Source organism: Apium graveolens, chromosome 9 (assembly GCF_009905375.1).
Source record: "Apium graveolens cultivar Ventura chromosome 9, ASM990537v1, whole genome shotgun sequence".
NCBI lineage: Eukaryota > Viridiplantae > Streptophyta > Magnoliopsida > Apiales > Apiaceae > Apium > Apium graveolens.
Window position 1 is genome coordinate 289,533,542 of NC_133655.1, and position 62,661 is coordinate 289,596,202.

Consider the following 62,661-nt stretch of genomic DNA (forward strand, 5'->3'; position numbering starts at 1 on the left):
GATGTGGATTGCATGGATGTGATGAATAATTTAGGGTACATGGATCTGATTGAAGACGGAAATGATCTTTGGGACCCATCTTGTATTTTTCAGAGTGATGATGATATTCAAACTAATCCTGATCAGAGAATAATGAATCAAGAAGTGCCGAATCAAGAAGATGGAAGTTGTTATATTGTAGAGGGGGGAAAGCAAGTTGTTGAAGAAAAAATGGGGCTAAATGAACTTGGAGTTATGTTCTTTGAGTGGCTAAAGAATAACAAAGAGCACATTTCGGCTGAGGATATGAGGAATATTAAGTTTAAAAAAGCAACCATTGAGTGTGCTTCGAAGCGTTTGGGGAGCACACGAGAAGGAAGAAAACAGCTTTTGAAACTCATTCTTGAATGGGTTGAGCAATACCAGCTTCAGAACAAACGCAACCGGGATGCTGCAGCTGCAGCTACTTCTCATCAAGTTCCTATCTGTCAATTTCAGGAATCTTTTCCAAACCCTAACCCTAATCTAAAGAATTCTATTGGTAATACGGATGCAAACGCTTTCATGTGGATTCCCACCCCTCAAACTTATTTTGATCAGGCAATGGTGGCCCCAGCAGCATCATTTCCACAGCCTGCTATGGCTTATGTTGGTGGTGATCATCATCATTGTCATCAATCTTTTGTTGGTGATGCCAACACTTCCCCGATGAATTTTCAGGCCTACTCTCCTCAGATGCCGCCAACAGAATGTCAAATGCTTGAGCCTTCTCAGTCGTGGCCGCGATCACAGTTTGTGATGCCCCCTCAATATAATTCATTTCCTGATCAAAGTGGTACTTTAGCTCCTATTACACCTCAGCCGTTTGCACCTGTGTATAAAGATCAACACCCATCTCAAATGTATGACGGAAATAATGGTGAGGGCCCTGTAAGGCTGTGTGCTGCTGCTACTAAAGAGGCCAGGAAGAATAGGATGGCTCGACAAAGACGGGGTTCATTGCACCATAGTCGCCACCATCCGCACCAAAATCAGCTCAACAAGATTGACTTGCCAGAAAGTGAAGGGCAGTTTAGTGTAGAAAATTGCACCAATAGCATCAATGGTCCAACTGACAATAGGCTCTGCTGGCCTCCTGCTAGTGGGGCTCCAGTCTTGGAACAGTCTCCTATGGAGGCACAGACACAGAACCAAAAGTGCCAGATGAGCGATCGGACCTCACTGCAAGCACAGAGCAATCAGCAGCAGGCGCAATCAGAGCGTGGACAACAAAAACAGAAGCAGGTAGATAATTTGCACTTATTAACCAGTATTTCAAGTAGTGGATGCCAATGAGTAAATTGTCAATGTGTGTTCTGGTGCTTGTGTAGGAATTTAAAGGTGAGAACAACTTGAAATTTCTGTTACAAAAGGTGTTGAAGCAGAGTGATGTTGGTAATCTTGGAAGAATTGTATTGCCTAAAGTAAGCACTTAATTGATCTTTTTGCATAAACTTTTTTCTTAACCGTGTTACATTTCTTGATACATGCACTGTTATATGCAAATATAATCCAGAAGAAGATGCATATATCAATATTATTGTTTGCTGTTTTATCTTGATTTGATTGTGTACATGGTTAATTATGATGTGATCAGAAAGAAGCTGAAACACACCTTCCGCAGCTGGATACAAGGGACGGCATATCAATTGCCATGGAAGATATAGGAACTTCAAAGGTTTGGAACCTGCGTTACAGGTATTATACATGGACATATAAAGATATTTTATACACACACACACATATATATATATATTGGGTATTCCGTTTGCATTTACCAGTTATATCTATTACTAATTACATTCGTGTTCTTAAATCTTGGAGTCTCAGATTTTGGCCAAATAACAAAAGCAGGATGTATCTCCTTGAAAATACAGGTATAGTTATATAAATGTCATACAGTGCATCAAATGGCACTACCACATTTTCCCTAGCTAGTCCATAATACTTCTGATTTCTGTTACTTTCAGGGGACTTCGTAAAAGCCAATGGACTCCAAGAGGGAGATTTTATAGTCCTTTACTCTGACATCAAAAGTCACAAATATGTATGAAGCTGATCTTGATTATAATATATATTATGTAATTTTCTACTCGATCATAAGTTTAAATGCATTAATATTTTGCACTTTATGTTATCGTAATTTTATTTAGATGTACTAAATTAATCTGACGACAATACAGCTGATAAGAGGAGTGAAGGTAAGGGAGCAGCCGCCTGTAAAACCGAGATCCGAGGCGAGAGTGAAGGCAACTAGGAAAAACCATCGCAAATCAGGAGCTGGTAATGGACATTCCTCAGCACCATCTAAATTGAACGGACAGTGATAAAGCATAAGCGAAGAAGTGGCCAAGTCATCGATAAGAAAGTATGGCCAAGAACATTACAAATATATGGTAATAGTGACTGCTGCTTTCGTGGGTAGTATATACAAGTATATTGCCTACGGTAACTCAATGGTAGTTCTCTCCTCACTTGTTTAACAAAATCATCTCTTATGAGCCAAATGTCACAATCAATCCGAGCCTGGAAAATATTTTACTACTACTAATCAGTTAAATCTTGGCAATGTACAACTTGAGCCAAGAACGGAGACACCAGCTATATTTCAGAACTTCTTTATGGATACACATTGGAAGACTGTAATATGCTTGGGACTTATTGCATGCTTTGTAGAGGGTCTCAGATTTATCACCGTATAGTACGGTGAGCATGTCGATTAAATTGTGAAAATTGTGTGTATGTCTGTTGTGACTATATTATAGGGCGCATACTACCTAGCTATTATTTGTTGATTGTTCTTTGTAATTAGAATTCTGAATGTGGATGCTTGTATGCAGAGGACATACTATGTTTGAATCTCGACCTTGTGTAAAGAGAGTCGACGAACGTGCATTGGTCTTAACATTTTTTCTTACCATTGTGATTGTACTAGTGCTTGTTCCTTGCATATACACTTTTGTTTTCCATTGGTTTGGGAAAAAAAGGTACTTGGTGTCTTAATAGTTTGATCTGATATATTTTCGGTTAGGTGATCTTTATTGGTAGCTAGAGATAATTGACATTAACATTAGTATGGTAACACTTGCCCGTGTTTATTATTTTGTGTTTATTTTCTTTGAACTGATCATGCATATCGGCAATTTAAAATGTTCAAGGTATTTGTAGGTGTCCGATCAAGAGTCGGTCAATAGGCTTCATTCATATATATTTCCAGTTTCATACATACTTCTGTAGGGAAAATGTTTGGTATATAGAATGATATTGACTATATTCGAGTCTTTGGAGTACTTTGGGATTATATTCCTTCCAGCCCGATTTCTGGTTGCGCACCCCCCCCCCCCCACAAGCACCGCCCGACGAGGGGGACGGGGAAAGCTACAGGCCCAAAACCTTCGACATCAACAAATTCGCTCGTACAAAATTTTGTATAGAATGATATGTGGTGTGTAGGGGTGAGCAGAAAACCGCCCACACCGCACCAATCTGCACCGTAAAACGCGGTTTTTAATTTTCGTGGTGCGGTTGCGGTTTGAATTTTTAATAAACCGTGCGGTGCGGGTTGTGGTTTTAAATTTCTGAAATGCGGTTCAAACCGCTCCGCACCGCAATATTTAATATATATATATATAATACTTATATTTCATGATTCCATTTAACATACTAGGTGTGCTTACTTAGTGATCATCTTATTTCTGCAAGCCACCTATTTAATAGTTAACTCATTTAATTGCCGAGACAAGTTTTTACGTTAAACTTTACAGTGTAGAATTTCTAATTTGTATTATTGAAGAATATTGGCGACTTTGTTATATTATTCGAAAATTTAATTAAATTTAAATTTTGTATTTATTTAAAATTTTCAAACTTGTAATGTATAAACCGCAGTGAACCGCACCGCATTTTGTGGTGTGGTTTATGCAGTTTTTGAGGGTACGCGGTGCGGTTGCGGTTTGGAAATTTGATCAAACCGCATGTGCGGTTTGGTTTGCGGTTTGAGGAAAAAATCGCACCGCGATCACTCCTAGTGGTGTGTTTTAATTGGAATAGACTCATGTATTTACATCAACAAAATTAATTAAAACACCTCACATCAAATGTCATGTCATTATGTACAAAATTCTATGATTCCTTACTCAGTTGTAATGTATAATCAACACATAATTGGAACTTGGACTTAAAAACATGTATAAACCCAACTTACCCAACTATCCAAGCTCAAATCATCAATAGGCCCAAAAGTTCATGCCTGCCTTTTGCATCTCTTTTTGAAATACTTTTTTCTATGAACACTAAATCCCAAATTTAACTCTTTTTTATGAAAAGGCCCAAATTTAAATTGACCCAAGCCTGTTCTTCCGGTAAGTTTAAGCATCAATCCAATCCTGATTTACAGAAACTGATCAAGTGGAGACAATGTGCAGATTATACAGCATGCTTTGACAAATATAAATGTACCATCATCATTAAAACTGTTGACCTCAACAAATTCTGATGGTTACCTTTATAATATTCGCATGCAGTGTCTTTTTTCAGATCATGCATACTTTGTTTAAGCATGATTTTCTAAAATCATTGCTAAAACCTTTAGCTGCCAAGTCTCGTTCAAAAATGAAACTAATTATACAGAATATTTCTTATTTTTTTTAATTATGATTTAGAGCTTCTTAAGTTTGAAATTAAAGTCCAACATCACTTCTCAATTCTGTTCTGAAATGAATCCAAGTTGAGTTTTCCTGCCCAAACATGTGGCCCCACTTTAAGAAAGCAAAATCTTACACTGTATTGATTATCAAAATATTGATTATGTTTCATTAGCCACAGTATTTTAAGAAGAAGTCCAACAGCTCCCTTATATGAGTTCTTAAGTTCAATTATAAGGATTTTGACAAAAAATGACACTTTCAATAGTGTCTTAATACTTCCTTATATCACTAAGAGCAAGTTCAACGACTCCTTATATGAGCTTTTAAGTTTAATTATAAAGATTTTGATAAAAAATGGCACTAAGTCTTAATACTTTCTTATATCACTAAAACATTGACTTCATTCTTTATCTTTAAGGGACTTTAGTGCTCCCTTATAACATTTTTAGCAATAAAAAATTCATTTCTCTCTCTTCTTTTTACATTTTTCTCTCTCTTTGTTCCACTTTTTGTCCATATTTTTTCAAATTTATTAATATAATAATAATAATAAGGAAGGAAGATAAGAATCATTGTTGGAGTTGAAATTGCAAATCATGTCTTAAATCACTAACAGTTAATATTTTATAATATTTATAAGAAACCCACTGGAACACTGTTGGACTTGCTGTAAGTGCTTCATTCTTTATTTTTAAGAAACTTTCAGTGCTCCCTTATAACATTTTTAGCAATAAAAAAATAATTTCTCACTCTTCTTTTTATCTTTTTCTTTCTCTTTGTTCCACTTTTTGTCCATATCTTTTTAAATTTATTAATATAATAATTACAAGGAAGAAAGATAAGGATCGTTGGAGTTAAAATTGAAAATCATGTTTTAAATCACTAAAAATTAATATTTTATAATATTTATAAGTAATTCACTCGAACACTATTGGACTTGGTTTAAGAATGTAATTAAGCTATAGTCAATAAACAGCAAGCATGCACATACACTATATGACTAATTTATTATTATCCTACGCAGGGCACCGTTGTTCAAAATCTGCACCGTTGAGAGATCATCATGCTTATTTTGCTAGTAACTAAACAAATTCCTAAGCCCGATGATTATCTTAGTGCCCCCAAAAAATAATCCAATTTTTATATGTTTGTGGCCTACAAGGTTTTGAATGTAGAATGTTACTCCAAAAGGTCTTTAGGGCTTATATAATCACACCCTTCCCCCTTTTTTGGTTTTTGACACTCATGATCAATAATCAACATTTTCCCACTTTATATAAAACAAATTACAAGCTCCTTTTTCCCTTCCCAATTCAAGTCATATTTGAATTTAAATAATTTAAACATATTTGTTTGCTTAACACATTGATTTATTTGATTTTTATTTTGATTAATCATTTTAAGTTGTTGATTAATCTGTAACAGAAATGAATCTGTAACGATTTCTGTAACGATGTTATCTAAAATGAATAATTGCGATTTCCGATTTTATCAATAACAAAAATAAAATCGATGCACTGCTTGAGTTCTTGTATCAGTGGGCGAAGTCATTGGGTAATGGATGGGATTAGAAAAAAAAATATTACTATTGTTATTAAATGATTACATATACAAACATTGTCAGCTTTTTGAAAAAGAATTTCACACTACTCCCCACCTGCACACTCACTCTTTTTCCACAACTTTCACTCTTCTCCTCGCTCTGCAAAACCCCTCTTTGTTTCTTTCTTCTTCTCATTCCATGGCAGTTCCAAAGCTTTTATCTTTCTGCATTTTCATCTTCACAACAACCACCATCTTTCCCATTTTACCCCTCTCTTCTTCCTTGGAAACTGAGCTTCTTTTAACCAAAATCAAACCCTCTTTACAAGGACCCTCAGACAACATTCTTCTATCTTCTTGGAACACATCTGTGCCTCTTTGTCAATGGAAAGGTCTAAAATGGGTTTTCACAAATGGGTCTTCTCTCATTTGCTCTGACTTAGCTTCTCCACAGTGGACTAATTTGAGTCTTTTTAAAGACCCTTTTGTTCATGTTGCTTCTATTCAGCTTCCTTCAGCTGGGCTTTTTGGGAAACTTGCTAGAGAACTTGGTGAGCTTTCTAATTTACAAAGTTTGTATCTTGGTGTTAATCATCTTGTTGGAGATATTCCTCTTGAACTTGGTTATAGTAGTTCTTTATCAGATATTGATTTAGGGGATAATTTGTTGAATGGTTCTTTACCAACTTCGATCTGGAATCTTTGTGATCGTCTCGTTTCGTTTCGTGTTCATGCTAATTTTTTGTCTGGGGGAGTTCCTCAACCTGCATTGCCTAATGCTAGTTGTGATAGTTTAGAGGTTCTTGATTTGGGGCATAATATGTTTTCGGGTGATGTTCCGGAGTTTTTAACTAGGTTTCGCAGTCTTAAAGAGCTTGATCTTGGGAGTAATATGTTTTCTGGGTCCATTCCGGAGGGGATTGTTGGATTAAGTTTAGAAAAATTGAATCTTTCTTATAATAATTTTAGTGGAGTTGTGCCAAATATTGAGGGATCGAAGTTTGGGGGGAATGTGTTTGAAGGGAACAGTCCGGGGCTTTGTGGGGGTCCTTTGAAGGGTTGTACTGGTAGTTCTGGATTGAGTTCTGGTGCGATTGCTGGGATTGTGATTGGTTTGATGGCTGGAGTTGTTGTTTTAGCTTCGCTGTTAATTGGGTATGTGCAAGGGAAGAAGAGGAGAAATAATGATGATGATGAGTATGAATTGGAGGAGGGAGAGGATGATGAAAATGGTGGCGGTGAAGGAAAGCTGATTTTGTTTCAGGGTGGTGAAAATTTGACTTTAGAAGATGTTTTAAATGCAACTGGACAAGTCATGGAAAAGACGAGCTATGGGACTGTTTATAAGGCGAAGCTTGCTGACGGAGGAACCATTGTCTTGAGGCTTTTGAGAGATGGTAGTTGTAAGGACAGAAGTTCATGCTTGCAGGTGATCAAGCAGTTGGGCCGCGTTCGACATGAGAATTTGATTCCGCTGAGAGCTTTCTATCAGGGAAAGAGAGGGGAGAAGCTTCTTATTTATGATTATCTGCCTAATCGAAATCTTTTTGATCTCTTACATGGTTAGTACATTCACCGACTTGATTAAGTTCTTAAGATAATGCAACCTTCTTTTAAGTATAGGGCCTATGTGATTATTTATTTTGATAAAAATTGAACTTGTAGTTACTGTACATTTGTAAATTGTAAATGCTACTACTACGCAACACAAGCCTATTTAGCTAAGAACTTTATCTATCGCCTACACTTTGAATCCTTTTATAGTTGAGCATGATTGTGCTGAAACATTTCCATGTAAATGTTGAATGGAGCAATAGATAGTGGAAAAGTACATCTAGCACCATAAAGCTGTCTTTATTCTTAGGGACCACAATGATATCACAAGCATCAGAGCTAATGGAGACTCATGAGCTTGTGTTTCAGACCTCTTTTAGAAGGCTGATTATAGTGCAACCTGATGAGAAAAAGTCTATCCAGATATCTGACAGACAATATAATGAACCTAGGATGGTGTATGTAGGCATTTATATTCTGGTCATCACTCATCAGGCCCACTGTCACCTAAAATTTTGAGATTTTTTCCTTATCTCTACTTTTTCTGCAATTATTCAACCTAAATTCAATACTATATAGTTTTAGCTTCACTTAGTTTACATTGACTTGTGATTAACAAATACCAACCCCTAATATCAATCTGTTTGTCCTGTGGAACCAGAAACGAGGGTTGGAAAGCCGGTATTGAATTGGGCAAAACGACACAAGATTGCCTTAGGTATAGCAAGAGGGCTAGCCCATCTTCATACCAGTCTTGAAACACCCATTACTCATGGTAATGTGAGGTCGAAAAATGTTCTCGTTGATGACTTTTTCGTGGCTAGACTTACAGAGTTTGGACTTGACAAGTTGATGATTCCAAATGTAGCTGATGAAATAGTTGCACTTTCCAAAGCTGAAGGTTGCAAGGCACCGGAACTTCAGAGGATGAAAAAATGCAATTCTAGAACCGATGTTTATGCTTTTGGGATCTTGCTATTAGAGATTTTGTTAGGAAAAAAACCCGGGAAAGCAAGAAGTGGTAGTTATATTGATTTACCGTCATTAGTGAAAGAAGCTGTTTTGGAAGAAACAACAATGGAAGTTTTTGATGTTGAGGTTTTGAAGGGAATACGGAGTCCAATGGAAGATGGACTAGTGCAAGCATTAAAGCTTGCAATGGGCTGCTGTGCTCCAGTAGCTTCAGTCCGACCTACAATGGATGAAGTTGTGAAACAGTTGGAAGAAAATAGGCCAAGAAATAGGTCTGCTTTGTATAGTCCCACGGAAACTAGAAGCGAAATTGGTACCCCATTTTAATTTTAGTTACTTTGAAGTAAGAAGCAATAGCTACTTTAACTTATCATTTTGAATAGCATTTTTATCATACTGTATTTTCGTTAATTCTATTAATTGTCATATCTGTGTTCTAGTGTCTCTAGCTTTTATTTGCAATAAGAGGAGCTTTTATATGTTAAAATTTTAATCATAGATACTGCTTTGATGGCTTGGGAGCCGATATCAGAATATCGGAATTTGCTTTGTAATCATCTGCTTCTACTACTGCCGAGTTGCTTCCAGTAAGGAAGCTCCAAGGGTACTATTTGAAGAAGAGCTAAAATCTTGCTAGAATATAATGTTTATAACAGCTGATTGCAGACTTGGTCGAAGGCCAAATTAGCCTATTTTCTTGCCTAGCAATTAAAAGTTCAATCATATTTACATTTTAACAGAACAGCAATCGGGGAAATTCCAGAAAACATTTTTAAGATCCTATATTAAAAGGAAGAGATAATTGCATTTTGCACCCTTATATTTGGTCAAAACTCAATTTTGTATACCTATTTTCATAAATTGCAGTTTGCATCCACCTACATTGAAATCCGCTTCAACATTCACCCTTTTTAGCCCTAATTATTGTCTCCAACAATATATCTCATCTTTTCTATATCTCATCTTTTCTCTGTAATAATAGATTATATATGTTGTTAAAGACAATAATTTGGGCAAAAAATTGACAAAATTTGACAAAAAGGATGCAACTTAAAGCGAATTTTGAATTTTAAAGTAGGAAATGTAAACTGCAATTTATAAAAATAGATATACAAGATTGATTTTTAGCCAAATATAAGGGGTGCAAAATGCAATTCTCTTTAAAAGTAATTTAAGCTTATGCCTAAGAGTGCTCTTATTATTACCTAGCAAAAGAAAGAGAAAATGTAAACCTACTTCTAGTATTCCAGGGTTTGAAGTTGTGGAACAATGGATGAAGCTCTGTGTTAGTGACACTCAAGTCAGCAAAGACAACTCAGGACAGTCAACTCCTACAGCTCACTTACAGCTCAGCACACTGTACAGCTCAGCAAAGGAAATAACTAACTAACTTTGTCAAAAATATTAAAATAAAAGTGTGTGTGTAAAATGTATTCAGTGGTGGTGAAACAAACAAGTTCTGCTAATTAATTTGAGATCTATCTTTTATATCCTTTTCTTCATATCAATTCATTAGAATTGATTCCAGCTGATTACTCTTTAGATTCATATAGTTTTGATGAATTAGATCTTTATATTTCAGAAGTTAGAGTTGTGACATGGTATCAGAGTTTGGATTTCTTCACGCTTATGTACGGAAAACATCAGATTGAAGATTGAAGCCATTACTGAACACTCATGAATGCTTCGAGCTGAAAGTTTCGAGCTGAAATCATCAATTTCAGGCATTATTCTTCAGATTTGTAAGTCTTTCAATCGTCATCAAACTTCTTCTTGAAAGGAATATGTCCTAAGTCCAATCGTGTATTAGGATTTAGGAATAACTTTTATGTAATCTGTTTTGATTTCATTGATATTAATAAAGACTTGTTTTGTTTTTATTACGGGCTCTATCTATTTAAGTGTTTAAATAAGATATACCATAATTTAGAGTAAAGCTTTTTATGGATTATGATGAGATCATAATAGTGAGACCTAAAAAGATGATAACTCTAAACTTAAATAGTTCCTGGTCATAGGATTACTAACTGGTAATTAATAATCCGCAAAGATCGTTACATACTATGATTGCTTCATTATGAAGGATGTCTGTTCTCATAGACATTTGTGTGGTGACACTATAGCTAGTATGTAGGTGCTTATTATAGAATAAGTTCACTGAACATGACTCGCCCAGCTGAACAACTGATGGAGTTCACTCACGTGTCAGCAGTTGTTCGCTTAGTGATAGTTGTACAAGTATCCTTAGACTTGAGGTCATCATAGTCATCTTGTGTACACTGAACTATGCTTTGGTTTAGTTCTTAGTCTCCAGAGACAATTATTAGGGCTCTTCTGGGTATAGAAATTTGTACACGAAGATAGTGTATGATCAATAAAGGATCTACCCATTCCAGTGAAGGAAGTGAATGTTCAAGGCTGATCCACTTATGCTAGTTCAGGAATCTCTGGCCATAGTGAATGAAATTAGAAAGGAGTTTCTAATTTGCATAGAACTACGCATAGTAAATGGTAAGCAAGTGATTGAATTAGATAGGTTTGACACGAGATCCATGCCTTGTATTTAATCGGGACATTGTAGGGTAGAAGGAGTTTATTGTACGGTAACTATTCACTGACAGGTTCTTGGTATTCTAAGCAGTGAATTCATATTATCCGGATAGTCGCGATATGTTGAGAAGCATCACTCACGATGTAGAATAAATGTGATTAATTAATTAATCATATTTAATAAATTAGAGAATTTATATAAATAATGATAAAATAGTTTTATTATTATTTATTTCTACTACCGGCTTAATATTGAACCTATATGGTCACACCATAAAAAGAGAATGATTTTATGGTGGAGGAATTAATTAATAATGGCTAATAATTATTTATTTGTGAAATAAATAATTAATTGGCAAATTTAATAATTGATTAAATGAGATTTAATTGATTATAAATTAATTAAGAAAAGTTCTTAATATTATTAATTAAGGATTTAATTTTTGGAAATTAAATCAAGAGAGAGAATTATATCTAAAGTGTTTAGAAAAAGGATTAATAATTAAAAGGTGTTTTAATTATTAATGAGAATAATAAATGGGATAATAATAATATTATTTATGGAAAAATTTCAGCTGAAAATTTTGCCTATAAATACACTATTATAGACCCTATTTTATTCTAACCCCAGAAACCCAAAAGTTTCAGAAAACCAAATTATCTCCTCCTCCTCCTCCTAAAAGTCGTTTTCTTGGTGGATACCGGTGGAGTGCTTCACACTTGAGGAGCAACTGCTAAGGATCTCTGATCGTTGTCTCCGAATTATTTTTAAAGGTTAGATTCAATCCCTCGAATTTTTATTCACGATTTATATGCTTTTATTTGGATTTTGTGTGTGTAAAAGTGTTTTTCCACGCCCCGCTGCGTTTAAAAATCCAACAATGGTATCAGAGCGTAGGTTGTATGCATATAGATCTGTGATAAAAATTTCAGAATTTTATGTGCTTGTATGAATTAATTATGATTTTTACAAGTTATATTATGGATTAATTTTGCCTGATGAGAAATCGTTTCTCAGAATAATTTTGAATGTTGATCTGGGTTCTACAAGTGTTGTAGATCGTCTGGGTATTTTTTCATAATTTTATGATGTATAGATTTTTTATTATGAATTTTTGAAGTTGTATCAATTAAATTCGTAATTAAATAAAGTTATATATATATATATGAATTGTTTGTATGTATATATCTGTTCTGCTGTATTCTGCATCTGTTGTCTGTCTACTGCTGTAAAGAGAAGGTCAGATGTCAGGCGGCGCGGATTCCAAGAAACCAGGCGGCGGCTGAGAAAATAAATAAAAAAAAAATATAGGGGTGTAACGCATTCCGGGAATGCGTTACACACCTGTAACGCAGTCAGGGAATGCGTTACACCTTTTAAATGGCTTAAAAGGCTGTAACGCATCACCGGAATGCGTTACAGGGCTTGTAACGCGTTCCTGTAATGCGTTACAGCCCGACTGTCCATATTAAATTTGATTTTCTGGGAGTTTCGTAACTCCGTTTTGGGCGTGTAATATACCGTTGGATTCGTTTTTCCGAGACGGATCTAATGGAGCGATCAATTTTAGTTTATATAAAAGTTTTGAACTGTTTATATTTCCATGAAGTGTTTTAAAGCTGTTTTTGACTGTTTTTGATTGCTTTTAAATGCTTCATGTGATACATAGAGATGTATAATGCTTAGACTAATGTGCTAGATGATGTAACATGCCTACCTTGATGTTTATTCATGTTGATATATGTGATATATACTTAGTTTATCATGCGATGATAGATTTAGGTGAACTTAAATGAACATAAGGCGTTTGTTAGATAACCTAGCATAGTGAAATTGTTTCATAACCTTAAGAAAAATATTATGAATACAATCATGAGATTCTTGTGTTTGTGAAACACGTAATTGAATATGAATTTTTGATATGAGAGAAAGGATGATTCTGTCAACAACAGATTTCTATCTGTAAGAAAGGGTTATTAAGTGACGCCTCTTGACAATGCTCCACCCGATCTGGGAATCATCTGATTATTGATTATTGATTTGATATATTTAATTTAAAAGAAAGAATTTCTTTATAATATGATTATGATTGTAACGTAATATAATCCCTCTAAAATTAAATAATATCAAGTAGTAATTGGCCAATGATACAACGGGCTTGTGTCGGTCATAGCCTTCCAACATGATAGAAAGTAGTTCTTATTTTTGAATCATTGTCGTTTCGTGCCACAGCCGAGGGCTTTGATTTCGAAATAAGAAATACTTGTCTATTACATAGAGATTTGTACATTGAATAAGAATCTAAAGGTCGTTACGTGCCACAGTCGTGGGCTTTTGGGGACTGATTCAATTGTACGGAATGTTGGGTTAGACTTGACTTAGAATATTGAGTTTGTCGTGCTACAGCCGAGACTCAATTATTCAAGAGGCTAAAGTTTGATTAGGGAATAACATGAGATGTAATTGACAAGAGTTGTCTGCCTATTGAACATTACATGACGGTTCGTGCTACAGCCGGGGTCGTGTAATGGAATGTAGGATCCCTATTCCCACTAGCATTATGAATGTTTAATTTTTCATGTAGAGGGTTGAATAAATTAGATAAACTAGTGGGAGCCAATTATGAATAAAGACCCGATTCATATAGTGTTTTAAAATAAAATCGAATATTTGCTAAGTGTTGTTATGTGTTTATCATTTACAGATTTACTTTGTACGTTATGTCTTCTGCACTATCACTCAGGAGCATACTAGATGCTCACAAATTGACTGGTCCTAATTATGCTGACTGGCTTCGAAACTTGAGAATTGTTCTCAGGATTGAGAAGCTGGAATACGTGATTGACTCACCTAAGCCTACTGAACCTGCTAGTGATGCACATAATGATGAACACGTTGTGTATCGTAAGTGGATGGATGATGTAAATGTTGCTCAATGCATCATGCTAGCTTCCATGAACATTGAGATACAGAAGCAACATGAGCATATGGATGCGCACACTATCCTCATGCATCTACAAGAGTTGTATGATGTGGCGGGGAGGACAGCTCGATATGAGATATCGAAGGAGCTGTTCGGGTGTAGGATGTCTGAGGGATCATCTATTAATGACCATGTACTTAAGATGATCAATTTGATTGAACGTCTTGGACAACTTAGTTTTGCCATGGATGGGGAGCTGAGCCAAGACTTGGTCTTGCAATCGCTTCCGAGTTCGTTCTCGCAGTTTGTTGTGAACTTTCACATGAATAAGTTGGATGTCAGCCTGCCTGAACTCCACAACATGTTGAAGACTGCGGAATCGAATTTTCCCCTAAGAAGAGTTCTGTTCTTCTAATTGGTGAAGGTTCCAATCCTAAGAAAAGGAAGAGGAACTCTTCCAAGAAGAAGAAAGTAGGTGAGAAAATGCCGGTTCCACCAAAAGCGGAAGACCCCAAGAGCAAAGTTGTTTGCTTTCACTGTAACAAGGTGGGGCACTGGAAGAGGAACTGCAAGGTTTACCTTGCAGAATTGAAGAAGAAGGGTAGTGAGACTACCGCTTCTGATTCAGGTATGTTCATGATATAAGTGAATATGTCATTTCTACTTGGGTATTAGATACCGCCTGTGGTTCTCATATCTGCAATTTGTTGCAGGGACCAAGGAGAAGTAGGACTCTTGAGGAAGAGGAGGTGATTCTACTGATGGGAAATGGAGCAAGAGTTGCTGCTGAAGATGTAGAATCATTTCATTTATATAGGCCTACGGGCAAGACTATTGTTTGAAATAATTGTTATTTTGTTCCCTCGATTGTGAGAAATATTATTCCCAAGTTAGACTTGGATGGATTTTCATTTATTATTGAGAATAATGAATGTTCTATTCTTAGAGATAATATTATTTATGGACGTGGTGCTTTAAATAATGGTCTGTATATATGTGACATAATTTACTTCAGATTGAACAAACTAATAAAAGAAAAGGGATGATGAAAATCTCACTTCGTTGTGGCACTGCAGTCTCCATTTAGTAGACATGGAGAGAGGACTGCAAATTTGCTAGGAATGGTACACACAGATGTATGTGGACCAATGTCTAAGCAAGCCGTGGGTGGATTTTCATACTTCATTACTTTCATAGATGATAGATCTGGATTCGGATATGTGTTTGATGAAACACAAGTCTGAGGCCTTTGAAAGGTTCAAAGAATATAAGTATGAAGTGGAGAAACAACCAAACATAGTATTATAACTCTTCGATCAGATCGAGGTGGTGAATACTTTAATGGAGTATTTCTAGATTATCTCAAAGTAAATGGTATAGTCTCCCAGTGGACTCCTCCAGATTGGTATCTGAAAGGAGAAATCGAACTTTGTTAGACATAGTTCGGTCCATGATGAGCTATGCAAATCTTCCAGTATTCCTATGGGGTTATGCATTGGAAACCTCAGCATATTTACTGAATAAGGTCCTTTCCAAAATCTGTTCCTCAAACTTCGTATGAGATATGGAAAGAAAGAAAACCGAGTCTTAAACACGTTAAGATTTGGGGATGTCCAGCTTATGTCAAGTAAGTTGACCCAGACAAGCTGGAATATCGATCCGAAAATGTAGTATTGTGGGATATCCTAAAGAGACTTTAGGGTATTACTTTTGCACCGATCATCGGGTGTTTGTCTCCAGACATGCTACCTTCTTGGAAAAGGAGTTTATCCTTGAAGGAAACAGTGGGAGCAAAATTGAAGTTAATGAAGTTCAAGAAGCACAAACTACTACAGATCGAGTGGAAACACATGTTCTGACTGAACAACCTTTTGTGGAACAGCCCATTCATAGATCAGGGAAAGTGTCTCGCCAACCTGAGAGGTAATATGGCCTTGTCATTGAGAATGACAATGAGTTGTCAATCATTTGATGATGACGACCCTGTGACCTATAATGAGGCTATGTGTAGTGTTGACTCAGAGAAATGGCATAGTGCCATGAAATCCAGAATGGAATCTATGTATACGGTATACAAAAGATAGATTATAGCAGATGGCCAGGTGGAGACCTATAAGGCCAGACTTGTGGCAAAAGAATTCAAACAAAGGCAATGGATTGACTTTGATGAAGCCTTTTACCTGTAGCCCTGTTATAATCAGTTCGGATTTTGCTTGCGAATGCTGCTTACTACGACTATGAGATCTGGAAAATAGCCAGATGGTTTTCTTTCCAAGGGAAATGAAAACCTAGTGTGTAAGCTGCTGCGAACCATATGTGGTTTAAAGCAAGCTTCTCGTAGATGGAACATCCGTTTTGATGAGACAATCAAAGAGTTTGATTTTATCAAAAACGTGGATGAACCATGGGTCTACAAAAGGGTTAGTAGGAGCGCGATAACATTTCTTGTATTGTATTGAAATAGAGTTGACACACATAACAACATAGCAGACCCACTCACAAAGCTACTTTATGAAAGTCACTTTGATCGTCAAGATGGGTATTAGATACCAGAGTGATTGGCTTTAGTACAAGTGGGAGATTGAAAGGAATATGTCCTAAGTCCAATCGTGTATTAGGATTTAGGAATAACTTTTATGTAATCTATTTTGATTTCATTGATATTAATAAAGACTTATTTTGTTTTTATTACGGGCTCTATCTATTTAAGTATTTAAATAAGATATACCATAGTTTAGAGTAAAGCTTTTTATGGATTATGATGAGATCATAATAGTGAGACCTAAAAAGATGATAACACTAAACTTAAATAGTTCCTGGTCATAGGATTACTAACTGGTAATTAATAATCCGCAAAGATCGGTACATACTATGCTTGCTTCATTATGAAGGATGTCTGTTCTCATAGACATTTGTGTGGTGACACTATAGCTAGTATGTAGGTGCTTATTATAGAATAAGTTCACTGAACATGACTCGCCCAGCTGAACAACTGATGGAGTTCACTCACGTGTCAGCAGTTGTTCGCTTAGTGTTAGTTGTACAAGTATCCTTAGACTTGAGGTCATCATAGTCATCTTGTGTACACTGAACTATGCTTTGGTTTAGTTCTTAGTCTCCAGGGACAATTATTAGGGCTCTTCTGGGTATAGGAATTTGTACACGAAGATAGTGTCTGATCAATAAAGGATCTACCCCTTCCAGTGAAGGAAGCGAATGTTCAAGGCTGATCCACTTATGCTAGTTCAGGAATCTCTGGCCATAGTGAATGAAATTAAAAAGGAGTTTCTAATTTGCATAGAACTACGCATAGTAAATGGTAAGCAAGTGATTGAATTAGATAGGCTTGACACGAGATCCATGCCTTGTATTTAATCGGGACATTGTAGGGTAGAAGGAGTTTATTGTACGGTAATTATTCACTGACAGGTTCTTGGTATTCTAAGCAGTGAATTCATATTATCCGGATAGTCGCGATATGTTGAGAAGCATCACTCACGATGTAGAATAAATGTGATTAATTAATTAATCATATTTAATAAATTAGAGAATTTATATAAATAATGATAAAATAGTTTTATTATTATTTATTTCTACTACCGGCTTAATATTGAACCTACAGGGTCACACCATAAAAAGAGAATGATTTTATGGTGGAGGAATTAATTAATAATGGCTAATAATTATTTATTTGTGAAATAAATAATTAATTGGAAAATTTAATAATTGATTAAATGAGATTTAATTGATTATAAATTAATTAAGAAAAGTTCTTAATATTATTAATTAAGAATTTAATTTTTGGAAATTAAATCAAGAGAGATAATTATTTCTAAAGTGTTTAGAAAAAGGATTAATAATTAAAAGGTGTTTTAATTATTAATGAGAATAATAAATGGGATAATAATAATATTATTTATGGAAAAATTTCAGCTGAAAATTTTGCCTATAAATACACTATTATAGACCCTATTTTATTTTAACCCCAGAAACCCAAAAGTTTCAGAAAACGAAATTCTCTCCTCCTCATCCTCCTAAAAGTCGTTTTCTTGGTGGATACCGGTGGAGTGCTTCACACTTGAGGAGCAACTGCTAAGGATCTCTGATCGTTGTCTCCGAATTATTTTTAAAGGTTAGATTCGATCCCTCGAATTTTTATTCACGATTTATATGCTTTTATTTGGATTTTGTATGTGTAAAAGTGTTTTTCCACGCCCCACTGCGTTTAAAAATCCAACACTTCTTCCGCATCGTTGCACAACATCATAACTGCAGATTAGAATTGATGTTTATCATTATGAGTACATCCGCTTCATATTCATCTGTTACAATAGGATCTACGTCTTTACCAGCAACTGTTGATATTAATCATCCATATTATTTACATCCATCGGATAGTCCAGGAATGCAAATAACAACAGTAATACTGAATGAAAATAACTATAATAAGTGGAATAGATCAATGGAGATTGCGTTAGCATCCAAATTGAAATTAGGTTTTGTAGATGGATCATATCTCAAACCTGTTGCAACATCTGGTCTGCTGGTATACTGGTTAAGATGCAATAATATGGTGACCTCATGGTTACTTAATTTTGTTAGTCCTGAAATCAGGAATAGCATTGTGTATTTACACTCTGCTCGAAATATTTGGTTAGATTTGGAGGTTCGATATGCACAAAGCAACGCTCCAAAGTTGTTTAACTTGAAGAAGGAGATAGCACACCTCAGTCAGGGATCTCTCTCAATTTCTGCTTACTTCACAAAATTCAGGACTATTCATGATGAGTTAGATTGCTTGGTTAATAAACCACGATGTACCTGTCAAAAGTGCTCATACTCTGTTAATGCTAAATTGGATGCTATGGACTTGAATGTCCAGATAACTCAATTCCTTATGGGTTTAAATGATACTTTCACTCAAGTCAGAGGCCAAATTTTGATGGTGAATCCTTTACCTAGCTGTTAGGGCGAAAACACGCGCTAATATTCATGCAAGTATACGCGTTCGCAAGTAGTATAAGATATAAATCAGATTCGTTCCCACAGAGACTGGTTTAGGTTAAGTTCAATTTATGCACCCATGCAACAATGTATGGTTATCGCTCAATGCTAAGACAAATAACAAATTGGGTTTTTATTAAACTAAGAGATTATACTAAATAACATTAACTAAGAGAATTGAGGTTGAATTACTATATATAACAAACATGGGATTCTAACTTCATTAAATACTTCATTCAATAGCCTTTTCGTTCTTAACCTTAGCATGTGATGGTGATGACACTAATCAGATAACACGAAACTGATAAACGCCAACTTTTGTTGCACGAGTACCATTCTACCAGACATCCACAAAAAAAGATAGAAATTGAATATGCACCAATTATATTGAGACCCTATATGTCTATATAATTTGACAACATAACGGTTGAAGCATAAGTTATCTATCTTGATTACATAGGTCAAGTAAAACGGTTAGAGTTACCTACGAATCATGCATAATAAATACATGAACCTATGCTAGCATGGCAAGTTCTAAACCTCTATATTCACTATCGCTTCAATAGAGATTAACACGCTATCTTATATGTTAGCTACGCACATAAGACGAATAAGCACAACCAATACTGGGATATCAATCAATCACCACACACCAAGATATCGAAACAATTAACTATAGAAATCCATAAGTAATTCCGCTAGAACCCCATGACAACGATTAGCCCATAATCGAACTCATCGTCACCATGGGTTCCAATGAAAGCATGGTATAAAACAAGATCTTAATAAACTGAATAATAATTAAAGTACGAATAAACGAGATCTAGGTTCAACAAGAACAAAAACGAGCATCCAAAGTTACAACTAATTCAAAGAATCACAAGTTGAAAATAAGAGCTTCTTTTTCGGAGTTGTTCTGTGCTTCTAGGCCTTCTCCTTGGTATCCCAATCTTCCCGGATGACGAAAACCTTTTTTTTTTAAGTATATATACGCCCCTAGTGGACCTGGACCCTTAAAATCGTCAAATTCCACTCAAAAAAGGCTTTTTCAGCGAAATCAGCGACCAGCCGCGCCCTGAGCGGCCGCTCAGCTCTCCTGAGCGGGCGCTCAGCTCTCTGAGCGGGCGCTCAACTCTGCTGAGCGGGCGCTCAGCTATTGACTGGGAAAATATTCTGATGAATCTTGTTTTAACCATGACTTGAGTTCTAAAAAACTTGTCAGAATTAGGCGATTCAACTGCCCACGCGAAGCTATTGAGATTCTCTACAACTTGACAATGGCCTTGGCTTCCAATTCTGATCACTTTTCATCATATTTCCTTTAAAAGCTCTTTTCTTCATATAACTGATACCTGAAATGCAATAACACAAAATCACATCAAAATACCAACAACTTGAGTCCAAAACACCAATTTTAGCTTGTAATAAAGTTTTCCAAGTGGATATAAAATCCACTTATCACACCCCCAAACTTGAATCGATGCTTGTCCCCAAGCATAAACAGACTCAAAACTACAAAATAAACCTAATGCATGAATGCAACTATGTGAATGCGACTAAATGATAATACAATCGATCCCCTCAGAATAACCATAACCAAATGAATAAGCCAATGCCTCTAATAATGCAATGACTTTAAACAGAGCTCGAATAAATCCCACAAACCAACTCACAAACCAGAAATATGCGTTTGTAGATGCTTAACAGATATACTCTCGATACTAGATCAATAAGCATAACTTATCTATCATCGAAACAATCAAAAGTTTATAAACAGAATAGACAATAAACGCATTATGACTCACAAAACCTCCTTTCTACTAGAGTTATACAAGGATTCACACTATTATTGAACACATAACACAGATGCTTATTTGACCGTGCAATGAATGAGGTCCCAAAAGACTTATACAATAATATCCATGAGCGAGCGTTAGGTTAGTGGATCCCAGACTATAAAAGCCTTAGGTCACTAGGCACAAAGTCCCCTAGAACTTAATAACTCGAGTATTAAAGAGCTCACTCTTGATCAATTATGCATAAACACATACTTTTTTCTTTCTTTTTTTTCTTTTTTTTTCTCTTTTCTTTTTTTTTCAATAATTTCTGAATGAGTGCGTTTCACCCCATCTCATTCAACCCTAGACTACTCATAAAAATATGAGCCGGCTACTAGCCATTTGACACCTAGCCTTACAACAACTAGCAATGAAATCCAAGTTTTTCTCCAGATAAAAAGAATCAGTGTTTTTACGTCACTACGAGAATATCACAAATTCTAAATATAACCAAGTAATTAAATCTCAACAACAAACAAGTATGATCATGATCTAGATCAAAAGCAACCCTATAAGACTTTGTGAAAATATTTGTTTCTGGCATGCAAATCAATTCATTAGGACTTAAACATCCCTCTATTCGTCATCACCACACTCAAATCAACATCAACTTATCAAATATCATAGTTCATCTTAAGGGATCATGCTAAATATGCATGCAAATGCAACTATATGAAATCACATAAAAACAAACAAATATGTCCTAAATGAACAATCATGCAAAAATATGAATGAACTACAACTAAACATGCAACATGAATCTATATGAATCTATATGGACACACACTACTAATCCTTACATTATCACCCCCAAACTTAAAATTTTCAATGTCCCCATTGAAGGTAATAATAAGGATTTCAGACTTACCTAATTAGCGGGAGAGTCACCCTCGTCGGGTGGAGGATCAGGTGGCCAATCAACCTCGCCACCAGTGTCTCGGAAAATAGTACCGAAAGCGTGTGTAAAATCTTCAGCAAAATGATGGTGAATGTCGTGCATGGCCTCCATACGCCTAGTCACTTGCATGTACTGCTCATCACCAACACCAGTCCTATCAACTACCTGCTGCTCATGAGAAGAACCCTCTGTAGGCACTACAGGATCCGTACGGCTACCCTCTTCATCATCAAAGATATATCCCAACCCCTTGTCAGGGGGTGCACCTAAGAATGAATAACTCAAGTGATCTGGCTGTCGGTTGAGCTCAAGTATGGGAGCTTCTTGAGTAAATGGTTCAAAACGCTCCTGAGAAATTTTCAGCTCTGCTAACCCAAGAGAATCGAATGGCATATCCAACTTCTTCTTCCATAGAGGTGCATTCAAAACCTGCAGTTGCTCTACTCCTCCTTCATCTTCAAAAACTGAGTCGATCCGCTCTATTTTAAAGCACTCTTCTTTTTCTGTGGGTAACTTTATTGCCTTGAACACATTAAAAGTGACCTTTTGATCGTAAACCTTCATCGAAAGCTCTTCTTTTTGCACATCGATCATAGTTCGGCCCGTAGCCAAGAATGATCTTCCCAAGATAATGGGAATCTTCTTATCTTCCTCGAAATCAAGAATTACAAAGTCAGCAGGGAAGAAGAGTTTATCCACCTTGACCAAGACATCCTCCACTATACCTCATGGATAAGCGATGGAACGGTCAGCTAGTTGCAATGACATGTATGTTGGTTTCGGCCAGGCAGACCAAGCTTCTTGAAGATAGATAAGGGCATCAGATTGATGCTAGCTCCTAAATCACATAAACACGTGTCGAACGACAAGTTTCCGATAATGCAAGGAATAGTGAAGCTTCCAGGATCTTTAAGCTTCGGAGGCAACTTCGGTTGCAGCACAGCACTGCATTCCTCCGTTAGAGCAACGATCTCTAAGTCATCGAGCTTTACTTTCCGAGAGAGAATACCTTTCATAAACCTCGCATAGCTAGGCATCTGTTCAAGAGCTTCAGCGAAAGGTATGTTGATATGAAGTTTCTTGAACACCTCCAGAAACTTCTCAAACTGCTTATCCAGCTTTTTCTTCTGCAGCCTCTTAGGAAAAGGAGGTGGAAGATAGATCTGTTTCTCCCCTGTATTACCCTCAGGAGGAGTGTGTTCCACAGTAGTCTTCCTTGGTTCCACCTCTGCTTCCTTCTGCACTTCTTCTTCAGCCACAACTGCATTTTCTGAATCTTGAGATTTTTCAGGCTCTTCGTCTTGCTGAATTTGGGGGCTTGCGACCTTTCCAGACCTTAAGGTGATGGCGTTCACCTGTTCTTCAACTTCCCTCTTGCCTGGATTTATTTCTGTATCAATAGGAAGCGTTCCTGGTGGTCGATTCAATAAGGCATTAGCAATTTGCCCTATTTGGTTCTCCAGAGTCTTGATAGAATTAGCCTGCCTTTGGCATATAAGAGCCTGGTTTTTGCACATAAGCCTCAACTCCTCCAATTCAGATTTTTCATTCGAAGATAGACCTGCATCATGAGTTTGTTGTTGAAGTTGGAGTTGTTGCTGAAAACCAGGAGGGTTGAACAGCTTATTTCTAAACTGCTGGAATGGCTGTTGCATCGCATTCTGATTGTTGTTCCAGCTGAAGTTAGGATGATTCCAGTTGTCAGGATGATAAGTGTCTGGAACTGGTTGCTGCGATCTCTGAAAGTTGCTCACAAACTGAGCTGAGTCGCTAGATATAGCGCATTGCTCTGTCACATGCGGACCTGCACACAGCTCACAAACACTAATTATCTGCTTAACACCATAGTTAGCCAGATAATCGATCTTCATAGACAACGCCTTTAGTTGAGCAGTGATAGCCTTAGATGTATCCACTTCAAGAACTCCTGCTACCTTGCCCTGTGGATATCTCTGGGTTGGATACTGATATTCATTAGCAGCCATCAGTTCAATTAGATCATAAGCTTCCTCATAGCTCTTTGCCCATAATGCTCCGCCTGATGCTGCATCGAGCATGGGTCTGGACTGTGCTCCCAACCCATTGTAAAAATAAGTGATGATCATCTAATCAGGAATTCCATGATGAGGACACTTCCTAAGCATCTCCTTATAGCGCTCCCAAGCTTCACTTAACGATTCTCCCGTTTGCTGCGCAAATTGAGTAATAGCATTCCTGAGTGCAGCTGTCTTCGCCATAGGGAAGAATTTAGTAAGAAACTTCTGAGCAAGATCTTCCCAAGTAGTAATCGAACCAGCTGGTAGAGAGTGTAACCAGCTCTTAGCCTTATCCCTCAAAGAGAATGGGAATAGTCTCAGCTTCACAGCATCTTCAGAAACACCGTTGAACTTGAAGGTGTCGCATATCTCAATGAAATCCCTAATGTGTGTATTGGGATCTTTCGTTGGAGAACCCATAAACTGGACTGAAGTCTGTACCCATTGAATTATGCCAGGCTTGATCTCAAAGGTATTAGCTGTGATAGCTGGTCGGACAATGCTAGATTGAATGTCATTGATCTTGGGTTGAGAAAAGTCCATCAAGGCTTTCGTTCGTGCTGCTGGATCTCCCATTGTAATGGGTACCTGAAACACAAACAAATAAACCGTGAAAGTAAAAGAATCCGAGTCGGTGAACTTTAACGACCACTGATGACAAGCACATAAACTAAAAATTAACACCGAGTCCCCGGCAGCGGCGCCAAAAACTTGTTAGGGCGAAAACACGCGCTAATATTCACGCAAGTATACGCGTTCGCAAGTAGTATAAGATATAAATCAGATTCGTTCCCACAGAGACTGGTTTAGGTTAAGTTCAATTTATGCACCTATGCAACAATGTATGGTTATCGCTCAATGCTAAGACAAATAACAAATTGGGTTTTTATTAAACTAAGAGATTATACTAAATAACATTAACTAAGAGAATTGAGGTTGAATTACTATATATAACAAACATGGGATTCTAACTTCATTAAATACTTCATTCAATAGCCTTTTCGTTCTTAACCTTAGCATGTGATGGTGATGACACTAATCAGATAACACGAAACTGATAAACGCCAACTTTCGTTGCACGAGTACCATTCTACCAGACATCCACAAAAAAGATAGAAGCTGAATAGGCACCAATTATATTGAGACCCTATATGTCTATAGAATTTGACAACATAACGGTTGAAGCATAAGTTATCTATCTTAATTACATAGGGCAAGTAAAACGGTTAGAGTTACCTACGAATCATGCATAACAAATACATGAACCTATGCTAACATGGCAAGTTCTAAACCTCTATATTCAATGTCGCTTCAATAGAGATTAACACGCTATCTTATATGTTAGCTACGCACATAAGACGAATAAGCACAACCAATACTAGGATATCAATCAATTACCATACACCAAGATATCGAAACAATTAACTATAGAAATCCATAAGTAATTCCGCTAGGACCCCATGACAACGATTAGCCCATAATCGAACTCATCGTCACCATGGGTTCCGATGAAAGCATGGTATAAAACAAGATCTTAATAAACTGAATAATAATTAAAGTACGAATAAACAAGATCTAGGTTCAACAAGAATAAAAACGAGCATCCAAAGTTACAACTAATTCAAAGAATCACAAGTTGAAAACAAGATCTTCTTTTTCAGAGTTGTTCTGTGCTTCTAGGACTTCTCCTTGGTATCTCAATCTTCCCGGATGATGAAAACCCTTTTTTTTAAGTATATATACGCCCCTAGTGGACCTGGACCCTTAAAATCGTCAAATTCCACTCAAAAAAGGCTTTTTCAGCGAAATCAGCGACCAGCCGCGCCCTGAGCGGCCGCTCAGCTCTCCTGAGCGGGCGCTCAGCTCTCTGAGCGGGTGCTCGGCTCTGCTGAGCGGGCGCTCAGCTATTGACTGGGAAAATATTCTGATGAATCTTGTTTTGACCATAACTTGAGTTCTACTCGTCAGAATTAGGCGATTCAACTGCCCACGCGAAGCTATTGAGATTCTCTACAACTTGACAATGGCATTGGCTTCCAATTCTGATCAATTTTCATCATATTTCCTTTAAAAGCTCTTTTCTTCATATAACTAATACCTGAAATGCAATAACACAAAAATACATCAAAATACCAACAACTTGAGTCCAAAACACCAATTTAAGCTTGTAATAAAGCATTCCAAGTGGATATAAAATCCACTTATCACTAGCTTGAGTCAAGCATATGCTATACTGCTTCAGGAAGAAAATCAGAGAGAAACTCATCATTCTCATATCTCCAATGAGAACTTAGCTTATGGCAGTAAAGAGTACTTATTCAAACAAGTCTAACTCCAAGTTCAGGGGTTAAAGGAAAGCTGATACTACAGTTATCTGTGATTTTTGTCACATGACAGGACACTTACGAGACAAGTGTTATTGTATCCATGGATATCCTAGCTGCACAGATTGTTTGGCAAGCCCAAACCTAAACCTAAGTTACCTGGGTCTAGGAACTCAGTGGTTGCTGATGTACAATCCAACTTACCAGATGTGATGACTTCTTCAATGGGAGGAAATGATAGTACTAGTGCAGGATTACAAAGCACTAGTTTGCCTTTGTCTGAGACACAGTGTCAACAGATTATTCAAATGCTACAAAGAACTATGGTAGATTCTGGAACTTCTCCACATACAGTTAATGACTCTCAGAACTGGAATTATACTCACTCAACTAATGCAGTTCAAAGAACGAGTATTTTAAATCATTCTGTGAGTCATGTTTACAATGTTCAGTCTGGATTTGTCCAGCAAAAAGTGGATTATTGATACAGGTGCTACTGACCATATTACACCATATCTCTCATTACTGCACAATGTTCAATCATGTAATGCCAACTTGCAATTGCCAAATGGTACTTCTACTGTTATTACTCACATTGGCAGTATAGTGATCAATGCAACTCTTACTCTTCATAATGTGCTTTATGTGCCATCTTTTACCTATAATTTGTTGTCCATATCCAAACTACTTCAGGACACAACTTATCATGTGGTATTTCTTCCTACTACATGTTATCTTGAGGATCCAGATGAGCAGACTATTGTTGCACTTGATACTGAAGATCATGGTCTATACATATTGACTATTGATGAGCACACTTCTGTTGACTCTACAACTACTCAAGTACCAGCTGAGCAAAAATATGGACATAGTTTCTCTGCCAACAACATACCAGCTGTGAATGCCAATTCTTCTGCATTGGTTTTTAATGCACAAGCTGCTTCTGTGGATGTGTGGCATGCAAGGTTGGGTCATGCTCCTGCTGACATCGTAAATCTTTTACCTGTTGAATGTCCTGCAAAAACTTTGGATGTTTGTGACAGCTGTTATTTTGCTAAACAACAAAGACAAAGCTTTTCTCTGCACAGTCATACAAGCACGGAGTTGTTTGAGGTTGTCCATGCAGATCTGTGGGGTCCTTACAGATTCAAAATACATGGAAACTGTAACATGTTCCTTACCCTGGTAGAAGACAAGTCAAGAAAAACTTGGATTCACCTATTATCTGATAAGACCAGCATACCTGGTATTATTAAGGACTTCATCACTCTTGTTCAGAATCAATTCAAGAAGACTATTCAAGTGTTGAGAACTGATAATGGGACAGAGTTTGTGAATAAGAGCCTGACTGGAACACTTAACAACAATGGGCATAATTCATCAAACGAGTTGTGTATACACTCCACAACAAAATGGGCTGGTAGAAAGAAAACACAGGCACTTGCTCAATTGTGCTAGAGCTTTAAGGTTTCATGCTGAATTACCTATTACCCTCTGGGGTGATTGTTTACTTATTGCTGCTTACTTGATCAACTGAACACCAACTAAGATTCTTCAAGGCTCAAGTCCTTTTCAAGTTCTATATGGTACAACTCCTGACTATTCTCAGTTAAGGGTGTTTGGGTCATTGTGATATGCTACTGTGGTCCCACAATCTACTGATAAATTTGCTCCAAGAGCAATTAAAGGTGTATTTATTGGCTATCCATTTGCCAAAAAGGGGTTCAAAGTCATGAATTTGAACACAAAGCAAATGTTTATATCCAGAGATGTTCATTTTATTGAATATGTTTTCCCATTCAAATCTCTGACTAGTTCATACCCACAAGTATTATTTCCTCCGTCTGCTTGTTACATAGATGATGATCCTTTACAGGATAATTCTACCTATATTGATTCTCAGTTGCCTCTTATATCAGAAAACTCTAATCCTTCTTCATCTAATCTTGATTTCAGCCTCAATCTACCTCTTAACTCTTCTAGCACTCTTGATTCCCCATGTCCTTCTTAGACTGATATTACTTCTCATTCCTCTAAGCCTGCCCGACCTCAAAGAACCAAACAACTTCCTGCTAAATACCAAGATTACTCTGGAATACCTACACACTTGACTCACAATAGTTACCACTTCTGTTAACCATGCTACTTCATCTGTCAATACATCTAAGGCTAATCCTGTTATGAATGCTTATTGTGATGCTGACTGGGGAGGATGTAAAGTCTCAAGGATCTCGCTTACTGGGTATTGTGTTACATTTGGAGGTACTGTGATTGCCTGGAAATGCAAGAAACAACAGGTGGTTTCTAGGTCCTCTGCTAAGGCCGAGTATAGAAGTATGACTTGTGAAATTTCCTGGTTAGTTTCTCTTCTCACTGAGCTACATGTCTCTAATCTCACTCCTGTTCCTCTCTTTTGTGACAACCAATCTGCCATTTATATTACCTCCAACCCTGTGTTTCATGAGCGCACTAAGCACATAGAGATTGATTGTCATCTGGTTCGTCAAAAGCTTGTGTCTGGCTTAATTTCTACTTAGCATGTTTCTACCAGTAATCAACCGGCTGATCTTTTCACTAAGGACACTGGCCTCAGCTCAACTTTTCTTCTTATTGGCCAAGTTAGGAGTTTGCAGGTGACTTTACCTCTCCTAAATTGAGGGGGGCTGTTAGTGACACTCAAGTCAGCAAAGACAACTCATGACAGTCAACTCCTACAGCTCACCTACAGCTCAACACACTGGACAGCTCAGCAAAGGAAATAACTAACTAACTTTGTCAAAAATATTAAAATAAAAATGTGTGTGTGTAAAATATATTTAGTGGTGGTGAAACAAACAAGTTCTGCTCATTAATTTAAGATCTATTTTTTATATCCTTTTCTTCATATCAATTCATTAGAATTGATTCCAGCTGATTACTCTTTAGATTCATATAGTTTTGATGAATTAGATCGTTATATTTCAGAAGTTAGAGTTGTGACACTCTGCCAATAAATATTACCCCGTTCGCTACGGATGAAGCTTCACTAGTATTCACAGATGAGGTCCTATTGCCACAATTTCTTGTGTGCCAATATATCCACCTGGTACTCCAGGTACGGGAAAGAACTCTTTTATGGGCAAGCACCTCATTCAATGATCACGTGAAGGCTAGTTTTGGCTATATCAGCAAGAACTGGTACCAGGGATGAGGCCTGGTGGAGGACTGGAGGTCTGCCAAACCTTTATGTGCCGATAGTTCAACAGGGACAAAGGCCTTCTCGAAGGCATGAAGCTGGTTCGGAACAACAACTCATGCCCAGGGGGCGCAGCCGCGCATGTATCGTTCCCCCCTGTCACGATGTTGGAGACGTGACCATGCCAGGTGTTGGGCCACCTATGCCAATTACATCCAATGCTCCATTCGACCAGCAATAGATGGTGATTGGGAATAGTTTATATCCACTTGTTCACCAGCTAGAGCATAATCATGCAGCCAAAGTTACAGGCGTGCTTTTAGAGATGGACCAGACTGAAGTTCTGCGGTCACTGGATTCACCTGATGCTCTAAAGGCGAAAATTGATGAGGCTTTCATGTCTTGGTTTTATACATTTCATAGTAGTCACTGATCGTTTGCATTTGTTTATTGTGGCTATCTATACCTTTTAATTATTCTTCTTGCAACAGGAATGCTAGTTTAGTCTTTTTCATAGTCTTAATAAGCGATCTTATGTTACTCCATTCTTTTTGTGTTTCTTGTGAGGATATGCTTTCTTTTCGGTGTTGTTTGTTTCCTTTTGTGTTTCTATTTGCAACTGTATGTTTTCTTGTATATTAATTTATTTTTAATGTGAGAATGTTGATTATTCCATAATATTCCAGGGTTTAATAGGTATAAATTATAATGATATACTTTATGATCACCTTATGGTGTTGAGATCAAACATAGGTATTATCATGGTTATTAAGCAAAGTTATATCAAGAAATGATATGTTAACAATGCATAAGTCTGTCAAGAAGGGGATCTAGGTCAACGAATGTATTAATTAGGAAAACGATTCATCAAGAAATACAGGGTAAGAGGTTACTATAGAAAATAAGATATCCATATAAAACAGGGTAAACGTACTTGAAAATAAACGAACTAAACTGTACTTGAAAAGAAACGAACTAATATCAGGGTTTACCAACAAGATTCAGGTAATATACTACTATAGTCATTTTCCTTATCAATTCATATCATAAACAATTTCTATGATCATATCACAAGAAAAAGGCAAGTTACTTGCCTTAATAACTTTACTTTTTTCACACACATTGAGTTACTGTCACCTATAATTTCCTATCCTTTCCTAATTTGCACGTCTTCGCTTTCCAGATCTACAATTTAAAACATATCCTAATTAGGAACCTCGCAAACAATCAATGTTTCTCTAAACATCTATTTCCTACCCCATTCTAGTTACTTAAACCAACTTATATGTAACTCTAAACATTTATAGAACACATACCACCAAGTCATATATTTTCACATATATCTCGCATTCCTATTATTCTCGTTCTAACTCGTTAGGTCAACTCGAACCATTACTTACATACTCACATATAGATAACATACATTGCCCTTAATACTCACTCCTTTGTCTCATTCATTTCCATACACTTTCCTTTTGGGGTGCCTCATTTAATTCTATACATTTCAAAACTTACCCAATAAAAATTTAATAATATATAATTCAACTACATCCACTATTTTCTCCCACTACACTCACTTTATTTATTAAATATTGACTAGCTTAAAACACGTGCGATGCACGGATCACATCGATTTTTTTTAATATTATATTATTGTTTAAAAAAAATTGAATTCAATTTTTAATTTTGTTTATTTAAAATTTTAAATAATACGACTACCTAATAATTATATTAGTAGACGTATACGTTCATCACTTTTTCGAACATTTAAACTTATTTAAAGTTATAGCATTGGTAAATAGGGAAATGTTATTATAACGAAATTATTATTCCATTGAGGGTAAAATATAATGTCTCCATTATCTTAAAAAATATTATTTTAGCATGGTGATTACTTAATCGATTAACTATAATTCTATAAAAGATATTTGAAAAAGTACAATATTACTGATTGAAATATATAGTTTTACTGATAATTCTATGTGTATTTAGAAAAATATTATTTATGTTTTAACTAAAATTTGATTTTTTTAGTTCACATCAATATGATATGAATTATACTTAGTATATTATTAATTTAATTTATCTCGGATCAGTGGTTTACATTATTTTATTTTAGCCCGATGCCCAATACACCGACCAAATCAAACTAATTATTTTTAGTTTAATTTTATTTTTTTTAAGTGTGGATCAATAAGATAATTTTATTTTTGATTGAATAATTAGTATATATGATTTTATTTTTGTTGGTCGAATTGTATCTTTATTTTAGTTCTGTGTTAGACTGAATCAATTATATAATGTATTTTTTTATTCTGGATAAATAAAATATATTATTTTGTTTATCCAAGTTCATTAGTATAATTGTTTTAGGATGATTGATAGTATTATTATTTTATATTAACTAAATCTTAATAATTTTATTTAGTTTGCTTAAATTTAATTTAGCCCGAAGTAATAGATTAGAATAATATATAACTCGATATGAACTAAAATATAAATTGGTAGAAGAAGTTAAATTTAATATAAATATTAATAATATAGATATAAAATAGAATTGAAATTGGTAAAGTAATAGAGAGAGTTGACTTCAATATCAGTTAGGATTAAAATTAATTGACCCAATAATTAGAATTAGAACAATTAAGTAATGGTAATTAAGTAATTTCAGCAAGTACCGACCGACTACCAAACTTTTAATGTCTCGTCTATTATATTTATTATAATATAGTATAGATAGATAGATTGGTCTCACCACTTTATCCAATTTTATACCCTTTTCACTAAATTATATTTTTTTTCTCTCTCTTATCCCACTATACCTTATCAAAAATAATATTATTTTAACATGTTTCTCGTCCTCCGTGCCCAAACCATTTGTATACAAATGGCAGGGACAGAGGGAGTAACTCTTAATCACAAAACAAGCAACACACAATCATCGAACCATATCCAATTAATCTCTATAATCCTAACGAAAATTCGACCATTTGTAATTCTGCTAACCACTTGATCAAATTCAACCAATCAACTCCTAACAATCTTTGCAACTCACAAACAATGAGCAAGTAGACATCACACATAAATATTTTACTATTCTTTTGACCATGCATACACCCATTTTATTATATCAATTATAAACCAATTTCCTTGAATTATACCATGTTCTAAGGAAAATAACTTTATAAATCCTAAAATTATATAATTTCCATTATACATCGAATCTCAAGCAAGTAACAAATCAATCAAACCATTATTTACCAACTACACATAATTCGAATTGAATTAATCAAAGAACCTGAATCTAAAAACCAAATTAAAAGGCAATAATTCGATTCTGAAGATCTGAAAAATCATGAATTACACATAAACATATAACTCACTAATTACATATCAATCTTACACTTATTCGAATCAAAATTCATAAATCAAGATTTAGAAAATCTTAAATCAAACTAATAATTGACATGCAAGTAAAATAAAGTGATTTTTATCATTTATTAGGGCTCTACATCGATATCAAGTACAACCCGAGAGAGTGATAATGAGGAGAGAGAGAGAGAGAGAATTCGAGTTTGGTGACGAGAGAAAAGAGGAGGGAGGAGGGAGTTATAAGGGTGATTTAGGCATGGGAAATTCCGTCATTTGCAAATCCAAATTTTGATTTTAAAAGTAACGATTTCTTTAAGCATAATTGCATAAAACAAATTAAATAATATAAAACTGTTTTCGTAAATGTCAAAATAACCTAATTTTTATTTTTAAAATATAGAATGTGAAATTAGCTCTCTCCCCATTTTTTTTAACATATGATTTATTTTCTATAAATTTTGCAAATAAAATCGCTAATAATGAAAATAATCTAAGAAAAATCATTCTAAAATATGAGGCCATTAAAATAAATCCGACTCTCATTTTTTAGTCTCTAGGGCCATTCCCGAAATAATAAACAATTTTCATAATTTGAACATACTCTCATAATTTTATAAAAACATATAAGGATCAAATAACTCTTATTTTCATCAAATAAATCATTTTAAAACATTTAAAAACTCCAGAATCACAAATTCACACACGTAGATATCAAATAACATATATTTACATATTATCATCAACCACATCTCATATTTATACATTTTTCCACTTAAAATTTAATTTATAATTGTTTACGCCTATACCAGATAGTCGATACCATAAATAACGACATAACTTTACAAACTGGAATCCAAAAAAACACAAGTGCAAGTGCCACGTAGGAATCTTCATCTTTTCATATTTTTACATACTTCACTCATTTTCCAATAGAAAACTTTCATTAAATCCGCTTTTCACATAACGGGCGCTGAATTAACTACGAATTTTACAAGGCTGCTGATTTTTATGATTTTTTACCCTACAAATTTTAATATTAAAAACAAAGAAGATGAATATGGTGTATTTATAATACTTCAAAACACTAATTTTAACCTACAAGTTATCCGCATTAAAATCTGATCCAAATTTTAGACTCATTAATCTGATTCAATTTTAAATCCTAATCTTTACCAAATTTTAATCCTTTTTATTCTATTATTCTATTATCAATCTAATTTTAAAAATTGCAGAATATTAGAAGAATCTTTATTTTTAATAACCGGATCCAAACCAAAATATAACAGATTAAATTTTGGTATTAGGAAATCCGATTCAATCTCATCCAACCCAATCCAACCCTTTACCATCCTATTTATACGGTAACTTACCGTAAAAGGTCGAAAAGTATAAAAGGAGTGAGTCGTGAACAAACGCCTGGATACAACCGAGCCAACTAAAAATCAAACACCAAAAATATCTATACACACAAAACCTCAGAGCTATGGCTAACAACCCTTCACAGCTTCTCCCTTCAGGTTACTTTATACACCCTTTTTGTTATTTACATTTATGTTTTTGTATTCTTTACATTTATTTTCAAGAAAGTTGTATTTTAATTTGTGTTTTTATTTTTTAATTGGGGTTTGTAATGAATGTATAACAGAGCTAATAGATCGATGTATTGGGTCAAAGATTTGGGTGATTATGAAAGGAGACAAGGAACTTGTTGGAACTCTCAGAGGTTTTGATGTTTATGTCAACATGGTTCTTGAAGATGTTACTGAATAGTAAGTACTTTAAGCCCTTTTTTGTTTTTTTTTATAAAGGGGTTTCAAGAATTGTGTTTCTGTTTGATTATGTTTTGCTTTGATTGTAAAGTTTGTGACTTTAGGTTAAGTTAGAATTGGGGGTTTTTTTATTGGTTGGTATGAAAGTGTTTGCAGTTCACTACAAGTGTTGAAATTGGTTTTGCTAGAGAAGAATTTTAACATGTTATTCGATTTTGATTAGTAAGTAAGAGAAGGATGTTGATAAATGAACTATTGGTTAGTTACTTCATTGGTTTTATGCTTGTTTTGAATTATCGTTGACGAGGGAAATTCACGTAATCCAGTGTATCTGTTGTTTAGTTCTAGGAACTGTGGTACTGATATAATGTATAATCCATAGTGTATAAAGCATTTAGAGTCTTTCACAATTTGGCATTGGACGTTGCATATGAGGGTGTTTAATTTGGATAGTTGATTTTGCGAACTAGCAGTAATAGAGCCTTCATATTCCTCGCTAAATTTTCAAGACCTTAAATTGAAAAACTTAGTTTGGGAAGTAGTGCAGGCAAGTTCTAGGTGCTCTTGTGCCATTTTGGTTAAGTTGGTTTCTTTTAATTTGTGTAATCATCTGTTAGTTTACTTTTTATTTTATTAATGTTCTCAGGACTCCCTTATTTGTGAAGTTGTGGTATGTTTTTTAATGGTAGATGGGTATACCGCCCTGAAAATTTGTTAAGAACCAAACTGAAATCATAAAATACATACTTGAAGAAAAATGCTCTGTGACTCATGGGTCTATGACCCTACAGCACATAACCATCCCATCCCAGTTCACACTCTAGTAGAAACAGAATCTGGTAGAGCAGCAGGTAGCAAAAACCCAACACGAAGCACAAAAATGTTACCGTGGAATTCTAATTTAAGGAAGTTAGCTGTATATTATATAGAAGTTATGTGTCTATACTCTATAGCGGTAAACTTAGAATGGTTATTAGGTGAATGCGTTCCCTGATTTAGTGTAATTTAGGCAGACACATCATTTTTCAGGATCTGAATTGAACCCATTCTCTTTGTATATATTCTGATTCTTACTGAAATGAAAGATACAAGCTTTCACAAAAACTTCAGTTACAACACACTGCATAAACTTCGTGCAGTTGTATCTTTTAGCTTATTGAGCTGTGTAAATGCTCATTAAAAGATGTCTTTTTGATTGTACGACTAATTTTATCACATATATAGATTATTTTTCCAAATACGTATCACTTGTAAGGAACATAACTGACAAATATGTTTGACTAGATTAAGGTGCCGCTATAAAATCAGTGCCTGGACATGGGCCACAGATCTTTTTAAGAGTTTGCTTCAATGCTTTTAGGGAGTTGGTAGACCTATTGTAATTCTTTTCTATTAAAGGTGTAATAAACTTCTTTGCCTGTGAATCGTGACACTATCTTTATCCTCTTCGACCTTTATATTGTTAGAGGTGACAGGCCAATCTTCACATATTGGTTTTATATTGCATCTTGATCCGGGAAAAGTCACTATTGATCTTTGTATGTTGATTCTATAGAATTTAGATTCACTGAGATACCGGTGTTGAACAATAAGCAACTAAGCATGTTCAGCTTTAGCTTTAGGCATTCCCACATTAGGTTAATCCTATATCTGAACAGAAATATAACTAATCTGATCTCCAGTTATTAAAATTATGACCAGCTCCCATTCCTGTAGCAAAGCTCTCCTGATTTCTAGGTGAAAGTGGCTGTTGACAATCTTAAATTCACTTGTAGTTAGAGACAAAGGACCAGAGTGGTTAAAACATGCATATTAACATTCTATTCAGCTGGTGTGCAACAGAAAGTCAGAAACTTCTTGCTAAGTGCCTCTAAATTACCAACCCTAACCCACATATACAGATTCACTCCTACAATTATTATAGGCGAAACATTAGGCGGTCACAATCTGTGTCGCTTGGTGCTTAAATAAGAACAGAAACTGCTGCCCAAGTGGCTATAAGAACAGGAACTGTAGCGTCTAACCTCACATAAAGAGAAGTGGGATTCCACTATAAGCTAAAAGCCAAGGACAGGAACTATTTTCACCCCTAGCTACTTTCTATTAACTTAGAGTATGATCTTAAGCTCCAAGTGGCAAGATGTATAGATCCATCATCCATCTCATTAGCAGAAATACTACCAGCATGACCGCGTACCTTACTTCATGTAAAAATATAACAAGAATGATGTGGTTTAAAATTAGTTTTTTTTTTTGAAAAATAGCTAATGTTTCAAATCAGTCCATATCTCATGGCTTCTTGAGTAGTTCTTAAGCAATTTGATAAGCTGTTCTTAGTTTTTCTAGGTACCGGGGTTCTACTACGCTTGTTTTGGTTGGCGGTTACATTATTTCATTGTATATTAATTTAAGGATGTGCATTAGAACTAAAAATTATTTAATCCAACTTTTTTCCAACCAAATCCTCTTGTTCTCTCATTTGCTCTCAAGAGCACCTTTTAAAGATGTTATATTTATTATCAGAAGAAATAAAATTTTAGATAAGAAATTCCTGTTACATCATCTGAGTAACATTTAGAGCAGTTGGATTTTGATGTTACTTGAGATGTATATGCCCTGATCGAGGCCTCAACCTTTTAAAACATATAAGCATCTGGACTGATACGTTAAATTAGGAGTGACTTTTTTTGATACATGACTGGCACTTACAGTTCTACGGATAAATATTAGAGGAATGAATTTCAGTTGCCGTACTTATTGGCCTTTTGCTGTTTTAGTGGAGTCAGTGAGAAAGAGATTATCTAGGTAAACCCTAGCGTACTAGCTCTGTTTTCTTTGCTGTTGTCAAGAGTAAAAAGTGATGACTCTCGTGTGCAATTACTCCATTTATTTCAATCTTTATGATTCTTTTTGTGATTGTTTTGAAAGCAGTTATGTTCTGTATAATTTTCTTATATTGTTTTTACCTTTTTATTGATTCACTGAAAATGCAATTTATTATATTTGTTTTGCTGAACAGCTTTGTATTGTTTGTGATCCTTACATTTCCTTACTACAATTTCTTGGATACAGTGAATTCACTGCTGAAGGGCGTAGAGTAACAAAGCTCGACCAGATCTTGCTTAATGGAAACAACATTGCGATTGTAAGTGTTTGGATAACTGATTGTTCACATTCACGTGCGCCAGCAATTATCTCTGACATTTTCAGATATTCTTCCATATTGTCAAGTACATTCTATTCATGCATATAGCTTTATCGATCATCAATAAGCCATCAACATCTATAGACCATAATAGTTGTGAACTATTGGATTAACAGAACAATGGATCTAGGTTTTGAGCTTCATAGTGCCCCCTGACCATAGGCAAATTCAATTTTCCTTTTCCCAGAAATCAGTTATTTAAATTGATTTTAAATGGTAACAGATGCTTTGTTATTGATTGTTAGTGCAATAAATAGTTCACAACAAACACATTACAATTTAGACCCTTCAAGTCACTACTAATATGTTCCATATCATGCAGCTGGTCCCTGGTGGTTCCCCTGATCCAGAATGAGTGTGGTGGCTCATGCGCACATTGGTCTTCCAGAATAGCCCGTGGTATTATCAGGGCAGCATTTTTAGGGAACGTAGTTTACCTTAACTTAGTATGCTTGCTTGCTTGTAGAAGATGGATGAATTGTTCAATACATTTTTTAAGCTTACTTTATTCTACACATGTTAAATCACACACTTTCAATCCTCCCCTTTAATATGAGTTCTATTTTCAATTTAGACACCTATTATTTTCATCACTTTCTATTTTAATTTTGCTTATATAAGAAATTGCATGACTTGTTGCTCTTCTTTTGGAGATCAGTAGCCTATGGGAGCTCCCCCAATGAGATTAGTGAAATTTGAGGGTTGTTTTCAATCACAGTAAGGAGGGTCTATATGAACCGTATAAAACCTTCACCTTGTTTTGCTTCTTCCCCATTACATTACTTATTACTCTCTCCGTCCCAAAATGTTTATCCCATTTTGACTTTTTGTATTGTTCATGTTAAGCGATTGACTACTAATTTACGTATAATTTATAAGATCAAACATAATCATGAGTGATTTTGTTGAATTTATATTTATGAATACTTTAATACAATGAAGTTTTTATATTTAATATTAATTACGAAATTAAAGATATTAACAATCAAAAGTGTGCATTGGACAAACATGTCCAACACAAAGAGGAAACGTAGGAAACGTTTTTAGGGACGGAAGGAGTAACTGATCTTGTCAAGAATGTTGGGACTTGGCTATTGGTTTAACCTTGTTTCAGCTTTTGTGCATTCCCTGTTCCATTACATAGCTTGGTTGGAAAAACAGGTTAAGCGAGTTTGAGGAAAAGGAAAATTAGTTGTACTTGTTGCCTACTTCTGGCATTAAATTTATTGCCTCATGGATACTAAGGAGGTTACTTCTTCCCTATTTAGGCAATTGATTGAAACCCAAGTATAAATAATTGCAGGCAATTAAGTTTAAGACCTTGATTTGAGAGCAGAGATTTATAATGAAGCACTTTGTTTATGCAATTGGCTGTCTTGTGTATAGCAATGAAACTTCCAACATTTCCATAAAAATGGAGACAACACCGATATTAGGTGCCCTCTTTCTCTCAGATTGGCCGAATCCCGGATGGCCGCAACAATGCCACCGTCAAGCCCTAAGTCTGTGGGTGGATGGTGGTGGGACACGTCATCCACCCCTCTAAATCTCTATTGTAATTTGTAGACATGTGAGAAGGAAAGGTTTGGGAAAGCTCAAACACATGCTTGCATGACAAGTTCAATAATTCAGCTGCCAAAGCTTCTTCCATTTGGGTCATGTTTGTTTCGTAGTATTAAGCAGGGGATTGTAATCCTTTAAATTTTTCGATACCATATTTGTTTTGTAAAAAATTAGTAAAGGGTTATTCAATGATTATAATCCTTTAAATTATCTATCCTATGTTTGTTTTGTTAAAGGTGAGTATATGATATGTTTGTTTTGTTAAAGCAGAGTATATGATAATAATCCCCTTTAATACTGGATTTAAATCCCCTCATTATAATCGAATGCGAAACAAACATAAAACTACGGGATTGAAAAATTTAAAAGATTATATTCCAATCGCAAAGACTAATTTTGATATGATTAGTTATCTAATAATCCCGGGATTATAATCCAATGAAACAAACCGGCCTTGAGTTTATGCATACAATTATGTTCCTAAAATTAAAATTGAAATGTAGTTGTATTTAATCAAGAATAATGAGAATACAGCATCTATTTTGCTTATTCACCCACCATGTGAGGATTCTTATCAGTCTTCTTTTAGTCCTAAAATATCTCCTTCCTCACATGGGTCAACAGAGTTGCAGAGAGTGACTAACACATTATATTAGTATACCTTTTAAGAAATTGTGTAATGTAAACTCTGATCTGCAAACAGATATTCGAACAAGTGTTCTTCTGGTCGTATTAAAACAGGATAAGCAACTCCCCTCCTCTCCCCATGACAGCCACGAAACAACTTGCATAACATTCATGATATTGAGAACCATGACTGCATGTCCAATCTTCTCACTCTCTTGCAACAAGAAACACTCCATGAGACGGCCTTTAATGGATACCAAATGATTAGGTTACGATAAGTTATCGTAACCTAATCATTTGGTATTCGTAATTCTTATCAAAATATTCTGAAAATGTTGCATTCTTTTCGAGTTTTAACGAGTCCAGTTCGAGCCGAACATATAAAAGCTCGGCTCGAGTTCGTTTTTGTTAACGAACACATTTTTGTGTTCGAGCTCGAGCTCGAGTTCTTAACGAACCGAGCCGAACCGAAGCTCGTATCGAGCTGAGCTCGAGCTTTTTCGCGAACAGTTCTGTTCGTGAACAGCCCTGTCGATAACTGTATACGTGTATGGCAGTTAGAGATTCGACACAACTCACTATCCTGTAAAATTCGATAAACAGGTTATAACCACATATTTACTTGATATGTTTACTTGTGTAAGTTTGATTTGCACTTGGATCATGCGAGTAATAAGCTAGCCAAATAGCCCCACTTGCTGCCTGGTTGTCTATGCCATCTCCTTAGATTCAGTCAAGTATTGGTTCATTGTCTTCTTCCTCCAAAAGGTCTTATAAATTAAGTACTCCTATTCAGACAAAGAATCTCTTGGCATAGAGACAGCACAGCTAGATCTCCTGTTTGATGTCCATTTGACCATATTATCCCATCAGTATATTGCTATATAAATTACATTGCATCAAGCGTAACATGCAGCATGCAGGTGAGGTAGCTTTAAGAATAGTTATACACAATTATTTTCATTTTTTTACACAGAAAAGCACATAACTAATGTATGGTAGTCCTGAATCCTGATCCAAACTTCAATACATATATAACAGATCATTCGGTGGCTCCAAAAACTGGCGGATGAACCACCAGAAGAGAGCAACGGAGTAGCTGCTAACAGTCGAGTTAACGAGGAGAGTTTAAGTGGCAAGTCAAGATTATTACAAATATGAATATACCATGCCTGTGTAGGATCAGATAATAGACTAACAAAGTTTGTTTGTTTCGTTCTTTTTTTCAGCTAAATCGGAAGTACTGTTGTCAAAGAGAAAGAAATATCAGTTTGGGCTGTGAGAACTACAGTAAGAAGAAGAGACATTGCAAAGGCTTGCTTTTATTCGTAATTTCAAGAGCTTTTATCCAATGAAGACAATGAAGAATGAAGATGTAGCTGGAGGATTAGGTATTAGTAACAACAAAGGACCAGATCCTGCCATCAACTATGTGGGAAATGCAAAGGTTCTACCTCTTACTGATGCTGCATTATCATTTAGACATCAATGTGGCAACGACGAAAAGAGAGATCAGAAAGCTAAGAGCGACAAAACTAGAACATTGTCGAGAATGAAGGAGCTTATAAGATGGGCTGCTGCTGCCAAATCTGAGAAAGGAAGAAACTACATCACTCGAAAGGTAAATTTTAAAACACAAACACACACTAAAACTAGCATCAGCTCTCTATATTCATTTATTTGCAACTTTATAACAGACTTATATGGTCTAATGAATGAGTATGAAATTATGTTACAGGTTTTACAGTTTCGGAACTAGAGCAGCATTAAAATCAGTACCAGATGATGGTGAACTAAGTAATGACTCTCCAAAGATCAGTTTCAGATGGGATATGGAGAGTTGCTCCACTACTTCATCTGTTTACTCTTCTCTATCAAAAGCTTCTTCTAAAAGGATCACTATGAATCAGATTTTAACTGTACCTCCTTCTTCGAGCTCTACTCCCATTCATGATAGCAATCATAGTACTAATGCTAAATCCGGAAGCTGGATTACCACAGACTCAGATTGTAAGCCCCATATATATTACTAAGTAACTATACTAATAATCTATTATGTGTGAATTTGTTTGTGTAATGTTACTTAAATGGTGTATATGCATTTGACAGTTGTGGTGCTAGAGCTTTGAAGATCAGATCTGAAGATGGCTTCCTGCAATAGACAATTGCATAGTCTAAGGAGCTGTTTTAATGAGTATCAATCATGTTAATAAATTTATTTTTGTCGAAAGATCATGATAAATTGAGTATGTGATATGTTCTTCTGTAATGAACATAATCTCTTCAATAATCAATGAAAGTTTAACCCAGTTTGAATGTCTTTCCCTCTTGAGGTGCATCATTAATTTGAAAGAATGTTGCATATATATTTGCATGCACATACAAAAACATTTAATCATGGCCAAGATTCATGTTCAATAAAAAAACTACAGAAAATAATATAATTTTTGACCGGATTAAAATATCAGAAATCGGTGATTTACATGATTTATAATACTAACACCGGGGGACTCTAACATTTCTCATTATGTATCCACCGAAATTTAATCCACTCTTTTATTTAGGCCATAATATGTCATGGACAACATTTGTCAATAATAAGAAAAATTATTTCATTATAAATTTGTCATCATCTTGTTTGACAGTTAGTTAACTCTATAAGTCTCCAATGAGCAATGATTTGATGATAATAAGCCATTTGGAGGTCCCTTGTACAAATATCTACAAATTTAACTTGAATTCTGGACCATTCATTGACCCTATTCATCCGTCTAGACTCTGCAAAATATCGTTTTTAACGGTCAACCACCATCTTTCTCAACCAACACTCATTAAGTTTGTAAATAATCTGACAACCTTTATCTGTTCGCTTCACTGCAAGTCATTCAAGAAAATGGAAGAATTGAATTTTTGTAAAGAGCCTCTCAAAAACTCTGTTTCTAACTTCAGCTCTCTGAGCTCAGATCTCACTGAGCTCATTCTCTCAATTCTTCCAGTCACGTCGATTGTGCGTGCCACCGCTGTTTGCAAGCACTGGCACGCAATTATCACAGCCTCCACCTTCTCATCCGCTGTCGCGGTTTCTAGAAAGAAACCGTTCTTTTTTCTCTATGGCCTTAACAATATTTTCCCCAGGAACAATAGGTTACTTGCTTTTGACCCTGATTTCAATAATTGGCTAAATGTTCCCCTGTTTCGACAACAAAATGACTCATCTTTTTCGGGTTGTGACTGGTTTCTATGTTTGTACTACTTCCAGCAGTTTTAGTTTCTGTCCGATTTTGAGCCAGGATTTGCGTGCTACATGCATGTTGAACTGCCCTAGATTGAATCCTTTAGTTGGTGTGTTTTATGATCAAGGATGTGAATTGCCTAAATTTATCGTTGTAGGCGGAGTTAAGTTCATTGGTGGCCTTGTTGATATAGAGGATGGATTATTTGTTGAGATATATAATCCTCAGTTGCGGTTGCTGGGAAAATTGCCCCCCTCTGCCTGCAGATTTTCGGACAGGAAATTCTTCTCAGTCCTTATCATCTGCATCATTTGATGGTAAGTTTTACGTTTACGGGATCTATTCGGGCTTCGTTTCTAGTTTTGATCTACATACGCATGTTTGGAGTGAAGTTCAGACGCTTAGGCCTCCCGGCATATTGTCTGCATTCATGATATCGTGCAACGAGCTTCTCGTGTTGGCTGGACTGTGTAACGATCACCGTGGAATGAGCTTTAACTTATGGAGCATCGACGACGAGACGATGGAATTCAGTGAACTGGCAGTCATGCCTGGTGAACTGCTTGCTTGTTTGTTTGATGGTGAAGAAGAATATAATTCTGGGAGCTTGAAATGTGTTGGATTGGATAATGTTGTGTACGTTTTTAACGAAGAGCAGCATATGAATTATCCGACATGTGTTTGCGAGATCAGCGACGGATCAAAGTGCAGCTGGAGACGGATTCCGGATTTGCCAGTAGCGTTGAATCACTTCCACAAGGTCACAAGTTTTTGTTCTAGTGTATCAATTGATCATATAGTTAATTAGGGCGTTCAAAGCAGGGCTGTAAACGAATCGAACTGATCGTTAGGCTCGACTAGACTCGTTTAACTCGACTTGAACTTTAAAGTTGTATTATATTCGGAGTATTTTAAGATGTCTCTGAAATCTTTTCCAAATGTTTTTAAAACATGAGACAATCTTTTTACACATATTATTGTTAATTGAGCTCTAAAGTCACTTACAATAATGTAAATGTATTTCATTCCGACAATTCTTCTCAAAAAACACAAGTTTTCGATTTTAATCCTTTTTCTATTTCTCAACACAATATTTTGAAAAGAAGGGGTCATATGAATTGAAGGATTTGAGGTAGGTCGATGTCAAAACTCCTCCATATGCTTAAAATAATTTGCCACATAACCTATTATTATATGCTCGCAATATAGAAAAATCGTTCATCATAACCTAAAAAACCTATTGTTTCAAACAAAATCTGAAATGTGTACACTAAAAATTTAAATACCTAATTTAGCAACCGACAATACTAGTATTCGGCTCGAGCAACGAGCCGAGCTTGAACATCACTTTCGGCTTAGTTTTAAAAATCGTCTCAATTTGGCTTGTTTTAAAAAATTAAGCTCGACTTAATTCGATTCGGACGTCACTCGATTCGACTCGACTGTCTTCATTTGCATGTCCGTATATACTAAGGTCTTCGTTCAGGAGATAACAAACATATATACTCCTCAATTATGAGGAAACTGGCCCAGTTAACCGGTGTAGGCCCTGTAGTCCAAGAAAAAGCACAATCTAAAACGGGCCTTGGCCCATGTAAAGAGGCATAGACAAGTGACAGGAAATTTGATCCCATATAATAAGAAAGGGGCCAAAGAAACAGCTCCGTGGCCAATAGGCCCAACACACAGGGGAAGAGGCAGATACATATAAAAACTGTATGTATCTGACCGAGTTAAAGGCTATATTAATCTATTTTTGAAGAAGAGACATTTGAGGCTAGATTCATCTGCACCGTGATATGTAAACAGATTGGAGTGAATCTTATCTCCACGGAGCTTACAGTAGCAACAAGACAACCCTAGCTACCCTATTGATTATTATAATGATTTGATTTGATAAGTTTTTATAACATACTAGCAGAGTAATTTATATGTTATTTTATCATCTTACAAAAATATTACTACCTCCTTCCCAACGGATTGTATAAGTGCACTATTTACACGCATTTCGAGTTTTCTATAAAGTATAATTTCATAATTTTTTTTTATGAATAAAAGTTTAAACATAAAACTTTTATTCAGAATTTTTTTTTTGTAAAAATATTGTGTAACTATGTTTTAAATGAACATTGAAAAACGTGCTAAAAAGTAATGTATAGAATTCAGTGATATAGAGGGAGTACGTATTTTGAGAGATTCAGTATGATGCATTTTGAGAAAAATTTAATCGGATTAGGATTATTTTCTGAAATTTAATCCATTGAAATGAATCTGCGCTCAAGTATTTTTTGACTTGACCGTGTAGATTTCTTATTTTTTTTAAATAAATTTAAGTCTGTGGAAAGGAGTATATATATAATAAATATATTTGGTTTCAAATAATAAGTGTTACGAAAATTATATACTTCCTCCATCCAGTTGTCCCCTTTAACTTTTATACGTATTTTAAGGTGACTTGATACTATACTTATTTTGATTTTTCTTTTTGAATAAAATTTTAAATTTTAAACTTTTATTTTAAATTAAATATAATTATCATAGATAAAGATCAACTCACGTGCAAAAGTCAAACAGGGATGACAAACAAAAACAAGCTAGAAGAGTTTGTAAATCGATGACTGGACCCCACTTAAAGTAGGAGTATTTGTAAGCTGGCGAGTGTCTGACCCCGCGTATTGAATTCTTGCAAGAACCTGGACGCATGCACAACCATATTCATTCAATACATACACACATAAGGGGGGTGTTGTGTTTGCGTCTATAGACTACACTATCTAATTATCTCTTTACATGTGTGTATTCTTGATTTCTATCTATAAATAGTCCCAAACTTTGTTTACTATCTAGGCTTTTAGTATTTCTTTACAAGTGCAAATCTTTGTAGACAGAGAAGGTTGAATATATAAAGGATCGATGGAGGGTGAAAATTCAAATAAAAGGAGGGAAGAGGATGAAGAGCATCTATTTCATGTGGTTTACAAGGTTCCTTCTGGTGACACCCCTTATGTTCTTGCTAAGCATGCCCAGGTAATTAATTATTCTTCTACTTATATATATTCAACCAAACTAATTAACGCACTCAACTCGTTGGGTTGATAAATTGTTGGATTTATGCTTTTAAACTCACTAAACAACATATATAAATTCTTTACTAACTACAAGTCTATATGAGGTTAATTAGATATAAGTTTTTTTGTGGTGGTGTCACAATAAACAAAAACTTTTATAACTTTCGCTTGTTTTGATTGCCCAACATTTTTTAATAGTAGTGAACTCTAACATTAACAGCAATACACCAGTCAAGCACAGCAATACACCAGTCAAGCAACTACACCGATCAGAACACTCCAAATTCATAAATTTTAGTATTTACAATGTGTATATGTTCTCACACCAGACAAACCGTTCATCATTATATTAGAAATTCAGGCATTTAGTATCAACTCTAGATTGAACTAGCTAATAACTCATGCTAGGAAGGTGAGAAAGGTGTGGATCTAGGTAGTCTTGTGTTGATTAGAATCGTTTGTTTAATCAGGCCTTGATATTCATTCATCTACTCATTAGCTAGCCTAATTTTATCAGCATACTTTAGTTTTTTATGTTTGGAATTATCATCTGAATTTAGTGCATGATATATAGATCGACTTATAACTGAAAATAAATTTATGAATTATGTTGAAACAGATCAATTCATAACTATTTTTTGCATCTACAAGTTCAACAATTATTTATAGTTTCAAGCAACATTAAGAAATGACAACAAGTTATCATTAATACTCGCATAATCCCAGTAAAATTCATTAATAAATTACAAATAAAAATTAATGTAAAAATCTTCGATTTCTTTATAGACAATATTACTCTATCATCAGATAATAAAATGATCAATGCTTGTTGGTTAATTAAAGTTCTTTATTTTTGTGATTTTATAAAATCCCTGTTAAATAAAATGAACAGATAGTGCAAAAGGATCCAGAAGCTGCAATAGTGCTGTTCTGGAAAGCAATAAACGCAGGAGATAGAGTAGACAGTGCCCTAAAAGACATGGCTGTGGTGATGAAGCAGCTGGACAGAACCGAAGAGGCCATTGAAGCCATCAAATCTTTTCGAGTTCTTTGCTCCAAAAACTCCCAAGAATCTATCGACAATGTTCTTATTGACTTGTACAAGGTATATATAACATATACAGTGTGCATGCATGTTAATGTTATAGTTTGTTTGCTTGTATTTTCATTAATCATGAAGATGCACATTCATATTGAGTAATTTGTGCAGAAATGTGGGAGAATAGATGAACAAATAGTGATGTTAAAGCAGAAGCTAAGGATGATTTATAGAGGAGAAGCATTCAATGGAAGACCTACCAAAACTGCTAGATCTCATGGCAAGAAGTTTCAGGTTTCTGTGAAGCAAGAAACCTCCAGAATACTGGTATGTATATATTGCACCCCATTATCATTTATGTTATATAAGAATTTGCTTTGATGGCAGAATTTTCAAATTTGCGGTTACTTTTCTTTTATTACTCTCTCGTCTCAGATTATTTGTCTTGTTTTAACTAGTTTATTGTCAATTTCATTATATTTTGACCGCAAATTACAGTTAATTTATAATTAAATAAATTTCAAAATTTGTATAATTAAAAAATATATATAATTCTATTTAAAATTTATTTTTTAATTTTTTAAAATAATACATGAATTTATTTATCCTTGAAAATCTAGTCAATTTGACTACGTAATAGTCAAAACAACATATATAATATGAGATGGAGGGAGTATTAATAAAGTCCGACCACTATTTTTGAACAAGTAATTACCCCCTTTTCTAAATACGAAAGTAATATATCACCATTAAATTCTGATTCTAAAAATCGGGTAACTAAAATGCTATATATATCACAAAAATTTAGTCATAAATATATGATTTTTGAGCATGCAACATTGTACCGAAAGCAAAAGCTGTCGCATTTTTGCTGAATAATTTCTTGCTTTGCCTCAGGGTAATTTGGGCTGGGCTTACATGCAAAAATCAAACTACATGGCAGCAGAGGTGGTATACAAGAAGGCCCAGATGATTGATCCAGATGCCAACAAGGCTTGTAACTTAGGCTACTGCCTGATCAAGCAGGCCCGATACGACGAGGCCCGTTCAGTCCTTCGAGATATTCAGCTGGGCAGAACCCCTGGTTCTGATGACTTGAGAACAAGAAGTAGGGCCCATGAATTACTAGCAGAACTGGAAATGAACCATTCACGAATGCTGCCATCAGATATAATGGGCCTTGATCTTGATGAAGATTTTGTTGATGGGCTTGAGAAATTAATTAGTGCATGGGCTCCAAGTAGATCAAGAAGGCTTCCTATTTTTGAAGAAATCTCTACTTCTAGGGATCAGTTGGCCTGTTAAATTTGTTTGTCAAATTTACTGTTTTGGGCTGTAAGTTGGATGTTAATATTTGTCAATATAAGTAGTTTTATTATAATGCTTGAACCCAATGAACAACTTGGGCTAGTACATGTAATAATTCTCCTCTTAAGCCCAAAAGTGGAACAACCTAACCATCTTTTATTTTCCAATATACAACTTTTGTGTTTATTAGTATAAATTATATGATTTAGATTCTATTAAAAAATTAACTCAAAGTGATAATAGTTTATTTCTTGTCAGATTTCATTAAAAAACTAATTCAAAGTGATAAGAGTTTATCTTTTATCGTTCCAAGTTCTGAATTCGATTCTGATTCTACTCACGTAATTTCTGAGAACAGATATTCATTTGTCGGGTCGGCAGCCTAATTATTTGTAAAAAATTAACTAGAATTAAATTCCATTACTAAATTAATAAAAATATAAATATGTGCTATCGATGGATGGGCGGCAATCTTTATGTGTAGCCTATCTTAGCATGGGCTTTCTATTGACAACAAAACCAAGTCCTAGTTTTATTACAGTGCAATCTACACTTCGAAATTTCAGTTTTCATAGTAACAGAAACAACACAAAATGAATGGTGAAGTTGTAGTATCATCATCAACAATCTCTTACATTGTAGCAGTCTCTAAACATCATACACATACGCCAATCCGATGTTACAATCTTTCTCGAAACTCGTGTACAAACTCGAAATTTAGGTTGAGTTTAAGGTGCAGTAGCAGCAGCAGCAGCTCTGGCCCTTCCCCTCCAGGTACAATCACATTTCACCTATGCAGCTTCTTATATTTAATATATCCTGTTTCTGTTTGGATTGTCAGTATGTTTAAGTTGCAGTATATCAACATGAAAATCAAATGTAGCTAGCTCATTAAGACTTGATCTTTATACATGTGTTCCAGTCGTGTGTTCGTACTAGGACTAAGATTTTAATAAGCTAGAAAGCCCTTTTTGGTTTTGGGATTACCATTAGCACTAAAATTTTAACTATTATTACGTATTTTGCTGCCAGTAAAGAATTAAATTTTGTACGATATGCAAATACACTCATCACCGGTGAACAAGTACTGAGTTTCACAGGTGAGAATCAGAACAAGACCGTTCTTGATGCATTTTTCTTGGGGAAAGCTCTAGCAGAAGAACTTATTGAGCGTATTGAGTCCACTGCTGGGGAGTTCTTGAGCACAATCGGTCGGTTACAAGCTGAACAACAGAAGCAAGTTCAGGAGTTCCAGGTACTGCAATGTCAAGTAAAACACCCAAACTTGTTTTGTAACTTTTGTTAATGTATGTTTTCAACTCTTTATTTTCAAACCTACAGTACCTTGTAATTTGAACATTTGTGAATGTTGGTATATCCTGAAAATAGTTGATGCATACACAGGATGAGGTGCAGGAAAGAGCTAGAAAATCCAAGGAGAAAGCGGCACGTGAGGTCATGGAAGTACATGGCACTCCATCATCTAGTAATGCTCGGGAAGTTACAGACCTGCAGCCACATGATATAACCCAAACACCACAGGAGCCACCATCATGAGAGCTTCTGATGACTGATGCATCAATTGTTCAATAATTTGTTGGCTTATAATCATATTATAGTACGTATTAGTTTACAATAGCTTCTATAAGCCATAACTTGTTAATACTTTCTTGTGTTTGTAACAGAGATATATATGTTTGAATTGAAAGTATGAAATCACTGTATTCCCAAGTATCTCATAGTCAATTGCATATAATATTTCACTGATCAGTAACCTGCTATTACAACAAATCTTTCTTCCCCTCAACAATTTTCTATGTGCACAACACAGGAACAAAGTATTCTCCTACCAATCAAAGTTGAAGTCAAGTAAATATTTAACGATAGACAGAAACAAAGTGTCGCTGTGCGCCTTTGTATTATATGCTTGCAGGAGCACAAGCAACTGAAGCTGATGGACCTTGTGCAGCAGAGATTGGAAACTGAGCAGCCGAGACGGGACCAGCAGCTGAACCAGAACTCAGAAGCTGACTCATTGCACGTCGGGGCATGGTTCGTTGAACCTTACATAGATCCGCCAAAAACACTCCTGTGAACAGACAATGTATCATCATTACTGAATTGAGAGAATAAAATTGACATACTAAACCAGAGATACTAAACCAGAGATACTAAACCAGTGCAACATAATGTAATCAGAAATAACGAGCACAAACAAGCAAGTACTGCATTACCTTCGGCCAGAGCTAAATTGTTGTAGAGGTCCACAATATTAGGACAGTTCTGGCTACAAGCCGATGAGCAAAGTTTAGCAGTAAAATGTGGTTCCAATAGTGAATCAGAAGAAATTCCAACAGAATGTCTATCAACTCCGCACGAAGATATGCACTCATCAGTTTCAATCCAATTTGCCAGATCTTCCACAACCACTTCTGAGCTTTTGCATTCAAATTTCACTGTATCATCGTCCCTTGTCACGTAAGTCTCTAACAAACATCGCTTTCCAGAAGACGAGACAGAAAATGAGCACATTTCATTAGGCAAGTCGTTGCAGATGATCTCCCCTAGAGCACCATGGAGCAAAATAGAAAACACAAGGAAAACTATCATTGCCATAGCGCTAATAAAAGAATCAGATTTCGAAAGTTGATAAAAATATAAAAGTGTTTGTTAAATGATATAATACACAAAGTTGCATAAGTTTGTATTTATAGGGTGTTTTAGAGCATCAAATGACAAAGTAGCGCACAAGAGTGTCATGCATATGTGACTAGCTACAAATTTGTTCACACTTGACTCCTAAATTCAGCATTATATTTGTTAATTAAGATTATGACAGTAATTAAAAGCTAGCATGTCTGAACGAAAGTTTAAGGTTGGAGACCAAACGCTAAGCTACTTAATTTTGTCTTGTCTTTACCTTTTTTTGTGGATTGAAGACTTGATAATTGGCCTGGAGCCGTAGTAGTAGTACAATTTTCGTTAATGCTTGTATATTAATTTTGTAAACAAGAGAAATAGCCTGATTAGACAAATGGTGGTGTTATGGATTAACCGTAAACATGCTCCGTTTAAAGGAGTCTTTTAAGAACAAAATCACGACAAACCACCACTAATCAACAACTCGGTTACATCGACAAACCACCATTAATAGTATCAGTTTGATGGTTGGTTAACTGCAATCATCAGACTGATACAATGTGGACAGTACCAGAATAATACACACAGTAAGGCGCAACTAACCAATACACACATGCAAACAAGGCCTGTATCAGGCTTCTGACTCGCGAGTGCAAATGGCATAGACAAGGATAGAAAGTGTCAAAAAATGGCATTTCATGCTAAATGTCGTGTACATTGTAGTTATGTCATTGCAAAATGTGCTAGAATATATGTTTAGATTCTGGAAGACTCCTTGAAATACAAGGTGCCTGTGACGTTTAAAAATGGGATACATGTTCATGAATACAAACGTTACTCATTAAGCTCCAGGGGAAGCTCAAATCTGTTCTTGCTGGAATTTCCGATCGATTGATCCTCATCAACATCATTCATAGCAGCGTCCTCAACGAAGTCCTCCATATCATCACTTTCCATCTTAGATTCCATTGCAGATAATTTTTTGGCCTTTTTCCTCCTCTTTCTTTCCGCTTTCCTTATCTTGGTGTTGAGTACATCTGTTGTAGCATATAGCTTTTCATTCTGCCTGCCACTGGCAGTTTTGGCTATTTTCACATCTGCACCACCTTCTTCTGCCATGCACTCGTCATCATTAACAATATTCTGATCTGCAACATTGACACCCTGCATTGCATCCTTTAGCCAAAAGTAATTCAGTTAATTGGGAGCTTGGATATATGAAAGCATGAAGCACGAAAATAGCTGGCAGATGGGATATTTATCAACATTTAATGCCTTAATTTAAATATACCATTTAATTGTAGTATGCCTCCAGAACCTCACAGTACTTGTTTTGTGTAAGCTATGCTTAAGATGATCAATTATAAGTTTATAACACATGATAAGCAACAGTAATATATAAAGACCTCGTTTGGTAGCCTGTAACCCAACTCAGTAACCAGGAGTTCCCGGGAATATGAGCAAGTTACAGCGTTTGGTTCCTTGCTGATAAAGTAACTCATACTTCCTAGGTATCATGAGTTACTGTAAAATAGGGGAACTCAGTTACTTAACCTGAGCGTGGTTTTTTTAAGTTACGTAGTGGTTATCTATTTTATTTGTATTTATCATTATTTGTTCTATTTTGATTAATACTTTTAAGTTCTATTTTCAAAATATAATATGTATCTATATATGTATATATTATATTATAATAATTTTTATCGATATTCAAAATATTTTGTAATTAGTTAATTGTGTTTAAAAGTTATAATAAATACTTTTCCTCAACACTAATTTTAAATATTATACTCTTAATATTCTATGTATCGTTTTTAAATTAGTTATTAATTAATATATTTAATTTAGTTTTATATTAATATGATCTTTTGTCTATAATATTTATAATTAATATTTTGTTATATTTATAAATTTTAAATTAATTTTATTATTCTTATTATATTAGTTTATAATAGATAATTTATAATAATTTTATATACAAAATTAATATTGTTAAAAATATGAAAAAAGATTTTGAAAAAATAATTATATAACTTGAAATTGGAAGTTACATAGTGATCAACCAAACACATGCTTTTAGTAAACCTTGGATATTTTAAGCTTGTAACCTAGTTCCAAGGAGATGTAACTTCCTGTGTAGTCTTAAAACCTGGCAAACAAACGAGGCCAAAGTCTCCTATTTTCCTTACTAATGATACAAGAGAATATATACTCTAAAAGATGCCAAGTGCTGATATACAGAAGTACGATAGGTAATATACAAACCTCAGCCGTCTTCTCATCAAAAGTAACACTACCACTTGCCAACATTTCAGTAGGTTGAAAATCATCTGCAGATTTTAGACTGCCAATAAATGACTCTGTACCGTATACTTCATCGATGTTGAACTCCTTTCCAAGTTCTGTTATGATTTTTGCTTCCGAAGGAACTCCTGCATCCCTAATTGGAGGCATTGTATAGTAGGGAATTTTACCTGACAAAAGAAAACAGTGAAAGCATCAGTTAGCATAGTACTTTCTTTATCACTTGTACATTTTTTCTTATTTAATGACAGTATAGATCATCAAGGGAAGGTTAGTAATAATAAATACCCTCATTCCAGTCATGTAAGACAATTCTTGCAGCAGAATCAACATCTATAATCCCACCCTTTTTGAGCTTGCCTCTAGCAGTTGCTACATTCTGAAGAAATTCATCAGCTGAATTAAAATTGGGGATCTTATATATGGATACCAACGTCTCGCCAGGACATAATTTAAGAATTTCCTTTACTGCACAAAGTAGACATTGAGCAATAATAATTAATATGGACCAAGCTAAGCTGCAAAATTGCCAAATAATAAGTTGATACTTGTAGATAATAAAATTAAAGACATAAATATTTCAATAGTGATGGATTCTGAGACTGTACAACATGAATATTGTAAATAAACTATAACTCCATGTGAATCAAGCTTGTTAAGAAATATTAATTCAAGTCATTGACAGCCAGGAGGTTTACAAGTACATTACCTTTTTCCAAAAAAAATTATATATAACCTTGTGTCGAAAAAATAACCACACGATGTAATTCACAAACGGGCCCTTGAGTCATATCTTAAAATATCACTGATACTGATCACTAATTTATACAGAAAATTCTACCATCAGGATGACATTAAATTATTAAAACAATAAAGATAATTTATTTGGTTTGATTAAATCATAAAACTGGATTGTTATTCTAGGAGATCATATGCTAATGTGTATGATTCATTACACATAATATGAAATTGATGACGAATTGTTTACTATATTACCTGGACCAGCAGGATCTTCTAACTTCTCAATTCTCTTGCAATTTCGAAGAGCAATAGATGCATCACTCTCTCCAGATCTTGCCATAACAACCCCAGGGCAATCCAACAATTTAACATTTTTATCTAACTGAACTTCTTGCATAGATCTTGTCAGTCCTGGAGTAGCACCAACATTGACAACATGACATCTCCTCAAGCTGTTAATAAGACTACTCTTCCCAACATTGGGTAGGCCTACAACACCCACTGTTATAGATTTCTTGATCTGCAAGGAAAACATGCTGTCAATCAGAGTTTAGACAATACTGAAGATGAATGCAAAAAAAAAAGAATGCAGAGGAAAACAACTATATACGAACATAAACCAAGCGCTATATATAATATTTAGTCCTGACCATAGTCAAAACTCTTAAGGGCCATATTACAATCATGCTAACTATTTACAAGCTAGACATTCCTGCCGGTATAGGCAATCCTTAGCAAGAAGCTGAACCTCCAAGAGAGTTCAAATCTCCTAACAAGAATCCACTCCATTTGCGGCAAGCCAGCAACAACTTCTGATGAAATATGCAATAGGCTTCAAGCTTCATACTCATAAAGTTTGAAATAAAAACTACTCTCATCAACCTCCATCTAATAACCTTACATATAAGTAAACAACATATCACATAAGTTGGGCTAACACATAATACAAGTTTTCCTTTTAATAAATTGTATAAAGTGAACTCTGATCTGCAACAAATTTTCAAACAAGTGTTCTTTTGGTCATAGTAAACGAGGATAACATGCCCCCACCCCCAATGACAGCCAAGTTACAACTAGCATTAGTGGTAATGTGAAACAAAAACGCATGCCCAATCTACTTGAGCACTCCATGAGACGGGCCATAAATTTATATCACATTATTAGGTTGCGATAACTGTACACGTAAATGGCGTATAGAAATTCGACAGAACTCACTATCCTGTAACATAAGATTAACTGGTTCAGAACCACATAATTACTTCAGATCTATATTGTATTTGTGTGTAGGTTTGATTTGCACTTGAATAATAAAGTATTAAGCTTGCCAAGTAGCCTCACTGCCTGGATGTCTAGCCATCTTTTTAGATTCAGTCAAGTATTGGCTCATCGTCTTCTTCCTCCTAGAGGTCTTATAGAATAAGAACTGTTATTTAAATAAAGAATCTCTTGGCATGGGGACAGCAGATCTAGAAATCCTGTTAGCTGTCCATTTGACCATTCTATCCCATCAGGTATATTGCTATATAAGTTACATAGCATCAAGTGTAACATGCAGCATGCAGGGGTAACTTTTAGAATAGTTATGGTTTTCATTTTTTCACACACAAAAAGTTACATAATAAATGTATGGTAGTCCTCAATTCTGTTCAAGTTCAGTCCATATATACAAGATCATTCAGTGGCTCCAAAAAGTGGCGGATGCACCACCAGAAGAGAGCAATAGAGTAGCTACTAATAGTGTGGTAATTCAAGATTATTACAAATATTAATATCATGCATGTATAGGATTAGATAATAGAAATTCTAACTTACAAATTTGCTTGTTTTCTTTTTTCAGCTAAATCAAAAGTACTGTTGTCAAGGAGTAAGAAATATCAGTTTGGGATGTAAGAACTTTACTTTGTTAGTATACTAAGAAGAAGAGACATTGCAAAGACTTGCTTTTATAATACTCTAATAATCTTTATTTCAAGTGCTTCTATAAAATGAAGATACAGCTAGAGGATTAGGTATTAGTAACAACAAAGGACCAGATCCTGCCATTAACTATGTGGGAAATACAGAGCTTCTACATCCTACTGATACTGCATTATCATCTAGACACCAATATGGCCACGACGAAAAGAGAGATAAAAAAGCTAAGAGCGACAAAACTAACACATTGTCGAGAACGAAGGGGCTTAGAACAAGTCCAATGCTAGATGCAAAATGGTTAAAGCCATTGCCATAATATGTTACCAAAAAGTGATTTTTAGTGCTAAAATGGCACTTGCACTCCAATGCTAGTTGTACTTTACAACCAAATAATTTCATATTTACCTAACATTTTATCCAACTCAGTCACTTTATTAATTTAAAGTAGACCCCCTTGCACTCCATTATTAGTTATATGATGATGTGGCAAGGATGGCTATAGTCATTCTTGGTCTTAAATATAGGACCAGGTATTTATTTATGCATGCTATGCATTGGAGTTAAGTTTTATGATTTTAAATTTTTAGTCCTATATTATAGCTCTAAGACTAAATATAGCTATGCACTGGACTTGCTCTTATAAGATAGGCTGCTGCTACCAAATTCCTATAGTAAAGCGCTCTTGACTTCTAGGTGAAAGTGGCTGTTGACAATCTTAAATTCACTTGTAGATAGAGACGAAGGACCAGAGTAGTTAAAACATACGTATTTACATTCTATTCAGCTGGTGTGCAACAAAAACTGCTTGCTAAGTGGCTCAAAATACCGAGCCTAATCCACATATACAGATTCCCAGCTACAACTATTATAGGCAAAACATTAGGCGGTCACAATCTGTGTCGCTTGGTGTACAAACAAGAACAGAAACTGCTGCCCAAGTGGCTATAAGAACAGAAACTGTAGCATTCAACCTCTTATAAAGAGAAGTGGGATTCCACTAGGCTACAAGCCAAGGACAGAAACTATTTTCACCCTTGGCTACTTTCCATTAACTAAGACTATGATCTTAATCTCCCATGGCAAGATGTACAAATTCAACTCATTAGCAGAAACGCTATAAGCATGACTACATACCTTACTAATGTAAATATAACAATGATGATGTGGTTTAAAATTGGCTTATTTAAAAAAAAATAGCAAATGTTTATATCAGTCCATACCTCATGGCTTCTTGAGTAGTTCTTAAGCAATTTGATAAGCGTTTCAGCTCCAAGGCAGTCACTTGTTTGAAGAAGATTGCTAGATTTTGTAGTAGCTTTGGCAGCTTTGGCAGTCTTTGGTGCAGATTTCCAACCCAAGTTTGACCTCTGCTCTTGGGTGCTACACTTAAAAGCTACCGTTGGTAGTTCTTCTCTAAGATACTTGAGCCACTTCTCAACAGCTTCCCGAGGGACAAGATCTGTAATGTAAGAACACAATTTAAAAGTGGGAAAATGAAGCATGAAGGAGGATATGAGACTAACAAGTTCATTACCGCAATTTACTAGTGTAATTAAATGTCATTAGACTTCAAAAATTAGAAGATTCTATAAGAATTGCATAGGTCGCCAAACTAATTATATATAATGTTTGAGAAATTGTACAACACAATTTTAAATCTGAACTGAGTTGTCTATAAAATCCACTATCACATAGTGAGAGGAAGACAGGAGAGAAAAACAAAAGTATAGAAGCAAGAGGAATACCTATCTTGTTGAGTAGCAACACTAGATGCTTCTCATAACCTGCTTTCAGCACCATCTTCTCCACGTCAGCACAACGCGTACCAATTGGATCACGGGCATCAAGAACTTCCAGTATGACATCTGAGGCTTCAATGACTTTCGCCAACTCCTTGTAAAAGGCCCTGTCAGAATTGTCTAAAACAATAGCAAAAAATAGATTAAAACCTCATTAATTACATACAAAACTAAAATAAAAAGCATCACATGACTCAACCAAAAACAGCATACCGCGAATTTTAACAATCCCGAGACCTTTAGCAGTACCCTTTTCTTCATTACCAAAACCATGGTCTAACTCATTGTCCTCTAATAGCTCAAACTTTCTTTTATGGGCCTGAGAAACATAAGAAAATTAAAATTCAAACCAACCTACAAAGCTTTAAACCTAGTATCAACATTCATCATTCATCAGTAAAAATCATCTAATCTATAACTATGTTCAATACGAAACACTAATAGGCAACAATCACAAATTAAAACATTGGCGCAATTTAATAATATACAATAAATTTCGACACTATTGTATAGAAAGCACATTTTCCATTCAAAATGTTAAAAGCTACAAACATGAATACGACACAACACAATTAAAGATATACCCTTTCTTTACGAACAACATCGACAGTGCGAGCACGATGAGCTTGAAGGGCATTAAGATCCTGTTCCTTGACAGACCAATCAGCACTAGAAACAGTAGAGCTCTTTTCCAACTTATTATTATTAATATCCTCATTAGTTTCTCTAAGCTTCTTTCTATCAATGCCCAATTGTCTCTGGGCTTGTTTAGCCTTCTTCTTGTGATGCTCTGTTACTTTCTTAATCACTTTCGACTTTCTTTTCAGTGTAATTCTCTTGTTCTTGCTCTCTACACATTAATTAATTTACATATAAAACACATGAATTAATACACAATTATATAAAATACAAGATAAATATATGTAGTTAAAATAGATGATTACTTACTTTTCTTTTGGTGCACCATTGTGTTTGTGTGTTGTGGGATGAAGAAAGAACAAGAGGGGAGGGTAATTAGGGTTTAGCAAGGCTTATAAACTTCAACGGCGCCGATGGACAAATAACTAAAATGCAGAAATCTCAAATATTTTATAAATATTTTTTTCAAATATTTTATTAATTATACTCCCTTCGTCCAATTGAATTCCGGACGGGCACGGACACGTATTTTAACATTCCAGTAAAATATGTTTTTTTAAATAACTTTAAATATTTTTTAAATAAAATTATAATATTTAAATTTTTATTAAAAAATAATTATAAATAAATTATAAAACTATATCTCATAATAACCTTAAAATACGTGTCAAGTATGAGGAAAAATATGTATAAAATTTAGTGGGAGGGAATAAGTAATTTTTATTCTAATAAAATGAAATTCGCGTGCATTCAAATAAATTAAATTTCGACACATGTATTATCACATTATTTTATAATTATTTTGGGTTACATAGTACGGTTTTTCTTTTAATAATATATTAGCTGCTTCTTAAATATAAAAAATAACAAAATAATTTGTGTACTGTCGGGAATTCAGAATGGAAAAAAATGGAGCAACAATCATGATATTTATAAGCAATTATGCAAAATATTAAACAAAAATTAAAATTCACAAAATTGTTCAATTTGTTTTCCTTTTTCCGATCGACTGTTCATGCATTCCGCGACCCAAAATATTTTGATTTATAATTTTTGGGCTAGAGTTTGGAAAGCCCATTTTCGGCCCAACAATAAATGGACTAAACGGGAGTGGAATAATAAAAAAACAAAGGCTTATGAAGCATAACATCAAGGAAGACTTTATTAGTAGCTGTGCTGTGGTAGTGCCATCAAATTCAACGAAATAACGGATTTACAACGAGAAATTTACGGTCGAACTTTAAAAATAGATTTAGGTTCTGTTTGGTATTGCTGTTCCAGACAGCAACAGCAGCTTTTCGTTGAGAAGTAGTTGAAAAACTGTTTGGTAAAATTTAAAAGCTGTTTTTCGGGAAAGTGCTTTTAACCTAAAAGTTGCTGTTAACCCCATACTTTTGGAAAAAAGCTGCTTTTGAGCTGTTGCGGAAAGCAGATGCTGATTTCACTATCAAACCTTACCAAAAGCATCATTATTTTTAATTTTTTGCATCAAAACATATACGTATCAAAAAAATTACCAAACAGTCATCTGATTTTTACAACAGCACTTTTTTCAGCAGCACTTTTCCTAAGAGCACGACAATTTTTAACAGCAATCCCAAATAGAGTTTTAGAATAATGGATTATCTCTTGACTCTTGTGTTCCTACTTCCTACTAACGAGTTCCATTTGAAACAATAATTATGAAGTTCGATGACATTTCTTCAACGATGCTCTTATCATTTTAAGTTATGAGTTTAATTTTTGCTTATACCCAAAATTTCTAACAATATATTTATTTGTAAAATATACAAGTCTAATTATTCACAATTTTTTTTACAGTTCTCGTAGCATAAATGGTGTACATAAGCGTTCAATACTCTTTGTCTGCTTCCTGAATATACATTGAGCCCCATTATAAATGTGAAATGAGTAATTTACACATTATCGCAACACAATAAAGTTGCTAGATCGTGTACGAATACGATAGGAGAATTATTGGGTGAAGGACAAATTTAGCATGTTTTTACACAAAATTGAAAAAGATAACCAATTTCTGAAAAGTTGGTCAATTTTAGCCGATGGGATACCCAACTGGCACTGGAGTATCCCATATATGAAATACCCAACTACCAGTGGAGTATCTTATACAAATTGGGATACCCAACTGACAGTGGAGTATTCAATCGATCAAAATTGACCACTTTTTTCAGAATGACTATTTTTGTAAAAAAAATTCAAAAATCGGCTATTTTTATCATTTTTTCAGAATTATTTTTGTCTAATATTTTCCTCACCCATTATATGTACACATGCATATTAGGTGACCGGTGCTTTTTAAAAGATTGCAATTGTAAGATAAATTTGTGCCCTTTCTCTTTTATTACTCCCTCCTTTTCATTTTATTTGTCGATCACTTTTTTGCACACATCTCAAGTTAAATTGATCGTATAGTAAAATTTAATTATTTTTAATTTATTTTTTAATAAAAAATAAATAAGTTATATATTTTTATCAAAAAAAATAAAATTTTAAAAATTATTATTTAAACTATCCGGTCATAACACTTAAAAATGAGTACAGAAAAGTCAAACGATTATTAAAAAGAAACAAGGAGCAAGTATTTTTCACTATAACAAACTTGTTATTACCACTAACTAAATCAACTCACATATATAGTGTTGGCATCTTTTTGTAAATTTATTACCCACCTTAATTTAATTAAATCGACCTTTAATTCAGTAAATAGTGTTTAGTGAAGTGGTGGGAGCAATCCTGATTCAGCAAGGTCCAAGTATAAAGATGGTCAACATAAAGCGGCTCTAAGTTTCAATTTGAAAAATGTTAGAATTTTCAAATATTATTATAAAAAAATTCTTTAATATTTTGTAAATGGTACTCCATCCGTTCCGTTAAACGTTTCCGCTTTTGACTTTTTGTAATGTTCACGGTAAGCGATTGACTGCTAATTTACGTCTAATCTATAATATCAAACATAGTCATGAGTGATTTTATTGGATTCGTATTTATGAGTACTTTAATACAATAAATTTTTTATATTTAATACTAATACGAAATTAAAGACATTAACAATCAAAAATTCGAATTGGCAAACGTGTCTAACATAAATAGGAAACGTTTTTAGGGACGTAGGGAGTAATTTTTTATAATAATATCAGACCCTGCGTGCGTTTATATGCACTGAAGAATTAAATTTTGGCACTTGTTCATTTTCTAATTATTCTGGAATAGCATTTATATAATCTAGTATTACTCAATTTAATAATTACTGTCGTGAATAACCACTTTGATAATTACTGTGGTTTATTTTTAATTTGCTTCGTGTGCAGTCAACTGTACAGAAAGATTACTGACAATCATTGTACAATTATCAGCGTGAAAAGATAAGGGGACCACCTCATCTGGGCCACTACAAAGTCTACAGATACGATATACGGAGTATTTTTAACGTGAAATATCATAAAGTTTTCAAAAACGATTTCAAAATTATTTTTAAAAGATTTAAAATAATAAAATTATTTAATATCATGATTAAAAATTTCAAAAATCGAAAATTTTCAATTAAAATACCTTTTTTGATTTATTAAGACAATTTCTAACAAATCACCCGGTGATTTATTAGTTATTTAACGAATCGCGCAAATATTTTTTTGTCAATTTATCAAAAAATTTTGAATTATATATAATTGACCAATCAATAAATTTCACAAATAAAAACATGAAATATATTATTTAAGAATGTTTTTGCTACCTATTTTGAGATATATTTTTTTTATTATAGAGAATCCATACATTTCAGATACGTACCTGATAACATTATTAATTTTTAAACGACGGTAGGCACCCCAAATTCATTCTTGAATTTTTTTCAATGACATGGCAAGATCCCTGACATGCCTATGCATATGTTTTGAAAGATACAAAAGACCTTGATTTGTTACTGTTAGTCATTACAGGAG

At 34.8% G+C, this 62,661-nt stretch overlaps 8 protein-coding genes and 1 non-coding gene across 13 annotated transcripts in view; 7 read left to right on the forward strand and 2 right to left on the reverse strand.

Annotated features, from left to right (window-relative positions):
* The window catches only part of LOC141687322 (B3 domain-containing transcription factor ABI3), a 4,126-nt gene extending 1,201 nt beyond the window's left edge, over positions 1 to 2,925 (forward strand). The window contains exons 2-7 of one of the 2 annotated variants that reach the window (XM_074492556.1): positions 1 to 1,263; positions 1,350 to 1,442; positions 1,616 to 1,716; positions 1,843 to 1,895; positions 1,989 to 2,065; positions 2,202 to 2,925. The exon at positions 1 to 1,263 is cut by the window's left edge and continues 452 nt beyond it. In XM_074492556.1, coding sequence (XP_074348657.1) covers positions 1 to 1,263; positions 1,350 to 1,442; positions 1,616 to 1,716; positions 1,843 to 1,895; positions 1,989 to 2,065; positions 2,202 to 2,345 — 1,731 coding nt within the window. In that variant the 3' untranslated portion in view covers positions 2,346 to 2,925. The remainder of the gene's footprint in view (positions 1,264 to 1,349; positions 1,443 to 1,615; positions 1,717 to 1,842; positions 1,896 to 1,988; positions 2,066 to 2,201) is intronic. The other variant, XM_074492557.1, reaches the window with a different exon arrangement.
* A 3,377-nt stretch (positions 2,926 to 6,302) lies between these two features.
* Positions 6,303 to 9,176, forward strand: LOC141687190 (putative kinase-like protein TMKL1). Its single transcript, XM_074492383.1, has 2 exons — positions 6,303 to 7,768; positions 8,422 to 9,176. The coding sequence occupies exons 1-2, from the start codon at positions 6,406 to 6,408 to the stop codon at positions 9,057 to 9,059; spliced, it is 2,001 nt and encodes a 666-aa protein (XP_074348484.1). The 5' UTR covers positions 6,303 to 6,405; the 3' UTR covers positions 9,060 to 9,176.
* Positions 9,177 to 24,061: 14,885 nt separating this feature from the next.
* LOC141688651 (small nucleolar RNA R71) lies at positions 24,062 to 24,168 on the forward strand. The gene has a single exon (XR_012562084.1). It is a non-coding gene; the product is annotated as a small nucleolar RNA R71 (small nucleolar RNA).
* A 10,044-nt stretch (positions 24,169 to 34,212) lies between these two features.
* Positions 34,213 to 38,406, forward strand: LOC141684718 (sm-like protein LSM5). The gene is made up of 4 exons (XM_074489812.1): positions 34,213 to 34,370; positions 34,499 to 34,622; positions 37,695 to 37,767; positions 38,150 to 38,406. Exons 1-4 carry the CDS (start codon positions 34,337 to 34,339, stop codon positions 38,180 to 38,182), a joined length of 264 nt encoding a protein of 87 aa, XP_074345913.1. The 5' UTR covers positions 34,213 to 34,336; the 3' UTR covers positions 38,183 to 38,406.
* Positions 38,407 to 42,776: 4,370 nt separating this feature from the next.
* LOC141684423 (F-box/kelch-repeat protein At3g24760) lies at positions 42,777 to 44,189 on the forward strand. Its single transcript, XM_074489405.1, is given in 3 exon segments — positions 42,777 to 43,249; positions 43,251 to 43,481; positions 43,483 to 44,189. Coding segments are annotated over 3 exon segments (1,146 nt in total). The 5' UTR covers positions 42,777 to 42,910; the 3' UTR covers positions 44,059 to 44,189.
* A 1,882-nt stretch (positions 44,190 to 46,071) lies between these two features.
* On the forward strand, positions 46,072 to 48,834 carry LOC141682779 (protein SULFUR DEFICIENCY-INDUCED 1). Its single transcript, XM_074487471.1, has 4 exons — positions 46,072 to 46,277; positions 47,211 to 47,423; positions 47,529 to 47,684; positions 48,255 to 48,834. Exons 1-4 carry the CDS (start codon positions 46,164 to 46,166, stop codon positions 48,660 to 48,662), a joined length of 891 nt encoding a protein of 296 aa, XP_074343572.1. The 5' UTR covers positions 46,072 to 46,163; the 3' UTR covers positions 48,663 to 48,834.
* Positions 48,835 to 49,166: 332 nt separating this feature from the next.
* LOC141684281 (uncharacterized) lies at positions 49,167 to 50,416 on the forward strand. 4 transcript variants are annotated; one of them, XM_074489196.1, is made up of 3 exons: positions 49,167 to 49,439; positions 49,703 to 49,935; positions 50,070 to 50,416. In XM_074489196.1, the coding sequence occupies exons 1-3, from the start codon at positions 49,259 to 49,261 to the stop codon at positions 50,220 to 50,222; spliced, it is 567 nt and encodes a 188-aa protein (XP_074345297.1). In that variant the 5' UTR covers positions 49,167 to 49,258; the 3' UTR covers positions 50,223 to 50,416. The 4 variants fall into 4 exon arrangements, 3 of the variants coding, with proteins under 3 accessions (XP_074345297.1, XP_074345299.1, XP_074345298.1); XM_074489198.1 differs by having other exon boundaries at positions 49,177 to 49,439; positions 49,766 to 49,935; positions 50,070 to 50,409; XR_012560621.1 differs by having other exon boundaries at positions 49,180 to 49,439; positions 49,698 to 49,920; positions 50,070 to 50,408.
* Positions 50,417 to 50,504: 88 nt separating this feature from the next.
* LOC141684282 (uncharacterized) lies at positions 50,505 to 51,558 on the reverse strand. Its single transcript, XM_074489199.1, has 2 exons — positions 50,900 to 51,558; positions 50,505 to 50,754 (listed from the first exon to the last, which is right to left on the reverse strand). The coding sequence occupies exons 1-2, from the start codon at positions 51,279 to 51,281 to the stop codon at positions 50,585 to 50,587; spliced, it is 552 nt and encodes a 183-aa protein (XP_074345300.1). The 5' UTR covers positions 51,282 to 51,558; the 3' UTR covers positions 50,505 to 50,584.
* Positions 51,559 to 51,977: 419 nt separating this feature from the next.
* On the reverse strand, positions 51,978 to 59,161 carry LOC141684280 (guanine nucleotide-binding protein-like NSN1). The gene is made up of 9 exons (XM_074489195.1): positions 59,012 to 59,161; positions 58,648 to 58,913; positions 58,277 to 58,382; positions 58,010 to 58,183; positions 57,485 to 57,723; positions 54,606 to 54,870; positions 53,898 to 54,077; positions 53,571 to 53,779; positions 51,978 to 52,481 (listed from the first exon to the last, which is right to left on the reverse strand). The coding sequence occupies exons 1-9, from the start codon at positions 59,028 to 59,030 to the stop codon at positions 52,140 to 52,142; spliced, it is 1,800 nt and encodes a 599-aa protein (XP_074345296.1). The 5' UTR covers positions 59,031 to 59,161; the 3' UTR covers positions 51,978 to 52,139.
* Positions 59,162 to 62,661: the final 3,500 nt, after the last annotated feature.

Coding starts and splice junctions, on each gene's coding strand:
- LOC141687190 (XM_074492383.1), top strand. CDS start 6,406: ATGGCAGTTCCAAAGCTTTTATCTTTCTGCATTTTCATCTTCACAACA. Junction 7,769..8,421: donor TCTTTTTGATCTCTTACATG/GTTAGTACATTC, acceptor CTGTGGAACCAG/AAACGAGGGTTGGAAAGCCG.
- LOC141684718 (XM_074489812.1), top strand. CDS start 34,337: ATGGCTAACAACCCTTCACAGCTTCTCCCTTCAG. Junction 34,371..34,498: donor TTCACAGCTTCTCCCTTCAG/GTTACTTTATAC, acceptor AATGTATAACAG/AGCTAATAGATCGATGTATT. Junction 37,768..38,149: donor ATGGAAACAACATTGCGATT/GTAAGTGTTTGG, acceptor CATATCATGCAG/CTGGTCCCTGGTGGTTCCCC.
- LOC141682779 (XM_074487471.1), top strand. CDS start 46,164: ATGGAGGGTGAAAATTCAAATAAAAGGAGGGAAGAGGATGAAGAGCAT. Junction 46,278..47,210: donor TTCTTGCTAAGCATGCCCAG/GTAATTAATTAT, acceptor TAAAATGAACAG/ATAGTGCAAAAGGATCCAGA. Junction 47,424..47,528: donor TTCTTATTGACTTGTACAAG/GTATATATAACA, acceptor TAATTTGTGCAG/AAATGTGGGAGAATAGATGA.
- LOC141684281 (XM_074489196.1), top strand. CDS start 49,259: ATGAATGGTGAAGTTGTAGTATCATCATCAACAATCTCTTACATTGTA. Junction 49,440..49,702: donor CTCTGGCCCTTCCCCTCCAG/GTACAATCACAT, acceptor CTGCCAGTAAAG/AATTAAATTTTGTACGATAT. Junction 49,936..50,069: donor TCCAGGTACTGCAATGTCAA/GTAAAACACCCA, acceptor ATGCATACACAG/GATGAGGTGCAGGAAAGAGC.
- LOC141684282 (XM_074489199.1), bottom strand. CDS start 51,281: ATGGCAATGATAGTTTTCCTTGTGTTTTCTATTTTGCTCCATGGTGCT. Junction 50,755..50,899: donor CAATTTAGCTCTGGCCGAAG/GTAATGCAGTAC, acceptor GTCTGTTCACAG/GAGTGTTTTTGGCGGATCTA.
- LOC141684280 (XM_074489195.1), bottom strand. Junction 58,383..58,647: donor ATGTTGTTCGTAAAGAAAGG/GTATATCTTTAA, acceptor TATGTTTCTCAG/GCCCATAAAAGAAAGTTTGA. Junction 54,871..57,484: donor ACTACTCAAGAAGCCATGAG/GTATGGACTGAT, acceptor TTTTCCTTGCAG/ATCAAGAAATCTATAACAGT.